General features: G+C 41.0%; 8 protein-coding genes across 9 annotated transcripts; 4 read left to right on the top strand and 4 right to left on the bottom strand.

Moving 5' to 3' along the window:
* Window positions 1-9077: 9077 nt before the first annotated feature.
* Window positions 9078-15349, bottom strand: LOC102713801 (NAC domain-containing protein 21/22-like). The gene is made up of 3 exons (XM_006648785.3): window positions 15001-15349; window positions 14069-14343; window positions 9078-9686 (listed from the first exon to the last, which is right to left on the bottom strand). Exons 1-3 carry the CDS (start codon window positions 15170-15172, stop codon window positions 9291-9293), a joined length of 843 nt encoding a protein of 280 aa, XP_006648848.2. The 5' UTR covers window positions 15173-15349; the 3' UTR covers window positions 9078-9290.
* A 12682-nt stretch (window positions 15350-28031) lies between these two features.
* On the top strand, window positions 28032-31570 carry LOC102713524 (RNA-binding protein 42-like). The gene is made up of 6 exons (XM_006648784.3): window positions 28032-28319; window positions 29349-29526; window positions 30673-30770; window positions 30871-30967; window positions 31062-31147; window positions 31236-31570. Exons 1-6 carry the CDS (start codon window positions 28179-28181, stop codon window positions 31287-31289), a joined length of 654 nt encoding a protein of 217 aa, XP_006648847.1. The 5' UTR covers window positions 28032-28178; the 3' UTR covers window positions 31290-31570.
* Window positions 31571-32815: 1245 nt separating this feature from the next.
* Window positions 32816-35772, bottom strand: LOC102715822 (glycolipid transfer protein 1-like). Of its 2 annotated transcripts, none has more exons than XM_006647473.3 (7): window positions 35620-35772; window positions 34986-35111; window positions 34332-34387; window positions 33990-34120; window positions 33768-33903; window positions 33267-33398; window positions 32816-33169 (listed from the first exon to the last, which is right to left on the bottom strand). In XM_006647473.3, the coding sequence occupies exons 2-7, from the start codon at window positions 35101-35103 to the stop codon at window positions 33134-33136; spliced, it is 609 nt and encodes a 202-aa protein (XP_006647536.1). In that variant the 5' UTR covers window positions 35104-35111; window positions 35620-35772; the 3' UTR covers window positions 32816-33133. The 2 variants fall into 2 exon arrangements, with proteins under 2 accessions (XP_006647536.1, XP_006647537.1); XM_006647474.3 differs by having other exon boundaries at window positions 35634-35772.
* A 276-nt stretch (window positions 35773-36048) lies between these two features.
* LOC102713246 (60S ribosomal protein L14-1-like) lies at window positions 36049-37439 on the top strand. Its single transcript, XM_015833336.2, has 5 exons — window positions 36049-36114; window positions 36215-36316; window positions 36755-36884; window positions 36971-37083; window positions 37167-37439. The coding sequence occupies exons 1-5, from the start codon at window positions 36112-36114 to the stop codon at window positions 37221-37223; spliced, it is 405 nt and encodes a 134-aa protein (XP_015688822.1). The 5' UTR covers window positions 36049-36111; the 3' UTR covers window positions 37224-37439.
* Window positions 37440-39892: 2453 nt separating this feature from the next.
* LOC102715543 (phosphatidylinositol N-acetylglucosaminyltransferase subunit C) lies at window positions 39893-42026 on the top strand. The gene is made up of 2 exons (XM_006647472.3): window positions 39893-40134; window positions 40835-42026. Exon 2 carries the CDS (start codon window positions 40950-40952, stop codon window positions 41853-41855), a length of 906 nt encoding a protein of 301 aa, XP_006647535.1. The 5' UTR covers window positions 39893-40134; window positions 40835-40949; the 3' UTR covers window positions 41856-42026.
* Window positions 42027-42621: 595 nt separating this feature from the next.
* Window positions 42622-48741, bottom strand: LOC102715267 (casein kinase 1). Its single transcript, XM_006647471.3, has 14 exons — window positions 47989-48741; window positions 47835-47875; window positions 46644-46713; window positions 46413-46561; window positions 46171-46266; window positions 45414-45484; window positions 44845-44906; window positions 44557-44620; window positions 44382-44466; window positions 44151-44277; window positions 44000-44061; window positions 43852-43912; window positions 43621-43754; window positions 42622-43408 (listed from the first exon to the last, which is right to left on the bottom strand). The coding sequence occupies exons 1-14, from the start codon at window positions 48062-48064 to the stop codon at window positions 43115-43117; spliced, it is 1392 nt and encodes a 463-aa protein (XP_006647534.1). The 5' UTR covers window positions 48065-48741; the 3' UTR covers window positions 42622-43114.
* A 5294-nt stretch (window positions 48742-54035) lies between these two features.
* Window positions 54036-59225, top strand: LOC102712968 (long-chain-alcohol oxidase FAO2-like). The gene is made up of 3 exons (XM_040521507.1): window positions 54036-54485; window positions 54584-54856; window positions 57090-59225. Exons 1-3 carry the CDS (start codon window positions 54192-54194, stop codon window positions 58869-58871), a joined length of 2349 nt encoding a protein of 782 aa, XP_040377441.1. The 5' UTR covers window positions 54036-54191; the 3' UTR covers window positions 58872-59225.
* A 3684-nt stretch (window positions 59226-62909) lies between these two features.
* LOC102714983 (succinate--CoA ligase [ADP-forming] subunit beta, mitochondrial) lies at window positions 62910-69085 on the bottom strand. The gene is made up of 12 exons (XM_006647470.3): window positions 68837-69085; window positions 68577-68687; window positions 67834-67945; window positions 67193-67257; window positions 66347-66424; window positions 65558-65632; window positions 65266-65418; window positions 65036-65170; window positions 64712-64876; window positions 64421-64543; window positions 63332-63403; window positions 62910-63230 (listed from the first exon to the last, which is right to left on the bottom strand). The coding sequence occupies exons 1-12, from the start codon at window positions 68936-68938 to the stop codon at window positions 63153-63155; spliced, it is 1269 nt and encodes a 422-aa protein (XP_006647533.1). The 5' UTR covers window positions 68939-69085; the 3' UTR covers window positions 62910-63152.
* Between the last annotated feature and the right edge of the window lie 663 nt (window positions 69086-69748).

Genomic DNA, 69748 nt, shown 5'->3' with positions numbered 1-69748 from the left:
ATAAGTAGAGGACTTAGCCTCTTAAATACCTAATCTGAAATTTATTTTCCTATGGAGATTTGAATCTAGGAACTTGGGTGTTAATAAGATCATTATAACCACTAGGCTATATGCCCTTTCACTTGATTTAGTCATTTAATCAACTAATTAAAAAGATATATTGCAGTATTAATTGCGTACTGTATCAACTTTAAGCTATGGTTTCGATTTTGTTCCTTTCACCTACACAATTACACATGGTTGATGGGAATGGGAATGGTTTTGATCGAAAGTGGCGAAGAGTGCACAGTTATGCAGACCACATGCAGTGTTCCACACATGCACAAAAGGATGAATTCTATCTTATCATCATTTAATTCTGAATAAGAATTATTGTGCTTTTAATTTGACCTTAGTTTGTCAGCTTTGCTCATTTGACTCTTCTTTTTAAAGATAAAAGTTATTGTCTAGCCCTATTTACTTAACGGTACGTGTTAAACTTATGACCAAAATACCATTTGTATCCTTACTTATTTGGCCATACTTTCTCAAAGTTTTGTTTCTGCCAAGATTTGTACTAAATTTCTCATGGACCTCATGGTTCAATAAAAAGTTTGTCAACTTTGTTAAATAAACAAAATCTTTAAGTGTAGAATACAATAGGCAGGGGAACAAGTAACATTTTGACCTAATTTTAACACCGTTAACATGACTTTTACAGAATAGGTTCAAACATTAGTTTTATTTTTGAAAAACAGCGTCAAATAAGCCAAGTTAAGAAAATATGGTGAAATTGCTAGTTAGACTTAAAAAAGGGTAAAATTACCATTTCCCCTTTTAAATAAATCTTAGTCGCTTTTAGACATTAATGAGCCCTAAGCCCGTAAATATTATACACACCGCTAGTGTGCGCTTTTTATAGGAATTTTCTAAGGCCTTCGTCTTTTTTAGCATGTGTTAAGAATTGCATTGGCCGCTGCGCGTGTGCATGTGTATATATTGGTACGTAGGTATGCTCATTTGTGTCTTTTATGTAATCGAATAAAATGGTTGCTCTGAGATCCTATGCACCTGCTATAAATTTAAATAACCTCCTTCCCCTCCGCCTTGGTTGATCACTATGATTCATACACTGCAGATCGTCGGTCTCTGCATTTTGCATACCGTGACCCTTTTTGGGAACATATACTACAAATATGGACCTATCAGGAAACATATTACAGGAATAGGCGCAGAGCTCGGCGCCAAGCATCATGACGCCGACCTTGTACATCACGATGCCATGTCAAACGGCGCCAACACCTGTTGACTGGGGTCGTGGTGAGGTTGAGGTGGTGCTGACATGGAGGGGGATGGCGCCAGGGGATAAGATAAACTATTTTCCAATTCTACCATCTTGCTCCAATCTACAAATTTGACTAATAAAATCAGAAAAAAAAGATGAAATAGGAGGAGGAGAAGTTACCTCGCGATTTCACAAAAAAAACAACGCAAAATGCTTGGTATTGAGGGGATTTGGAAAGGATTGGTGAGAGTGGTGAGAGAGGAGGGACGTAGCTGCCTCGGGTTGGAGGGGAGGAAAAAAGAATGAGATGAGAGGGAGATGGGAGGGTGGGGAGGGGGAAGTGGCACCGGCCCCACTGCTAGGGGTCGGCACCATGCTCCCTGGCACTGCCCCCCTCCACATCAGCGCCGGCCGTGACCCCATTCTATGCGCCGTCTGAAATGACACCGTGACGTACAAGGTTGATGTCATGATGCCTGACGCTAAGCTCTGGGTCCATTTCTAGAATATGTTTTTTAAGAGATCCATTTGTATAATATGTTTTCAATCCAAGAGGTCCATTTATATAATATGTTTTCAAAAAGGGCCACAGGATGCAAATTCCACTTGTCAGTCTCCTCCTTATCTTGTCATCATTTCTTCCTTTATTGGATTATAACTCGGGGGCCTCTCTAAGCCTTCTTATGTCAGTATAACCCGCTAGCTTACTGCGGTGTGCTCGTTGTAGTTTGGGGCATTGCAATTGTACCATATTCGGTCCTTAGTTCTTATGTCTGTTGCCTTTCTTCTCACTTATCATTATTAAGACTAACATTTAGTATATTACACTTTACTCATGTGCAAGTGTGTGACATAATTTGGATAGCTCGGGCCTAAGTCTTACATAAATATATCTATACACTTTTTTATATTTAAAATACACACATACATACATCACTATATTTACATAGCCCCGATAACCACACACTCAAAGAGATGTATATCAACATAGTATGGCATGCTAGCTCGAGCTCCATAACAGTGTGACTTTTTGTAAAATAATGTTACTTATATGAATTTCTTCGAGAATTGTTTAAATATTTTTTCCAACTTCATAATAGTTAACTCATTCATTTGCACTCTTGAATTGTTGTCATAACCCAATAAGCTATTCAGCGCAAAGAACAACACAAAAGGAATAGTCCTCACGAAGTCTCTTTCATTACCTACTATTTTACTTGGAAAATAAAAAGGCTCATACCTATGGTACATCTGAGAATCACTACCACAGAACCAAAAAAACACATGGCATATGACCGGTGGCTAAAACCCGGCACCGATAGCCTCCTCTAGGCACGTGAGTGAGTAAAAAATAGTACCAGGTACAAATGCACCGATAGTCTCCTTCTCACTACGGATGGTAATGGGGCCCTGATACCCGACGGATATTTGCTCCATTAGGGGGTGGGTATAGGATCATATCTCTCCCCGCGGGTATTAAAATGGGCAAGAATCCATCCCCGGCGGGTATGGCGGGTACAGAGACGTTTTCTATATACCCGTCCCTGTTACCCATTTATAAATCCGCTACTGCTATTCATGTGTATATCAAAAATCAAAATAGGCCTAGTCAGTATATATTGGCCCAAGCCCAGTACAACTCATATAAAAGGAATTCTAACCCTAAAATACACCTTTTCACTCTCCATTTCTCCAGAGTCCAGTCGGCGGCTGCATCCCGCATCCCTTGTTGTCGGCGGTATTGCTGCTGCTGCTGCCGCCGTGCTGCTGTTGTGCTGCATCTGGCCATCTCCGGTCTACTCTAGCCTCCGGCGAGCAGCGAGCGAGCGACCCAACCGACGGTCCGGCCATCCCCATCCTCCCCCCTCCTCGGGTGCCAGTGCGCCACCTTTTAGCAGGAGAATGGGCAGGACTGCACGAGAGCGGTAACAATCGGATCTGCAAGCCGGCCATCGTCTTCCGCCTACAAGCCGGCCATCGTCTTCCACCTCCAGGTTTGGTCTGAGCACGCCGGCCAGGTACTCGGGTATGGGTACCCGACGAGTATGCAATCGCCGGTCGGGGACGGGGACAGGGAAAAATCTGTCCCCGCGAGTGTTGACAGGGATGGGGACGTGACAGATTTTATGGGGATGGGAGCGTTCTGCCCATACCCATCGGGTACATCCCCGTTGCCATCCCTACTTCTCGCCCATGTCTCTATCTCTCTCGATCTGGAGGGACAAGGGTGAGGTGGGGTTGGCCAGCGGTAGGGGATGTGGTGCGGAGGCATACCTAGAGGCGGGTATGGCACAAGGAGTTGTGCCGCTCGCGGTAAGGGACGGCAGTGTCCGGGCTGAGGCACGGCCTGTGGCGGGGGAACAACAAGTAGTCAGAGGAGGAGATGCGCAGGGGTGCGCCGGGGCTGGCGTAGGGAGTTGTGCCGCACATTGCAGAGGACGACGACGCCAGCTCAAGCGGGTGGAGATGGCAGCAACAGTAGGCACGTGGGAGCAGAGCAGGCTACTACATAGTGGACTTCCTCACCCCCGACCACCATGTGAGAGTGAGTGTCGCTCCTCCCCTTGTCTACTTATTTGTTGCTTGTGAGATTGATTTGGTGATTGTTTTTTTTGGGGGTGTTAGAGCTAGAAGACAAAGATAATGTCGAGTTGGTGGAGTCGGTGTCGTCCCAGCAGTTCCTGGCTAAGCCACTCGAGTTGGGGAAGAAGAGGACGACGAGCCCAATGTTGTGGATGAGATGAGTTTTTTCGTTATTTCGGGTGACGAGGGCTGTGCAGGTGGCGTTGTTGTCGCTCGCCCGGTGGATGCACCGGAGGAGGGGCTCGACTCCATCACTGGTTCTGTCAGGTTGTTTTTTAGATAAATGGGGGCGTCTATTATTGTTGGTTATTACATCCAGTACAAATGGCATCTTTAGTAGCAGTGAATATATTCCCATGAATGGTTACAGATTAACCCCATGAATGATTTGCGGTCAACTAATAAAGTTAATTTTATTTTATAATTAAACTTATTACTTTATTTAGTTAAACTAGAGTCGATTCTAAATTACTGCTCGTGAACTAACGCACGGTCAACCATGTTTAGTCTACTGTACATAGGGGAAACGGTACGTCGCGTGCATGCTTCACGTACTGCCCTTGCTTGAGGTTGCGTCCTTCCTCAAAAGACATCGCCCTCGTGCAGCTAACGACGACCACACTCAGACGGTCGGACCACCGCCGTCGATCGAGCTTTCTATAGGCTAGCTAATGGCACGTCCCATACCTGATACGTACCACGCGTACACCGTCGTCGCATTCAGAAACCAGAATCACAGCATCTGGATCTTGTCAGCATATTGGATCCGGCCGGTAGCCCGCCCCTAACACGCCAGAAGCTTGGCCGACCAGCTAGAGCACCGGCCCACTTTTAGACCAGTCCCACAGTATCATGCCGTGATGCCGTCTTAATTCGTTCGTCACTAATTACCTAGCCAACTAGCTAGCACGTACTGGTCGTGTACAAATATTAGTGGATGGTGCATACTTTCTACTCGCTCCTGTAAAAAAAAAAACTATTTTTATGTCGAGTGTTTGATCATCCGTCTTATTTGAAAAATTTTTAAAAAATTCTAAAAAATTTAGTCACACATAAATAAGACGAAGAGTCAAACGTTCTATCTAAAAATTTGTTTTGGGACAAAGTGAGTACGTGCATTGCATTGCTATTATTCTCAACGGTTTAATTTGTGCGTGAAATTATGTGCTTGCAAACGCTATATTATGTTACCTAGCTACTACTCTGTCCCAAAAAATAACTGTAGGTTTGACCATCCATCCTATTTAAAAAATTTATTAAAATATTAAAAAAATTAGTCGTATATAAAGTACTATTAGTAATAATAAAAATATTAATCATAAAAAATTTTCAAATAAGACGAAGAGTCAAAAATTTCTATTCAAAACACAGAAATTCGTTTATTTTGAAACGGATGTTATATGTTTTTATAATGTAAGATTTTTTTTCATTGATTTGTGTGGACGTTACTATGATATTACGAATGTAGACATCGCGAAAACGATTGACGATGTAAAACAGGACGAGCGCATTGGTATTATTCTCCACAGTAGTTGTAGCAGCAGGCCAGCAGCAGCAGTAGTAGTAGTAGGACCAACTGCCTATTGGTAGACATGCAGAGCGTGGTAGTATGGTGGACCGATGGATACGGCCGCGGCCCGCGGGCAATGCGCATGTGCGGCTCCTGCGACGGCGGTCCGCGTGGCGGACGCCCGCCGCGCTGCCTCCTCCCCGTCCCCTACCTCCGATCGGCTGGCTGGCTCCTCCCCGCCGGCCGGTCCCGTCCCGTCCCCGCCGCGTTTGACCGCGCCTGCATGCGCGTGCTTGACCGCGCCATGCGTACGTACGCGCGTGACGGGCCCGCCCGCGCGCGGGGCGGCAGTGGGGGGAGCGCATGGGCCGCCGTCCTCTCTGTCGGCGCTCGCCGACGACGGCTCAGCTATTCCCGAGGCCCCACGTGCATGCTGCTTTGTACCAGGCCGGCCGGCCGTGGGTGGGCGTGGGCTCCTCCGCGCGCCCGCGTACGTACGGCGGGGCCCCCCGGCGACGACCGAGGGGCCGGACGCCGGCGCCGGCACCGGCACGTGGCCGTCCCCGACGAACAAATCTGGGCTGCCCGCCCGCCCGTGTGTGTCGCCTAGCTCTAGCTCTCATCAGAGTACGCTCCTGGTGAAGTGGTGATCACTGGGCTCCATCCAGTTACAGTATACGTCACTACGCTACTGCGTGTACGTATCTAAATATATAATTTTAAAAGAATAAAATAATATTTTTTTGAGAAGCATATTATTCTCTTCGTTTTATGTAATAAGATTTTCTAGTCTTATCTAGATTCATTTATACGCTATTGAATCTAGACACATGTACAAAACATATACATTGGTATATCGATGAATCTAGTTAAATCTAGAAAGTCTTATAATATAAAAGGGAGGTAGTATTTAGTCTTACAATATAAAAGGGAGGTAATATTTAGTAATTCAAAAAAATACACATAAAAACCAAATAAAAAGCCACGGACAAAGCGTAAAAAAAACACAGCCCCCAATTGATGAGGCCATACTGGTGTAGTACTGGGCAGTAGTACGCTATACTCCATCACACACCTGCTGCAAACAGTGAGCCAGTGACCCATGGAGTCCAAACTACTGGAGTGCATCGTACGTACGAGCACTCTCCAATGCAGAGACGCGTACTTCACTGTACGTACTGACGGTCCAGTACAGGTACGTACGTATACCAGCAGCAGCGGCAGAGCCAGATACATCGCCGGCCGCCGCGGCAGTCGGGCCCAACCAACCTGTAAAGGTTAATAAAACTTGGGCTTCGCTAGCTTTGTACTACTACGCTTCTGCTAAACGGGCCGGGCCTGACGGTCCAGTACACGTACGGCACAAAGATTACACCGTCTCGGCTCCCAAAAAGTTTTATTTTTGACAACTAAATAAAGTATTAAATATATATAAATATTAAAACTATTTATACAGTTATCGAGAAAATCGTGAGACGAATCTTTTGAGACTAATTAGTACATGATTAGCTATAAATGCTACAATAACCTATATGTGTTAACGATGAGTAATTATACTTTAAAGATTTGTCTCGCAGTTTCTGGACAGAATCTATAGTTTATTTTGTAATTAGACTATGTTTAATAATTCAAGTATGTATCTGTATATCGGATGTGATATTTTCTTTAAAAAAAATTGCAAACTGAGCCAGGCCTCACTCCCTGGTGGATCAGTGCTGAGTACTGACGGCTCACGAGCGAGCCAGTACTTGTATATCTCTGAGCATGCGTCAGATTGAGTTTTTATTTTTTGAGAACACGTCAGATTGAGTTGAGCTATGCGTTTGAAGCTTACAGGGATTAATTCAGATGGACATTAAACAAAGACTTAATTAGCAGTGGCAATGTATTTCTTTACTGTTAAAAAATGACTTGCTAATTCCGTCGTATCGCGTTCGATACGACGGATTTTTATCGGTATGAAAATCACGCGTACGCATCAATTCAATACGGGTGAGCATAAATGTCTGATAGGGCCAATGGGCCGTTTGCTGCCTTTGAAGGCGGCGATTGTTTAGTTTATTGAGAGAAAAAACCGATGTATTTATAAATAAAAAATATTTTATGAGTATAATTTATATATATATATATATATTTAACGATCTAAAAGATAAGAAAAAAAACTACGGTAAAAGAATTCTAAAATATACTTTAAAATTAAAGTTAAAATTTTAAATTTTAGGTTAAAAGCATAAGCAAAAGTGAAAAATATCGTCAATGCAAATGTGCAGTACGTCTGGGCTAGCGTTGCATATAGCGATTAGCTTATATGTTCTGATGTAATACCCTCATTAAAGTCGTGCGTGTAGATGACGATATGCTCGGCTCTTTAGTTCCTTTTTTTTTATCTTGTCTCTTCTTTCGTCCAATGACAACCAACATGCCCTTAGTTGCTGCTAGAAGATGAAAACGGTGGTGGAAATTTCTCGTTGTACCAGGACCTTGGTTTCCGCAAAAAAAAAATACTCGTTTTCTTTAGCTCTATGTAAAATTTAACAATTTCTATCAGCATTATATTGAAATAATCACGGAACAGTTAAATCCATTTTTTTGATGATTGTTAAATCCATAAATATAAAAAAAAATCTTTGACCATATTGGTAAAAGAATGTATTGTTTCCATTCAATCATAACAATTTTCGTTGCAGCTAAAATGTTGTTTTCTCTCTATCGTTGGTTGTCTCATTGGCTTTGTGCTGGACTCCAACACGTGCGACTTTCTTCATTGTTCCACTCCGCTCCATGAATCATCAAATTGATCATACTTGATTGACCACCTAAGATATGACGTGTCCATAGGATTGGTTCTTTTAGGTTGTTGCTGCATCATATTCTTGAACCATAGTAGTGTAATTTTGCTCATACCCATTACCTATTGTGGCATTGATAGGCACTATTCTTGTCGTGGCTATAATACCGATGGATTTCTTGCCGTCCTCCAAGCAACATGAGACATTGCGTCCAATTAGAAGTTCTGCGTTACTTTCCGATGCAAAAAAATTTGGATAGCACGCGGTGAAAAAAAAATAGAAAAGTCCAATATATAGCCACCTCATTCCCTTTTGCGTCAGTCACATGCATAGGGACATGTACCGCTGGAGAAACAAAATTGAACTTCACTATTGTACGTATGGATTTTTTTTTAAAAAAGCAGTAATTTATATGAAGAAGTGTTAATTATGTGATCTAAATTTGACTGGAATTATATTTAAATTAGTTCTCTAGTTAGATTCTACCGGTTGTTTACCAGGATTAGTTTTCTAATAGGATTATCTTAGTCTTTTGCTATTATGAGTCTTTTATTTTTTATTCAATTAGAACTCTTTGATTTTCCCTTATATATACTCTTGTAAGCCGTACGAAAAAAGAAATGGTCTTGTCGTATTCAGTGGCGGATCCAGAAAAATATTAGAAGGGGCTGGACGAGAAAGAATTTCTTCTAGCCCACCCTTCTCTCCAGTAATACAAAAAATTTTGTTACGGGGGCTAAGCAAGGGTTTACTGGCGCAAAGGGGCTAGGGGAGCCCCTATCCGCTACTGGTCGTATTCTAATGCGTTGTAATCATCTCTTCGTTGGTTGTTGCCGGTTGACGTCCGTTGCTTTTTTAAGGGTTTTCGCATTAAATATGTGTCTCGGTTATACATCTATTTTCATAACAAGAAGAAGTATATATACTTGGGATTTTTATAATTACATTTGATTCTTTTGCCCCTTTACATACGCAATGATCCATCAATCGTTCTCAAGCCAAAGTGCCAGACGCAAACAACTATTGTAGCCTATACAAACTTGATGTAAACAATTAATGAAATTAATTAATTCAACAGTAGAACCCTGTATATGACGCGTATACATACTCAAAATAAACTTTGTTTAGTTCCGGGATCGATCGATCAGTTCCAACCCTGCGGGAACCTGATGTCGTCGACGTCGAAGCCCATGTCCAAGTAAGTTCCGAGCCCGTACTCCTCCGGGAAGCCAAGAACCGCGCCGCCGTATTGGTACTGTGGCGCCGCCGGCTGGGAAGTGTTCATCTGGGGCGGCGGCGCCGCGAAGCCGGCGGCGGAGTAGCCAGCTGCTGCCAGCTGCGAGTCGACGGCGCCGTAGCAGTAGCCGCCCGCCGCGGCGGCTGCTGCAGGGTGGTGGTCCGGCTGCTGTAGGTGCGACGACGACGACGACATCGAGGAGGTGAAAGTCGGAGAGGCGGCGCCGGCGCCGGCGCTGTCCTGCGGACCACCGTCGCCGTCGCCCTTCCTCTTCTGAAACACCCTGCATAGCACCCAGTCCTCCTGCACACCATGGAAAGCGGGACACTTAAGCTTCAATCTTTTCGCTTTTACTATTTATAAGCAGAAAAAAATTAAATTTTGATCTTAAATTTAAAGTTAATTTTAATATTTTTTTATAGTTTATTTTCAGTTTTGACTTTTAGATCGGTAAAAACACGTACATAAAAATTTTATTTTCAAATTATTTTCTGTTCAAAAATATACCGATGGAGCATCACCCCCTTGTTGGCGAGTATAAGAGCAGCTATAATAGCAGGCTATAAGCCAACTATAAACATATTTTAAAGAAATAAGAGTGAGAGAGAAGAGAAGTGAGCTACTAATAATTTATAGTCATCTGTAGCACGTGCTCTAAGACATAATATGTGTATGATATGTGAGATCATGTATTAATGTTTTATAGGTAACTATTGTATGAATTGGTTATTAGATTGACTACAAATAAATTAAAGTAAGTAGATGGCTATACTATTGAACTTGCTCTAAGTACGCCCTGTACGTCGTACACTCGTATAGCGGACTACTACGACGTGCTGACTGAAGAAGCTACAGGTACGTACTAGCAAATTAAAGTTAGTAGCAGATGAGATGATCAGTTTAGGACATCAAGCACCAATAATTGTCACTGGATGCATGTACGCATGGCTAGCTAGCTGGTCCACACTCACACTCGATCTCGAGCTAGCACGGCAGTCGACTTTTTCACGTGCCACAAGCTGCAGGATGCGCGGGCGGCATGCATGCAGAGCGTGCGCGGCTGCGCGCGGATGCAAACATGGGTCCAGGAGTAATACATGCATTCTTCAGACACTGATCGATGCACGCATGCATGCATGCACAGTGTCTATGCATCACTCCAGCTTGAGCTTGTCCTTTGCAGAATGCAGGTACAGTCGTGAAGTGCCAGGAGGAGAGAAAATGAAGCAAACGAGCTCCCAGCAACAAATAATGCAATCCTGTAGCTGGCTGGCTGCCGCGCGCGGCCTGCTCCCTTGGGCTTCTGGTTCGTTGAATGTTCGTCGGCCACGTACGCGCACGGCGCGCGGGCCAGTGGGATGGTGGGGCCGCGGGAGCCTGGGAGGGAGTATAGATGGCCATATGGGCCATGCTTTAATGGCAGCACGGGCACGGCCCGATAAAGCACGGCTCAAACACGGCCCGGCATGAACAATTGTGTGTCCGTGCTGGCCCGGCCCGTGACTATGTGCTATGCTTGGGCCATAACCCCGGCACGGTGGGCCGGCACGAGCACGACCCGTTAACGGGGATGGCCCGATATGCCCCGTTTTATATGCCTATTTGTTTCTTATAGCTTTATATGTATAATTTCTATGCCTAAAATTATAAATTTGAGGAGTTATATAATTTTGGTTGTCTAGTTGATAATGGATGTCTGGACTGGATCATTGGGTGCTTTTCATTGTCAACAAGTGTTTTTTTATTTTGAATTATTGACTAGCGGTTAATTTTGTATTTTGAGATTTGTGTTGGAGTTCGGGCCGGCACGGCCACATCGGGCCTAACAAGTCGGCACAGCACGTATAAAACATCTCCGTGCCGTGCCTGGGCTTATTGCAAAGCACGACATGCGGCACGGCACGACACGACTAGCCAATCGTGCCTATCGTGCTCGCGCCTTAACGGGCCGTGCCTATTCGTGCCAGTGCCGTGCCGGACCGGGCGGCCCAGATGGCCATATATGGGAGGGTGGCAGGCAGCCATGCATGCAAGCGCGCTCGTGGCTTTGACTAAGTCAAGCACTATTACACTGTCTAGCTGTCTCATATTTCTAAAAATTTAAGTTTTATATCGTGATATAAGTATTCGATGCATGATTTTTATGATTTTTTCAACCAATCACCTACTTGAAGAGGAAAGCTTTTCAAAATTTGAACTAAAAGAGAACCTCTCGATTAAATGTAAGTATTTTCCTAAGAAATTTTGAAAATATCACGGAAAGTCAGTATAAGGTACACATATTTTTCACAAAGTTAATATTTAGAACTCGACTAATAATTGAGCTACAAATGATATGGTCAATTTCTTTTGTTGACGAAAGACCGTGGTGATATTAGCTCACTGGATATTACGTTCTCACGAATAGCTAGCCCCCATTTTTTTTTAAGGTGATGGTGCTAGTATCTAGAATGTTAGGACCGCTAAGACCATAAGAATGCAAAGGTACCGGTGCATCTCCAACGGCCTCTTCAAGTGACTCTCCAAGTCATGCTTTATAAACATGAAATAAAACTCTAACAACCTCTCTAACTGGATGGTCAAGCTATTTGGCTGACCAAATGCACTTCTCACTAGCCAAATTTAGAGGGCACTCAGTTTGCCAAATGGTGACCCCTACTATGGGATCCATTGATTTATCTCTTTCTCATCCATCCATCTGTTGACAGACAACTCTCTCTCTCGACCAACCGACGATGACAATGACGACTCCACTAATGCCTCCGTCATTGGCTCCATTCAATGCGTTCACCTACTGAGGAAGAGTGTCATAGCTAACCGCTGCCTCTTGCTGCTCACTCTCGTGCATCCGTCGTCGCACGTCCATCCAAGAATGTGATGTTCCTCTACCCGACCCCTACGGCAACACCGACGCTCCTCCACCCTCTCACAACTTCTTCCTTTTGCCCCTCTCGCCATTGGATGTGGTCGAGCTAGAGGCAAGGAGAAGATGGATGGTGATCGACGTAATCACCATATATGTGCTCCACTCCTCTCATCGTGGATTGTCTTTCACCACTCCTTTCTGGAGCTTGGAGGTTGTGGTTGGTTAGGGTCTTGGGAGGAAGATGGACTAAGTGATTGACGTATGTATGGGTCCCACAGACTCATAATGGAGAGTAAAAGTGAAGATGTTGTTGGAGCATAAATGAAATATGGAGAAAATTGTTTTCGATCAACTCGCCAAATATGTATAAGGAAAGCAAATTTTAAATAGGCTGTTGGAGATGCTTTGAGGATTGTGGACGTTAGAGGCACTGGTGCTAAGGTCAAGATACAAGATGTGTTACAAGTGAGGTCACCGGTCGACAAAGAAGAGAGCTACCAACATATTTGAAGAAGAAGAAAATGGCGTGGTGCAGCATACGTCTTGCTAGAAGAATTACTAGAGTGTTAGCTCTAGCTTGTCAACGGTGGGTGTGGACGAGACGGGAGGATATTTAGGACACGTATGATTTTAAACCCAAACTTGACTAGCCAAAATAGTAGTATTTTAATAAATAATTTGGTATTTGTTTGGCTCGTGACCAATTTTTTTCTATAGCACACATACATATATATTGCCAAAAATAGGCCGAAAAACTATGATTTGGTATTACCAATCCCAGTAAAAACAAAATTCTTTCTAGGTTTGAATCTAATGATAGTGCATATCCATATTTAAACTCGGAAGTATTTTTATTAACCTGAGGGAGTACCTACGTACGCAAGAGGACGTGTCTCCACATTCACGTGCTGCCGTCTGGCATGCTAAGTTGCTACCTGTGTGAATATATTCATCGTGCATGAATATGGCACTGTCTGTGTGTGACGAGTTATTTGGCGTCACTGTCTTCCATATGAACTTAATTTCCATCTTTGTGACAGGCCCCTTTTTGCCATCTAGTGATTCACGGGGTCGCTTGTGCGATTGATAAGCAATAAACAGATTAATTAGTCCTACATACTGTACTACGTGGTTACTCAACATATAGTCACGTGTTCAGGTAGCTATAGACATATATGATCAACTGACACACCTGCATATATATCTGAAAATTCGATCTGTCGACCGTAAACATCGTTAAAAAAATACAACATTAAATTTCTCTAGCTATTGACTAAGATTGATATATATATATGAGAAAACATTATGTTTACTCTCTAGAGGATTGCGAAATATACTACTCCATATATATGTTTCATATTATATGATGTTTTGATTATAGTTAGATTTATTTATATATCAATGTATATTTCTGTATTAATAAATAGTCTTATATCATAAAACAGAGCTACAGAGATAGTATGATATAAGGACGAGTGCTACCAGTGGCGAAACAAACGATTTCCTAAACCTAGGGCTCAACAGTAGAATATGAATTTTTTAGATAAATTTCAACTAAAACAGAATAGTTTTCTGACGTAATTTCTCAGCCAGTTGTGGGCTCAAGCTCTGCCTGACATCACCACTGAGAGCACTACAATAATAATATGCATTCCCTCTGTTTCTCTGTTTCATAAAGCAACTTTTCAATCTTACCTAAATTCATATAGATGCTAATAAATTTAGACATATATATAAATTATATAAATTATGAATTTAAGCCGGTATGAATATGAAATGGAGGCAGTAAGATGCATGGCGCAGGCACGCACGTACGTACCCTGGGTGTGGAGTGCGGGGAGTCGAGGCGGAACTCGTGCATGACCCAGCCGGTCTTCACGCCGTTGGGCGCCCTCCCCTGGTAGAAGACGAGCGTCTTCCTCATGCCGACGACGGCGCGCGCGGCGGCGGCGGCCGGGCCGCGCACCTCGCGGTCCTTGCCGGTGGCCTTCCAGTAGCCCGTCTTGGTGGCGCGGTTGGTGCGCGACCCCGTCGCGTACTTGCGGTCCCGGAAGCTGAAGAAGTACCACTCGCTCGCCGTCAGCTTCGCCACCTCTGCATACGTTCGCCCACAGATTAACACGGGTTGGTATACACCACAAATCCAGTAGATGGAATTTGGAAGTACAAGCAATTAATACGCATGCATCTGTGCGTGCGTGCTAGCTAGCAGGCTAGCAGCTATAGCTGGGCTGGCAGAAAGGGATCGATGCATACTAGCAGAGAAGAATGTTTAGTAATTTAGGTCAGTCTCAGTTTCATGCTTAGCAATACCGTAAACTCGATAACTGAGCCAGATAAATTTTATGGAAAATAAAACTTTTCTTTCATCTCGTGAAACTCTCTTATTTAATGACTCTGTCAAGTCAATTTTACTGATGTAGCACCCTATTTAATATGCATGGCACTTTATAAACATACATTGAGACTGGTCTTATAACCAATCCTAACGTAACCTGAAAACAATCAATGCGTCAACGAGCATTATTGCCAACAGAGAAGAAACTGATAAGCACTGCTAGCTACTAGTCGCAATAATGTCACCGAAAAAAGAGAGGGAAAAAAAATCCAATATATGGGCGTATACTAGCAGATCAATATATACATATAGCTGCGAGGGGCAGCGAGAAAAAGCGATCAATCAAGCGATGATACAGTATTTCAGTATCAAGGCTAGCTGTAGCTGATCGATCGATCGGCAGGCGGTAGTACCTGGGAGCTCCCACGGTTCGCGGGCGTGGAGGTCGACCTCCACCAGCGTCGACCCCTGCGCCGTCCGCTCGTTGGCCACCTTCCGGTGGAGGTAGTGGCACACCAGCTCCTCGTCGCTGGGGAAGAACCTGAACCCCGGTGGCAGCGTCGACTCGATCTCCCTCAGCGCCATATCGATCGATCCTACCCGAGATCGATCTCTCCCAACAATTCAGTCTCACCAACTACACACACGCACAAGATAGATATATAGATGGCCAAGTAGCTGGCCACCCCCAGCTAGCTTGAAATGAACCAAGAGCTTAGCTAGGTAGCAGCTGGTGTTTGAGATGTCTCGGATCGATCCTGATTCTGGTCTGGAATTCTGGATTCGCTGGGGGTTTCTCGGACCATTTTATAGAGGGGGAGCGTACGTTAGCTAGCAGCTAATACGTACCGTTGGAATGCCATGTGTTAACCGATTGTATTGGCCTTATTAAGCTAGCTAGCTATTTGAGCTCGTCAAGTCGCTATCGCCTGACGTAGTATCCCGATCGAGGTGTGTGTATTCCTATAGGCCCAGGTGCAGAGATTAATTATTGTTGGTACAGAGTCATCTTGCCTCTATTCATCTAAAGCGCAAATTGCATAATTACTAGTCAGGTAGGGAATATGAACTCAGGTCTATTTGTAAGATGTATTCGAGTGTGATCTATGTGCCTGAAGCATTTGACCTCTCAACTTGAACAAGGCAACATGCTCAGTAGGGGGGCATAAAAACTTAAGTCTAGGTTGCCTATTTAGTGTTTTTGCAGGGGCAAAGTAAAGCAAATAACGTGAAGGTGCAATTGGGCTAGGTGCCTAAGAAGGAGAATTCAGCAAAACGCAATATGAAGCTTACCAATTACGCTTATATAAAATATTTATTTGAAGATGCTCAAAGAGCAACACCTAAGTAATGTTGACAACTCATAGCGTGGTCTTGAGTAGTTGTCTAGATTACCAAAATACCCTCGTAGGCCTACGTGGATCAAGGGGTATTCTTATTACTTCCCAAGCTGATGTAGGGGCTATAAAAGCCTATTACCCAGGGTCGTTCCTAGCATTTGGAGGCCTTAGGACGAGATAAAATTTGGGACACTTTGTATCAACATAATATATAATAATATGTTTTATGTTAATATCAAAAATGACATTAGGTAGGGATTAAAGAACAAAGAACTTGCAACCAAGTACCTTCAGACCTAGAAATTTTCAGCCATACATATGAGAAATGAATAGCATACTTCAGGAATAGTTGTAAAGATATGTTTCAGAGACTAGTCATTAGTACTAGGATAAACTAGTAAGTAAAATCAAATTAATCATAGCTGAGGGGGTTGAGTCAAGAACCAAGTTGATCTATTGGTGTAGAATTGGTGAACACCTCATTCTTTTGATAGCAACTAATGGGAATCTTGTTGAACAAACGAAAGCCAAGCTACAAAGCTCCTAATTCAGGAACGATGAAATAAGAAAGGAGCGAGGAAGTATTTCCATGTTTTATATTATAAGATTTTTTAGATTTGGTTAGATTCGTCCATGCATATATGTATATGATTTTATATTTATGTCTAGATTCATTGCACACGTATGAATATAGGCAATGACATAAAGTCTTATATTAAGAAACGGAATAAATACTATATATAAAACTTTGTTATGAGAGAATTTCAAGAGGTTCTGTTCGTATCGATGAAATTAAAGAACAAATTTCTTGGGAATCCATAAAACTGAGCTCTTCCCCTCCAGTACTGGCGTTGTCACCGACGTTTAGGGCTGCGTTTCATGGAAGGGAGAACGAGGAGATGGCTGAATGGTGAAAAACAGAAATCATGAATTACAAGAGAGATTTGGACTATGCTCCTTGTCTCCTGTGGCTCTGCCCTCCTAGGATGACGGGCCTAGTATATTTGGTTTTGCCCATTCTTTACATATGTATATATGGTTTGGGGGCCCTTGTATATACACATGTATACAGGTCGTCGCCCTTCTCGCCCTGGCCTAGGAACGTCCATGTTATCCTTAACGAAAAGAAGAGAATATTTGATAAATACATTGCTATAGTATTTGAGTATTTTTGTACTTGAATTCACATCCATATTAAAAAGGCAGGAAAAGTTATCTTCCATCACTATTCAGTTTCTTGTGTTGTGATTATATTCGAGCATATCATGTCATATATGCATGCGGGCATGCGTGTGCCACAAACAAGCAGAGATAGCTTTTCGCGGTATGTCCACCGTGTATACTGTACTAAGTGATTGACCGGGAGACCCTTGGAAAATATTGGAGAGAAGAGAAATCATATGATCTGTTGTATTTTATTGTATATTATACTGACTTTCGTGGGTATATTTATAGGATACATAGAAGATAGAAACTTGGAGTACAAGATAAATATTCTATCGTATCTCTCTAGAATTTTATCTTTATCTCTAGAGTTTCTGTTGGACTCTATTATCTCTAACTGTATGTATCTATATCTCTAACATTTCACCTCAGTCGTAACGGGAGCAAACGAACGATTGCGACTGGATTTGAAATCATGTGTTTTACCATCCTTTCTTCTTTGTTTTCTCCATCGTCAATTGCATCTTTGATGGATAGTCCTCCACTTTGGTGATTGTGTTCCCTTCTGTGTCGTCTCGGTCTTCTAACATGATGACTGCGTCCATTTCTGTGTCGTCCCTTGTCTCTCTCCTCTATTCCCTCCCGCAGTCATAGCGGGATTGGCATGGACGATAGCGATGACACGGACGCTTTTGACTGGAGTTGTCGAGGATGATTTGTTATAATGCTTATCGATGTACTCGATCATGTGGTAGCCGTGGTCGTTGTAGACATGGTGTTGATGTAGCCGCATATAGTCGAAGGCGAAAAAAATTAGAGACGGAATTGCAATCATAGATGAGACACCTTGCAGATGTCAGGGGATGCTGTTGGAAGCGTCTTTGCATATGTCAGAGGATGCCCTTGGGTCATCTTGCATATGTCAGAGAACGTTGTTGACGTCGGGTCACCAATTTTTGGTTGTACTCCGTACGTCGTATAGGAGGTCACCATCGTAGTGATGCCAGGTTGATGCAGTCTTTTTCCGTCGTAGATGACGTGGTCGATGCCGTCGTCGATGAAGCGTCTTGCAGAGATTTCTATCAGAGGACGCGAGATGAATGTCCATCGTTGTGGACGAAGCAGCGTCGTGTTGTTTCCATGTTGATGTAGACCATCGGCGGTGTTACTTTAATGCATGTTGATGGCGGACGTGGAGACCGTTGGTTGCTTGATGTAGTGCTTGCTTGTTGGTTGATTGATGTCGCCGCACCTCTGCTTCTGCCGCTAGAATTTAGGGATTTTATAGCGAGAGGAAACTAATCTAATCTAATCTATATATGATATATGGTGGCTAAAAAGAAATTAATCTAATACTAATTATTAGAGAAAATCTAATCTATGAATAATCTGTAGAGGCTAGATAGCTACTTAAAAAACAAAATACATGCACAGTATCGTGTTTCTATGCTGAAAACTGAAGATGCATGGTCGTCGTCCTCGCCGCCGCCTTGCCGTTGATCATCAGATCGGAACGATCTTGCTGCCGGCCGAAGGCTCGATTTGCTGCCATGCGTTTGCTGATCGATGGCAGTGCATATTGATGAGATGGATGGCTGGCATCCTCGTCGTCAGCCGGAAATCAGTTGATGGGCTCGCCGGCGGCAGCTCGCCGCCGGCGTGTCGGCGTGGACTCGAAATCGATAACTAGTGTTGGGATCTAGACTCTACTCTGATACCATATAGAAAATATTAGAGAGGAGAGAAATCATATGATCTGTTGTATTTTGTTGTATATTTTGTTGAACCTCGTGGGTATATTTATAGGATACATAGGAGATAGGAACTTGGAGTACAAGATAAATATTCTATCGTATCTCTCTAGGATTTTATCTTTATCTCTAGAGTTTCTGTTGGATAATATCTGTATCTCTGACACACCCATCGTAGCAAGTTACCCGTATTGCATTTATCATTCATTCATGAGTTTAATTAAGAACTTATACTCGTAGTGTACTTGCTATATATATAGCTAGTACTAGCTTGTACGCACCACATCATCCTTGATGTATGGTTTCTTCATGCATTAATTATTGCTGACCTTTTTTGACAGAAAAGAAAACGAATATAAATACCCTGATATAATACCCTCACACTCGACCAAATTATTATGTAAGGTCGTTTTATGTCGTCGGAATATATTGAATTAATATTAATGGGAGGAAATACAATAAGCAATAACACTCCTAGTCTCTACGACGTGTCGTCTGAGGGGTCCGCTGCTGAGAATATATCGAACCCTACGATACTGAAAATGAGTTTTTTGCAAAGTCTGATATGTGTTGCAGCGCGTAATCGATTTTTTCGGACAATAGAAGTGCGAAATCGATGGTGGTGGGACGGACATGCGCGGCCGAGCCAGAAGGCGAATAATTCGTGCGTGCGTACGTGCTGATAGCTCCTTTTGGTGGTGCAACACTGGACACTTCTTTTTTCTTGTTTCTACAGACAGCAATAAAACTGCTGCAAAAATACACCACGGGACAGAAGCTAGCGGGACAAAAGAAATAGCACATAACATATTTGTCACCCGCTGTCTATGGCACGTGGATGTTCATGTGTCTATGACATGTGGACCTAGTGACAAATATATTAGTACCATTTCTAGGAGTGGCAAAAAGTTAATTATTCCAAGCTAGCGAGCCGTTGACGAGCTACTCTCCCCGTCTAAAATATAACTACTTTTATAATATGATAAATCAAACATTTTAAATTTTGACAATTAATAAAAAAATTAAAAAGATCGATCACGTAAGAATAATGCTACTAGCAGTTATCATCGAGCAAGGCACTCTTTTTATTTAAAAACATGTTTTTTAAATATTATTGGCCAAATTAGCACCTTTAGATGGTCATGTCAGAATATAGTTATATTTTAGCACGGAAGGAGCAGCTGGTTAGAACTATCACACAGTGTTTAGCGATGTAGGAGTATATATGTTATTGGTATTCATGCTTTACTAATTGTACAAATATAAACATATATATATATAATATTTTTGAGAATAAGTAAATAAATGTTTGTATTGGGATGTGTTACACATGTTTTTTCTACGCACTATTTATCTTAGTTTGATTTTATATATGTTCATAAATTTAGATTTGATTGTTTCAAAATGTTTAATAGGTAATGTATATAATTTGTGATGAAGTACTCCCTCTGTTCCTAAATGTTTGACGCTGTTGACTTTTTAATACACGTTTAACCATTCGTCTTATTCAATTTTTTTATAAAATATGTAAGGTTATATATATGTATAAAAGTATACTTAACAATAAATAAAATGATATAAAAATAATTAGTAATTATATAAATTTTTGAATAAAATGAATGGTCAAACGTGTATTAAAAAGTTAACGACGTCAAGTATTTAGGGACGGAGGTAGTATGCAGGTGAGAGGTGATAGATTCACCCTCACCATCACTAATTTTATATGCCTCACTTAACGTTTGCCTAGACTCTTAACAATAATGTTTAGACAAATTAGGTTGCCATGTGCTTAGGCATAATCTAAATTCTAAAGTAGGTAGGTAATATTTTAATACCTCAAACAATATGCATATCAAGATCACCTTTGAAGGAGGAATTTTATCGGATTTTTCGGAAGTTGAGCAAACTTGACATGAAAATCGTGTAAAGTTCTTTCGCTGCAAAATAGTGCCAGATCTAATATATTTAAATGTCTTTTTCATAACGGGATATGACATTAATTAGTCACAGGTGACGAGTATGTTTTGAACACAGAAAATATAGCTACCTTTTAACAAACCATGTGAAGTTAAACATGAACTATTGGCTGAGATGAGAATAAATATATATGTGGAGAAATTAAATGGATAAGTGAAGATGAGTTGTGATTGCTTGAGATATGAGCAGATAGATAAAGACTATTTAAAAAATGTAATAAAACATAGTTATATTTTAAGATGTAATGAGAATTAAGCTAACATTAATACTCCTGCTGGACATAAAGTTGCGTTTGGAACAGTTCATTAATCAAATATAGGGCACTAGAGATATTATTGTTAAGTGGAAAGCGAGTATATATGTATAGGTTGCTCAAACGAAAAATGTGGTAGCTAGCGATGGATCTCATCAATCTAATTAATATGCACTATTGAGATGTTGTACAAGGACTAAATCATTTCGAACAGATTGTACAATGGACTGGTATTGATATCGACCATGAAGTAATACGTACTCCGATACTACGCAGTTGTATAATGAAGCCAGTCTTAGTCGGGGTTTCATGGAGGTGTTATGCACATTAATCAGGTGACACATTAGTATAAAAGGAATTATTTGATGAAACTGTGAGGAGATAGAGAAAATTAGTTTCATAGCCATAAAACGTCTGGGCACGCTACGAAGTCCTCGGTAATGTCGTGAAGCTTGTATTGAGAGGCTCGAGACGTTTCGTACAATCCAACACTATTTGCATGTAATCAAACTTTTAACAGTAATTAAATATTTTATCTAGCTTTGAAAATAGTACAACGAAAGATTGTATTGTGAGTGGTTGTTTTATACATTATTTTATCGAGTTAGTTATTTTGAAAACTGTACGGCGAAATTATCGGCATGTAATCAAACTTTTAACAGTAATTAAATATTTTATCTAGCTTTAAAAATAGCATAACGAAAGATTGTATTGTGAGTGGTTGTTTTATACATCATTTTATTGAGTTAGTTGTTTTGAAAACGGTTCGACGAAATTAGGCAACCCCCCCCCCCCCCCCCCCCCCCCCCCCCAACGAGGCATCAAAACACGGCAGCCGCTGGCCACCTCACTTCCACATAACTCCTCGTTTGTGTTGCTCTGCACACACGGAAAAATGGATTTAGTACTAAAATCATGGGGGCCCGTTTATATAAGACAGTTTCAATTGATTCAGATGTCGCATGCAAAGTACAGTTGTATCTATAAAGTCTAAATTAAGATAAAGAGTTGTATATAGCAAGTCCGATTATTCTACTTAAAATTCATTATAAATATACAAGATGAATTGTGCATATATGAAAATAAAGACTCGTAGTTGTTTTATCAATCATATTTAACTTTAAGCTCCGTACAAAATTGTCTGGCTGCGTGGGAAAATCCACGGGAGCTAACTATATTTTCTTTATTAGGTTTCATTTAATTGAGTGGATTATTACCCTGGATTGTCTAGTATAAATTAAATATTTTAAGAAATCAACTTATAACAAGTAAAGCGGTAGAATAATTCTTCTGAGAAACCATCTTTTCAAAGCATGGAGCAAATAATCAGATAAACATATTCAAAAGTAGATAGTATATAAGAGCATCCCCAACAACTTATCTAAATTTGGTCATCCATATCTTCATTTGGATGATCATCTAAAACATTTTTATCATTCATATCTCTTTGTACTCCACCAGATCATTCATATATGACATCCTTTATATCTCTATGGAGAATGAAGAGAGATCATCCAAATATTAAGGTTCTCTTCTAATATGGATGATATCTAAAAATAGATGATAGGATGACCGTTCTGTTGGAGCTTAATTTATGATCTTCATCCTCTATTTTAGAATAGAGGATGGGATAGATGAGCTATTGGAGATGCTGTAAGTAATCTTTAATCCGGCTTTGTAAGAAAGCCGGCCAAACAAAACAGAGTTAATTCTCAAATTCTCCTGACCTACCAGCTAACTATTAGGCAATATATCATACAAATGAGCAGGAGAGAGCTACAAGATATGCCAGGTATGCCATGGCATACCCGGTATATATCCTGATATATATCGATATATATACATAGTTATGAAAATAACTTACCCTTCCTACTAATATATTAACACGTAAGTCTTTTGCGTGTTCGAGAAAAAAAAATTCATCTAAATACGAATATGTGTTACTTAGTGCATATATATTGAATTGTGTTATCAATTTTATAATTATAGATTTATCGGGTTATATACGATATTTTTTTATGGACATACCCTTAGCTAAAAGCCTTATGAACTTTTTATACAATGCTGTAGCTGTCTAATAACGATGGAAGCAACCTTATTGATTTGTCATAACGAAAATCATCCAACCGTGTATCTAGAAGCAAACATTCGTACCACCATTTTATTGTGTGGCCAAGGTTCGGTTTTAAGTACGGGCGCCGATCTGCAACTATATGTTAGAGGTCATGATCATATCAGAATAATAATCAGATCGATCGATGATGCAAATTTTGCAAACTTGCGATGCGTATAGGGACGACGAGAGGGAAAGCTAGCGACAGGGCAAAAAATATTTTGCAGGATGAGTAGTGTTGGCGCCCTTCGAATCTTCGATCGATCTTAAGCCAAATAAAAAAAAGGATGACCAAAAAATCGATACGATCTTGTGAGACGGCAATAGATGATTTAGCTAGCTAGGACGACGGGTTTGCGTTTGTGTCGTGCTAAAAGCCACATAGTTTCCTTTTTTTTGTCTAGCTAATTATTAGTTAGTGGCTGTATTAATTATTAGCTGTCACCCTGTATTTGGAGAATGTATTGGTAGTGTATACTCAAGTATTTGTGCAAATGCTGGTGTCTAAATTCGATGTGACGATGTGACTTGATTTAGATATGCTCCAACATGTACTTGTGATCCGCCAAGTTGGGCGATCATGGGACATCAGGGGCAATTATATATTCACGGGAAGGATTTTGCTTGCTCTAAAAACTGGACCTTTTCCCCCAACTTGATGTAACGAAATTGGCCGGATATATGAAGTACCTATCATGCTGAATAAGATGGGGAAAAGGGTTAGGAAAAACACACGGCATATATACTACTATCTCCGTTTTATATTGTAAGACTTTCTAGCCTCGCCTAAATTCATCGATCGATGAACGTATATAATTTATATATATGTCTAGATTCATTAGCATCCATATGAATCCAAATAAGGTTAAAAGTCTTATAATGTGAAACGAAGAGAGTAGTTGGCACTGCAAAGTACAAATAACCGTGTGGCCGACGTGGGGTGCACATCATCTTCAAAACATTTTGATCTCTATCTTTTTGTTTATGGTAAGCATGAGCGAAACGGCTTATTAAAGATTAAAAATAATTTATAGATAAAATTTTATATACATGTTCTTAATGATCCAAAAACAAATACTGAAAAAATAACTACGATGAAAAAACTTCAAAACAAGTTCCAAATTTAAGTTTAAAAATTCAAACTTTATATTATAAATATAAACATAGCAAGAATATAAGACCCAAACGGCTTATTAAGGATTAAAAAATAATTTATCAATAAAACTGTTGTATATGTATTCTTCACGATCTAAAAGGAAAAGCTGAAAAAATAATTGCGATGAAAAAACTTTAAAATAATTTCCAAATTTAAATTTTAGCGTATATATTTACTTATAAGCAAAAATATAAGACCCTGTTCCTATTGAGGACGATTTGAGGGTGTTGTTGCCTTGTTGGCCGGGAGGGAGGTGGCTAAGGGGGGCGGGCTGCAACGGCGTGGCCCATGTAATATTGGCATGCGAGGGGTCCGTGGGAAGGGCCCATGGCCTATTTGATTTTACTTTTGGAGAGACAAGGACGTCCCTAGCTGAAAGCACATGTTTGGACGGTTGCTGCGTATCATAATCGATCTCTCTTTCTGATTCTCCTACGCTTGCCTCGCGCGCTGCTGCAATGCAATGCTACGATTGCCCATGCAGCTCGCAACAAGCAGATGGGATGAGATGAGATGAGATGAGATGATACATACATCGATCTAACTAGGTTTAATTAGTGTAAACTGCCTAGCTAACGCCCAAAAAAAAGTTAGTGAAAACTTAACACACACGCCTAGCTAGTACTCGATCTGCCAAATGTTGATTCTAATTAATGAAACCCCATATATACATGTATGCTTGCTTGTATGCATGTGAGCTAGCCGCAAATATAATCCACGCATTGCCTATGTTGTTAGGTGCTGTTCAGATCAGGTACTTTTTTTCCCTCGTCACATCGGATGTTTGACGTTAATTATGATTATTAAATATAGACTGATAATAAAACTAATTGCATAAATAAAGATTATTTCGTTAGACTAATTTGTAAATCTAATTAAGCCACGATTAGCAAATGTTTACTGTAGCATCATATTCGCTAATCTTAGACTAATTAGGCTCAATAGATTCGTCTCGCGGAATAGCCCAGAATATATGGTGGGTTTTATTAATAGTCTATATTTAATACTTCTAATTAGTGTATAAATATTTGATGTGACAATGACAAAAAAGTCCAGAGAAACAAACAACCCCTTATTATTATTATTATTATTATTATTATTATTATTATTATTATTATTATTATTATTATTATTATTAAATATGAGTGTACATATATGCAGGCACAAGCCAGATGCATCTTTTGGCTGCTAGCTCTGATCACTTGATTTGCATATACATGTAACCTGAACTATTTAAAAACGGTGTGGGAGATCAACCGGTGGGGGCAATGGTATCCACAGGGGTTGTGCGCAGCGATGCCTCCAAATCGGGCACCCAACTCGCAAGATTCTCGCTTGCTACTTGATCGCTAGCTAGCTAGCTAGCTTCCGGTTAATTTGATTTGATGGGCACTTGATCCTCTCTCTGAAAGAGGCCAACCTAAGTAGTAACTAATTTCTTTATTCGATGTTATTAGCTTTTGGATTTAAGTTTGTCTTTTTTTAATATATAAAATTATAAGTTTCATAATAATATAAGTAATAATTATATATTTTTTAAAATAAGATAAATGGTCAAGTGCAGATTCAAAATTAAAATGAAAAGACTATGAGTATTATTTGGTGTGCAGGAGAGAACAGTTGAATGTAACGACTTGTGCTATACGTACGAACGTCGATCGACACAACGGCGCTGGGTAGAGGTAGGATCCGGCGTGAGCAATTGCGACAAGCGAGGCTGAAACTGAAAGCCACGAGATGAGGGCCAAGATGGGGCTGGATAGCAATGAACTACACAAAATCGGTATATGGCGAGATCGTGTCCTCCCTACGATATAGACATGCCACTTTACCGACCGCTCTCATCTTTTCGCTTTAAATTTTTTATTATAGCTTATTTTTAACTTTAGTTTTTATCATGACGAACATATATATATATATGTTTACCAATTATTTTTTGTTTACAAATATATCGTATGTTTTTAGTTTTTTTAAGGCAACAGTCACCTCTGTATATATACTACTGGAATATATATAATACCATTCTGTATAGCGACCTTTTCTTTTTACCTAGCTCACTCCTTGCCCTAGGCAAAAAAAACCCCGTGCACCCGTTCTGGACAACACACAGCAGCCCCTAGCAAGAAGGACTAGGCCATGTGTGTTGTATTTTTGATTTCTACGCCATGCTCGGTTGTAAGCTGGGATTCGGCTAGATTGACCAATATACAAATAGAAGAAGGGAGTTCCTTAAGAAAAGATCATAAATATCATCATATCCGGAAAACACTCAATGCTACTTTTTGATTTTAAAACTCATAATACCGTCATTATCGTTGGGTATCATCGTAGATTAATAAGTATCATCGAGTATGGACAAGTATCATTGAGTATCACTCAATCATCAAGTATTATACTATCGCGTGTACGAGTAAGTACCATTCAAGTATAGACAAGTATAAATTAGTATAATCAAGTATTTATCGTGTATAAAAACTAGCTAAATTCTTATGTGTTGCAACATGTTATTAAACAAAATTAAGTCTAGTTGAATAAATATTATTAATTGGTTAAAACAGATTGCATGGGTGTTATACTGTGTTTAAAAATACACAAAATATATTTCATATGATAAAATAAAATCAAAAATGCCATACTCACAAAATTATGTTATAGAGCTACGAAAAACAAAGAATACCTAAAACATTCACACATGTTATAATAGCTCATATGACATTGACGATGGTAATAACAGATTTATCACAACCACTAGTAGAAAATATCATTCAAATACTAATGAATATTATTGAATATCAACAGGTACAATATCCAGAGATATCGTAATACGGTATCGAACATTACCATGACAAGGGTTTTAGGTAAAATCATAATAGCCCGAGATATGGGCCTCGTTCTGTTGGCTGCACACAAGAATCTGAACATTTGCGGCTCGGCTGCCCAGGCGGAAGCGTTGGCCTGTGTTGAAGCGCTGCGGCTAGCGACAGAATGGATTCACATGCCCATAATCTTGGAGATGGATAGTCTGGAGGTCATGCAACCCTTAGTGAAAGGAACTCATCTGAGATCTACGTGGGCTGCATCGCTTGCGGAGGCAAAAAGGATCGATGCAATGTCTCCAAAGCGTGCAAGTGCACAAGATAAAGAGAGAAGCGAACAGGGTAGCACATAACCTTGCTCAAATGGGCATGAGATCAAGATCAAGCTCAGAGTGGAGATTATGTGCGCCTGCGTGTATCCTGGGCCTGTTAAAGCAGGAATGCATTCCCTATTTTAATCATTAATAAATTTCTCTCTTTATGCTAAAAAAAAATAATAGCCCGAGATACCATGATATAGTATATAATAAGTGCCAACACGGTACACCGTTGTATAGTTTTTTTCTGAATCAAGTCAGTCTTTCTTCTGCCGAGACCATGCCGTTTGGGCGATATATGGCCGGCGAAAACACGAGGAGCGCTCCACTTCTTTGCGCATGCATGGGGGTGCCCCCGCGGCCGCGAGGGCCGACGAGGAGCCACGGCCACACGGGCCGGTCCCGTGGCCTGCCCACGCGTCCCCCCCTGGGCCTCCAGGAAGACGCCCCGGATCGATCTCCTCCTCGTGGCCGTAGCGCCCAGTCGTTTCCAGAGAATTCCACGCCCTTCTTCTTGGCCTTCCCATCCCATCCCACGCCGCGCATACTGCCCTACTTCTCCGGCTTCGCCTCCGCTGGCTCCGCAACCGCGCAGGCACGCACGGCCGTAGAGATCGTCGCGCTCGCACGCAACCCCGGCCAGCGGCAAACGCAGTGAACCCCCCCCCTCTCCCCCGGCTACGCGCTCCGTTTGCGCGGCGGCGATGTCGGCGCAGTCCATCTCCCCCGCGGCCCCGTCCTACTTCCCCGTCCCGTTCCACCTCCAGAATGTGGTGCAGCTCGCCTGGCCGGCGGCGCCAGCGTACAACGCTGTCTACCCCTTGCCCCAAGTCCAAGTCCCGCAGGTAGGAACCGACCCCCCTCCCCTCCTTCTGATAATCTGATTACGTCTCCAGCGCTCCTTTCCTCTGCGAATCTTCGCGTTGCAGATGCGGAGGTGCCGGATTGGGAAGGATCTAGACGTGGTTGTTTTAGAGGCTTGGGATTCAGTTCCTTGGGAAAATGGGAAGTGCAATAGCGCGGCTTGATGTATATAATGGAATAATCTGATAAGTAATGCATGACAAAAAATTAACCTTGTTATGTTGGTGCATATTGGGTAGTCTGTAAAAAAAATCGTTCAGTAATAATCTTGGTTCCAAGTTCGAACGTTTGTACTGCTCCCAATCTGACATGTTCGATCGAAACCGATTGGTGTCCTTTACAGCTCTTAGGTTGTGAAATCTTTACAGAACGATGAATAGAAAGTTACATTTTTGGCTTGAGTTATGCAAAAACATGGATGCTATGTGATGGTTTCATCTCCGTAGATGTGGGAATTTGTGCCAATCTTTCACTACTATGGCTGTGTTCTTTTGGTGATGAAGGATGAAATAATATTTGATTTTATGGTAGATATTTAATGGTATAAACAATGTAATTCACTGCTACTCTCTCTATTCCATATTATAAGACTTTCTTAGTTTGTCTAAATTCATCCATGTATCAATGTATAAGTTTTGTATATGTGTCTACATTCATTAGCACATAAATGAAATCTAGAAGGTCAGAAAGTTTTATAATGTGGAATGGAGGGAATACAAAGTTAAAATTTTACTTTAGAATTGTGAGATGGTGAACTTCTCATAGAAATCTTTTGCAAAAAAATGCACCGTTTAACAGTTCGGAAAGCGTGCGTGCAAAAGCCGAGGAAAAATTTGAGAAAAATAACTCTCAATTGTTAACATTTGATGAGAGATTGGCCTAGTAGAAATTCAAGTTGTTGCTCAGTTTAAAAAACACAGGGTGTGGCTTCATAAATCGAGAACCTTACTGTACTACTTTTATTTTTTAAACTAGCTGTAACTAGTCTATTATGGTATCACCAAACGCAGGTGCAACAACTGTTCCAGAAAGATGCGCAGATAATCACTCCTGAGGCTCTAGCTACTGTGAAGGCTGCTATCGCAAATAGTGAGAAAGACAAGAAGATTGAAGAAAAGAAAAATGCAGTACCTCGAAAGGCAGCTGGGCAATCTTGGGAGGATCCAACATTGGCTGACTGGCCTGAAAGTAAGATCTCTTTATTACTATTTCTTCCTAATTGTGGCATAATGCTGTGGTTCTATGATCTGTAAAATCTTGAATTTGTCAGTGTGACATTTTCTTGATATGTCTAATTGTCTGTTATCCTCAAGCAACAAACCATCAAACACCTTCGATACCCCAGGCAAGATCTAATGTTCAATGTATATTCTGTTAAGACATAAACCTTTTCCTGTTTCCTTTTGTTAAAGGTGGCTGAGGATGTGATGTGTAGCCCAACAGGTTTCAGAGTTGATGCCTGTCTCATGGAATTTAGGTGGGCTTGCAGATGATATAGTAAACCTTCTCTGCTTATATAAATTGTTTTATAGACATTTTTGTCCTGTTTCTGTATACCTAAACTGATCTTGTGGATTTGACATTTGCAATCTTATAAATAGAGAGAAAAGTGTTCTTCTACACATTGGGGGTGCAAATTATTCTATTTATAGTCGGTTCCAATATTCATGGTTTATTTTTGAGGATTCACTTGCTATTGTGGGATTAAATTTGGCAATAGATTGTTGTTTGGGACTGTCCCAACAAAGAACTCCACCCTGTATAATCTATGAAGCATCGATACTATAAGATTCCGTTTCTTATATTTGTGAATCACTTACAGGAGGTAGCGTTTAGTCAATCATCTTTCTTTGTGCAACAATCTGCTTTATTAGTTTTTCATGTGGTGTTCCCTTTGTTCAATATAGGCATGAACTAGGTCAGCTTTACCAGATTTTTTTGTCATCTTTGTTTTTTAGATTTTATACTATCAAATATAAATTTATTTTACATATTCATATATCAAATATTTAGTTGCATGCTTCATGTTGTATCATCTATTGTGTCTAGGTGTAACAGGCTTTCTGTCGATTTAGCAACAGCATGTGATGTTGGCATTGGCAATGTTAAATATCATCTATGATACTATATGGTCTTTGGAGTTTACTAGCACCCAACATGAATATGTTTTGTGGATGTCACATTTGATCTTGATTGCATAGAAGTAAATATGCGATTATTCTACTTTTAGTCTGTATCTATAACCTTGAATGGTGCTATAACAGTTGTTCTCTAATGTGTTCCATCTGTTCCAAGACATTTACATTTACATCAGATAAATTTCCTCATTCACAGATGATTTCCGTTTGTTTTGTGGTGATCTTGGAAATGAAGTGAATGATGATGTTCTTACAAAGGCGTTTTCAAAATATCCGTCCTTCAACATGGCAAGGGTGAGTTACTACTCACTTCATATCATGACAACCTTTTGGCTTCTTCGCTGCTGTCTCTTGCAAGATGACTGTTGTTGATTATGGACATCTTCTGCTTCAGGTTATTAGGGACAAGTGGACGGGTAAAACTAAAGGCTACGGATTTGTTAGTTTTGCAAATGCATCAGATCTTGCTGCAGCATTGAAAGAGATGAATGGTACAAGTTCCTGCCCCACTCGGCACTCAGGGTCACCTTTTGCTTGGGGTATCCCCACATTGCAGATATAACCAACATATCTAACATCGTGCAGGTAAATATGTTGGAAATAGGCCAATCAAACTACGCAAGAGCACATGGAAAACCAGAATAGACTATGAAGCATTACAGAAGCCAAAGGTTGGTTCCCATGGCTGTCTTTTGAGATCACTTCTTATTCTCTTACATAAGTGTTTATTTAACATTTTAACTTGCTAAATGCTTCCAGACTCCACCACAGAAGAAGTTCAAAGCGCAGAAAAGAGGCGTTCTACACAAGTGAAGCAAATTCACTCTATTAGAATGTGATCCCAGTATCATATTTTACGTGTGCGCTTTGCTGCTTCTTTACTAACGGACGTTCAAACCTGCGGCGATCGTCAGTGCATGTGACACGTTTGGCCTAGTGATTGCTGTAGTGGAGTAAGGCTCATTCCAATTCGTAATGGAGATTTTCGGTGTATGTAAATATTCGAATGACTCAGTGACTGGCACCGGTTATGAACATTATGAAGTTCTCTTAAGACGAACTCGTGGAGTTTATTTATAAATATTTGCTTCACAGATGCTTGCACCCTCATCTTTTCACCTATCTTTTTCGCTTATGTGTATGAGCCAAAATTTGATTTTTTAATCTTAAATTTAGTTGATTTTAAGGTTCTTTATCGTAGTTTATTTTTAGACTTGTTTTTTATATCGTTAGGAATATGTATATAAAAATTTAATTGATAAATTATTTTTTATTTATAAATATGTTGTCGTTTCGCTCTTTTTACTAACACACAAAAGATTAAAGATGACCTTGTGATGTAAACAGAATTTGTCTGGTGTAGATTAATTATCAGCTTACTCGTAGATGTAAACATGTAAAGAGAATTTGTTTGGTTAATCATATTCTGGACCACATGCATGTTTGAGGAAAGGAACTGCATCCACATTTTCCCCGCCAAGTCTCCGTGGCACGGGAAATTTAATTTTTTTTTAACTCTTACAAGTAGTCAAAATAGATTTGTTATTCGTTGTCTTAGGTCCTCATGAGTCTATGATATATGAGTTGAGTCTATGATATAGAGTTCAGCGATAAATCATTTGTAAGAGTGGCAAAAAGTTAAATGCCCCATTTCACCGAGAATTGCTAACAGTCAAAAGAGCCAACTAACAGTTTCTTAGCGAGGTTTGGATAGATTTTTCTGTGGCACATGGAACAAGATGAGCTATCAGTTTATTAGCTATTGTAAACTTAAAATTTTGAATATATTTTTTTTAAAATCTATATAGAAAATTTTTGCAAAGTACCAATAGTTCAAAAAATGTGCTAATGAAAACAAGAAAATATTCATCCCTCATCCAGAAATGAATGGTGCCTGGGAACTGTTTTGTTGTTGCTAAGTTTCTGAAAACTAGTGTTACTTGAAACGTAGCTTGGGAGAATTTAGTGCGGCATATAAACCTAAAGTAGAAATGACAAGACAAATTTGGGATGAAGCAAATGCTTGCATAACAAATTGTAGAATGATTAAAGGGTCTGCTTGGGTGGTTTAAGATTCTAAGAAACAGCAAGAAACAGCTGATACTGAAAATCTTGGTTTTTTTAGCTTTTGGTTTCTAGTTCATTTTCTGAATGCAAATTCTCAAAATCTGAGTATCATTTGAAAGAGCTTCTAATTTTTGGATTGTCAGAAGTTACATCTACTAGAAGCTCCCCAAACAGGTTTGTGTCCCCACTATCTCCCAAATTTGTCAGTTAAGCGTGACCTTTCAAACATATTTCTCCAAGGCGAGTGCAGGAGGGAACGAAGATACAGATACTTCTGCCAAATCTGATGGACCTATACATGAACAATTCTTATGGTACAGATACTTAATAGGAGTATGTAACTTCCGGTAGCATGGAAATGCTTTTCAACAGTTAAAACATTTTTGCATAAAGCAACACATACATTGTGTGTAACTGTTCGTGGGCTATGTATCCCAATCATTCTAAGTTCACGACATTCATTATTGCCCTATAGTTTTCCGAAGATAGGTGGAAAACAGCATATCCTAGGCTGCACTAAATTTTCATTAGGCAGGCTAGATGTTCATAAGACAGGTTTATTCTGTGGGTCACTATTGCATACGAATGCCTTAAGAAGCCTTCATATCATCGAGTCCAACACTGGCCTGCAAGAATAGTATGGTAAAAAGGATATCACATTAAAAACACAACTGGTGATCAAAGGACCAAATCTTCAAAACGAGTGAGGCACTGAGGCTATACCAGAAAATCATGATTCTCTTTGAGAAAAGGATAAAAGGTTGTGCAGAATTTCTCTATATCTGCTTTTATGTCGCCTGTCCCACTGATGACCTCCATAAATTTCTCTCTATTAGGTGCAAGTTTCATTGCCACCTGCCAATTTCTCATATGAGTACTCATCCAAATGGAGAAAAAGCAAATATGACCAAATTAAAGAACTCAAAACAAGGCAAACACCATTTTTATCCAATTATGAACTAAAGTGTTATTGTCCATATCCACTAAAATGGTGAGTAAATATAACCAGAAACAGTTGGTTCACAATGACTCTCCGCCTATTTATTGTAGAGCAATACATGCAACGCTGGAAAAAGTATCTTTAGTTGGAAGTTCTTGACAAAGGACCATCATTGCATTACTTTATTCAACTTTAAGCACTTTAATTTCACTAAAATATTGTTGAAGTCCATAACCATGTATATAATATGATTATTATTTGGTTCAACATAGAGTGGACTTAACTGTAAAGCTAGAACTGGCAAGCCAGCCATGCCATTTCTTCAAAGTTTTAGTATACGAGTCAGTACAAGCTTGACTCATGGTCCAGTCTAGATGCTCAAGTAGGTTACGGAATAACTCAACAAGGAAGTCCATAGCCCTGAAATGTAAAATACCAAGTCAATAAAACTGCTGTTTAGCAATAGATTAACGTGCAACTGAAAGGTGACAATTTATCCAAAGCACCTCGTGAGCCATAGAAGTCCATTTGTACAGCTTGACGAACCTTTTGCAGTCTTATTTTGAACCTCTTCCTGAACCATGCTGTACAAGTGCTCATATTTTGATGGGTCTGAAGAATACTTATTTTCCAGCCTCTGCAGGAGCGAATAGGATCAGTTGTCAACAAAACAAACTAGAAATTGGTGGGCTCCAAAAGTTATCGGCACACTGAGAAGTAAACAAATTTGTCTAAAGTAAATTTCATTTGTGCATCTAGCGCATGACAACACCAAAAATTTACTAACGAAAATGATGAATGGAACACAATGTATTAGTAAGAGTGTCATGCAGAAAAGGGATGCTTACTGTGATGTTACCACCGATGTCGCTCTTCACAAGTGCCATAGCAGCTCCAAATTTATCTGGTATACAAAGTCAAGAGAACAAATGAGATTAATGAAAATTTTGATGTTTATGCAGCAGCAGTTTCAGCACAAAGAGACATTCACCCACAATTGTTAAACTAGATAATATGCCTGACTTAAACAGATAACAGTTTAATAAGGAATAGTACACGACCAACCACAATCAAATGTATGCCAAGACATATATTACCTCCTTATTTTAATAAATGTTGTTTCAATACAAGCTAATTATATTACCCCTTTTGCCTAATTATTTTGTCTTAAATGTCACATGTTAATTCTGCTGAGGTAACGTATTGGTCCAATCAGATATTTGTAGAAGCATTACAGGTAAATCAAATGCCAGAAATCAACATAATTATCCTCTTATTTTGATTGGCAAAATCCAACTACAGTAAACCAATGCCCATTGGCAAAAGCTTGTCTCAGGTTCTTGAGAAAGACATCTAGATGGTACATTTGTCACACTTCAAAAATTACTTGAGCCATTTACTGCTCCACCGCAGTACTGAACTAAACACAGTACATATTAAAAAAGTAAAAGGAACCAAGCTACTGATCTGAATATGAAATAATGAAAATCAAAGACAGTTACCTAAAACAGGCAAGATTTGCTTGCAGACATCAAGAAACGGCTTGGTGAGCATGACGCCGCTCTCTGACTTGACATGCTTCATACCCTCCAAAGAGGGAGTGAACACTGTCTCGGCCATCTCTCAACCTGCAAGAAAAGACAATTAATGCACCAACATATCGGCTGTAGCAAACAAAACATCCACGCTAAGTCAGTAACTACTAACAGAAACTGATCCCGCAATAGCCGCTAATCTCAATGACCCGTGGCAATGTATTCTACAACAAGCAACTGCTATTATGCTTGATACAACAAGCAACGGCTATGCCAAGTACAGATCAGAGACATCCGCAATAAGCAATTATCCCATCAAACAAGATTACGTCTATAGTCCAACCACTCAAGACTTTAACATCAAGACTGTGGATCAGATCACAGTCATCAGACCACCTCGAACCGCTAATCCAAACACCAGCAATGCAAAAATAAGAAAGAAACGCTGCTAATCTAACCTCCCGAGCCTGGATCCCGCGCAACTACCATGACAGCTCCTGAACCCAAACCCAAGAGTTACTCGCTGATCAAGAAATCCACTCACTGGCCGGCGAACGGATCACTACCCTCCAAAAAAAAAGTCGATCTCTTTCCCCCATACCTCGCGCTACCTACCGGCGGCGTGGAGACCTCAGCGGAGAACCCGGCCGATCGGAGTAGAGGTGCAATCCAAAGGCGCCGGCTTGGGAGGAGCCGCGGCGGAGGCAAGCAGAAGATGCCTTTCTTACCGCGGAATCTCTCGCGATCTCGAGTTTCTCCTGATCTACTATAAGCAGAAGAGCAGCTACGCGAGCGAGCGAGCGAGCGAGAGAGAGAGAGAGACGAGATGGGCCGGCCCATTTTACATTTCAGGCCCAGATAAGAAGGCCCGGGAGAAATGAGGTGGGCTTGCGAATGCGAGGTCACACTGTGACCCTAGATCGGACGGCTGGATGGCCTCGAGTGGAGATCCACCGGCTCAGGGGAACCTGCGCGCTGCCTTTATAGACCACTCCCCACCACCTCCGCCGCCGCTGAACCCTAGCCCCCCCTCTTCGCCTCGCCTTTCCGCTCCGCGCCCCGCCCCGCCGCCGACGCCGCCGCCGCCGCGAGGATGGTACGTTGATTGCCGTGAGCTTCGTCGTGCCGTTCTGGTGGTGTTCTCCCATGGCGCGCGTGTGCTTGACCGGGTCTTTGTTCCCCCACTTGTGCTGCAGCCGTTCAAGAGGTTCGTGGAGATCGGGCGGGTGGCCCTGGTGAACTACGGCAAGGACTACGGCCGCCTCGTCGTCATCGTCGACGTCGTCGACCAGAACCGGGTAAGCGCTCGAGCTCCCCGCGTGTTCTCTCGTGCACGGGGATGGCTTCTGATTCGGATCTAGAGTTATGCCAGTATTAGCTCGTGTCAAGGCTCGCTGCTACCAGTATTGAATTGGTCCTAGTGAGAAATGTTTGAATTGCTAGCTTTATCTGGTAGAATCTAATGGTACGCCAACTTCAATTCTGCTAGCATAGCCTCGTCTGCTTCCTTGCATTGTCAAAAATGAAAATTTTATTCCGCATAAGCGATGAGTAGTTGATATGTAAATGTGGGTCAAAGTGTAGCAGTAAGGTAAATAGCGCAGATCGTTCTTTCGTTGGCAGATGCATTACTGGCACAATTATGTGATCCGTGCCGGTTTTCTTATTAATGTTGGTTATGTTGTCGTGCTCTAATTATTGAAGCTTACATAACTATGTTTTCTTGGAGTCACCAGGCACTTGTGGATGCTCCCGATATGATCAGGTGCCAGATCAACTTCAAGAGGCTTTCTCTGACCGACATCAAGATTGACATCAAACGTGTCCCGAAGAAGACAACTTTGATCAAGGCCATGGAGGAAGCTGGTACGTATGATTGCTGTGCTACCCGTCACCGTAGCAGTAATTTGCTTCGTGTTGATCTCTCATTTGACTAGTGTATTCTTTCGAAGATGTGAAGAACAAGTGGGAGAATAGTTCATGGGGCAAGAAGCTAATTGTCCAGAAGAGGAGAGCGTCGCTCAATGACTTTGACAGGTTCAAGGTTATGTTGGCCCGGATCAAGGTCAGACATCTTACTTTAAATTGGTTGAAATCCTGTTTAATTAACTATTCGTGAGCTTACACTAACGTTTTATGTATGGACAGAGGGGAGGTGCTATCAGGCAAGAGCTTGTGAAGCTCAAGAAGGAGGCTGCTGCTTAGTAGTTCCATGTTGAGGTTTTGGTTCCAAGTTGGATCAGCAATATGTTTGAATGGTCTTAAGAGCCAGAATTAGTACTACTGTTTAATGGAACCTATTTCATATTTAAATTGAGCATGGTTGTGCTTTAGAGATTGTCATGACTGATGGATGTTCAATAGTTTCGGCCATATGTTCCTTAACTGGTGATTTTGCGTGATCTTTGCCAGTTGAGACTATATGTTTTGCCTGTTTTGCTCGTGCAGCATATTGCACGTCATTGCACCTGAGAATTGATTGTTGCCACCGCCTGTCGTGCGTTATTAGTGACTGGAATATTTACTTGTTCAGTCGTGGCAAATAACAGAAATATTATCAGTTTGAAATGATGGGCGTGTTTTAACATTGAAGTGTGGAAAATCATCTAATCTTCTGAGTTAGTGCTATTTTCTTCTCTCAATTGAAGTAGTGGAAAAAAAAACAGTAGACCTCAGTATGGGCTGGTGCCGGTAAATTAAAAAAAATTCATTTGTTTAGAACTTGATTGTATCATTATTCGATGAACTGAATTGCTATCTTGCCTTCCACTGCTGCGCTGCATTTGAAGATCTCAGGCTATATCTTTTTGCATATGTTTATGGTTGCAAGTGAAATCTTGAATTTTATAACTTAAATTTGGACTTGATTTTGTGTGTTTTTTTAGTTTTTTTTTGACTAATGTTTTTAGATTACTAAGAATATGTATAAGTTGTATTCACAAATTATTTTGAAAAGGCGAAACGAAGAACGGCTTGTTGAATTTGAAGGTCACGTTGAATCGTCTGCTCCACATGTACATTGAATACACATATTTTTTGGAAAGTAAAGATGAAGAACGGAGATGGTTTTCAAAGTTGAGAACAGTAAAAATGTACTGTGAACTTATTGGGAAGTCCATTTATGTTAAGGCCCTGGCTCCAAATTTTAGTGAGAGCTTGTTTAGGCAGCTAGAAGACCAGGACTTCTAATAGATGATAGGCTGAAAGAAGGATAGAGGAGACCAGCACTTCTAATAGATCTTTGGAGAATAACCCGTTGCCAAGAGAGGATAGAGAGTAGGTTCGTTGACATAATTACATTAAAAAAAACATGGCAATGGATCTATCAGAGTAGCAAAAATACAGCTTCACCAAACCTCTTGCTCCACGGCCCCTTCACTTCCTCCGCGAGCCCTCTTGCCTGCGGATTGCCTGCCACGTCAGCCTTATATCGCTTGGTATCATGGTGCCCTCCGCTCTACTAGTCCGTCACCCTTTCCTGATTGCCCCTCTCCATCGGCGACAACAATTGCGAGCCGACAACGGCGGTGGAAGTTCATGTACAAATTGGCAAATCGCATGTCAATCCCTCCTTATGTTCCTCTTCCTCTGTCGCAGCCTACCTCTTTAGCTCTGTGATTTTTTTTTTCTTTTCAATACGCACTAAACCTATATGAAAATCTTATTTCCTTCCATTTTTGGTTGCGCACTTGTTCATTGGGATGAAACCCCGAAAACAAACCTGAGAATACGAGTTGTTCAATGAATTGCTTGCTCTAGCTGACTGGCTCTCTCCTCCTCAGACAATGGTAGTGAGTAATGTCAGCAATACTTACATACTGCTAATTTAACAGATCGTGAATGTTTAGAAGTGAATAAATCATTGTTATTGTAATTTGTAGGATTGGGTTAGTCGTGAAGAGGAGTGGTGATATTACATCACTCTTCTAAAACCATGAAGCTAAATGAAAGAAAATGATTGCAGCCTCCTCTTCGGCTAGTTTTTTATGATTATATTGTAATATTTGCATATTTTAAATTTAGTAGTTGTTGACGCCAAATTTGAATGTAATGTATCACATACAAAGGCCTAAAAATCTTTGTCTCACTTCAGTACATGACCTAAACTATAAGAATCTTAACTAAAAATAGGTGCGTCGGTCAGTTTAATTCTACAACTGACAAGATATAAAATATGAAAGCAAAGTTAAACCTAAAACCTTCTCTTGGCTTATCGGTCGATAGCACTTTTAGGACCTAGCTGATGAAACATATACATCGGCTTTATAGAAATATATGATTATCAAATGTAAATATATCTTATCGGTCAGAACATAATATAAAGATTAATAAATCACACAAATTACTGGAAATAACCTTGATCGGACTTAACCGAGGCAGTTCGAGATTGAAACTAATACTCTATGGATCTATTATTCAGTATATCATTTACACAAATTTGCGTAAAAAGTCTAAACTATTTTTAACTACCTCTTAATGTCAATTTTTCGGACCAAAATACCCCATGCACCTCTTCTCGTCTAATAGCATCATTTTTTTCGTCCATTACTAGCAGCCGCAGTTAGGGTTCACCCCTGTGCGCCTACAATTCTGATATTCTGGTTCTTTTAAAAAACTTATTTTACAAATAAACCCCTAAAAAACCTTATTCCATAAATGAATTTTTTTTATCAAACCAACGTTATTGGCACCGTCGTTATATAGGACGGCGCCAATGACGTTGGCACCGTCCTCCAAGTGATAATGCTATGTTCATATGGCCGGAGGACGGCGCCAATAACGTTGGCGCAGTCAAAAAGGTTCATTTGTATACTAAGTTTTTTATGGATCTATTTGTAAAATAAGTTTTTCAAAAGAATCAAAATGTCAAAATTGCAGCCCTGTGCGCTCCCTGCATCACCGGTCACCGCCCTCCCTAGGCCCCGCCGCCCCACTCTCCGCAGGCCACACCGTCCCCTGCATCGCCGGCTGCCACCCTCACTAGGCCCCGGCGCACTGCTGTCTGCAGGCCGCAGCGTCGTCCGTAGGCCGCTCCTCCCAGGTTGGGTCGCTGCCCTCCCCAGGTTGCTGTCGGCCGTTCCCCGAGCCGCCGCCCTCTCAGATGGGATTTAACGAGGTATGCTTCTTCGATTTCATCGATTTGGGCGTTTTCCGCTTTTGCAGCCTGCGGTTTGGGGAGTACGGAGGCCGCCGGTGATGCGTGCGAGGGCGGCGGTCGTCCATGAGCGCGCGGTGGCCGGCAATGCAGGCGCGGCTAACCCTAGCTGCGGCTGGTCTGATTCACAGGTGCTAGGGGCATCTTGGTCCGAAAAATCTGACGGCCTATCGCACTCCGTTAGAATGCCATTTATTGTATCCCATATTAGTGATGCTATTCCAAGAAAACCGAGTTATTGTCTTATTGATGCTAAATGCACCGTTTAGCTTTTCAAAAAGCGCGCGCACAAAAGCTGAGGAAAAATATGAGTGAAATTATATTGTCTTTCCACTAAGGATTATTATACAATGGCAATAGAATACTTCTATTGTCTCTATACTTGTACCAACAATAATCATATCCCCTGTTATTTTTTCATTTGTTGGTTGCAATGGATGATCAAGTGTTGTAATTTAGCAAATTTCCCTTATTTTAAATATATAAGTTATATCCTCTGTTATTTATCTGCTTGTTGGATGAATGGATAATTAAGTGTTGTATTAATTTAGTGAATTTCCTTTACTGTTGAACCATATAGACTGGCCACAAAGAGAGCATGCCAATCGCATGCTAATTTTCTAGTGCTATAGTTAACTACAATTTGTTATGTTTTTTGCAGTGAAGAATTTTGTGTTCAAACATTCAAGATTGAGCTCCAAAGAGAACTAGTAATTCTTGGTTGTTGACACCAATCAGGTCTAGTTTTGGTTAGAGCAACAACATAGCAATATAGTATGAACGATGAGAAAAGTCGGATCAAGTGTCGGCCGAAGTGGAGAAAAGTTGCCTATGGAGGAAGACAGCCAGGCTATGATGATAACTACACTGACGAGTCATTCCTTGAGGAGATGGTTATGAATGCCAATGTTGTTAAGAGGGACCTTCTGAAAGTGATGATCGACTCGGTCTCCATATCCCAATATATCTGCATTGTTGCTCTTGTGGTTTCAACATGGGCCTATACATTGAACTTAGTCATTGATGAAGTCACTCTTTTGAAACTAGACACTGGTCTTCTGCTCGTCGGGTTCTCAATGCTCTTACTCACAGCCTGTCCATTCTCGCTGAAGCTTCTCTTTAAGTATGTTCTCAATATATCATTCTTTATCAGTGGTCTATATGTTTTGGCACCAATTTATCAAACCCTCACTAGGTCCATCAGTTCAGATTCCATATGGGCACTTGCTGTATGCCTTCTGTTGGTTCATCTATTTCTGCATGATTATTCTGGTTCAACTATCAGGCCACCAGGTGCACTCAACAACCCAAAATTGACCAGCAATATCTCCTTGAATGCATCGATAGTAGCATCCGTCCTTGTAGCTTCGCGCTTGCCATCTAGGCTGCATGTCTTTGCAATCATGCTCTTCTCCTTGCAGATTTTCCTGTTTGTGCCCCTCATTGCGTTTTGTATTAAGAAGTACTCTCTTAGACTTCACCTGCTATTCTCCTTTGCTCTGATGGACATGACCCTATGCGTCACATGCCAGTTGCACCGCATGTTCTTCATCCTACTGCTGGTGCTCCTTGTTTTTATCTCAATCCTTTGCCCTTACTGGCTTATAAGGATTCAGGAATACAAATTTGAGATTAATGGTCCCTGGGATGAAGCTAAACTCTGCTTTGATATAACTGAATAGTAACAGAGGAAAGCACATGTGCAGGATTTTGGTTTAGTGTACATTGTCTATAATTGTTGTATAGTTAGTCTTATTCTGAGCAATTCATGTGCATGTATATACTCTCCTTAACAGACTTGTTCTGTTACTTGCTGTTTTACTCGACAATACATGAATATGTTCATTGATCAACTTTCTGAGAATATTCAGTGGTTCAAACTTTGGGATGCAAAATAATTAGGGGAACATCGTCATATGTAAGCTTTAATCGAGTCGAGAGTGAATTGCTCATCCCAATCACATATGGATAGTGGATTCTTGCAATGAGGTGCAAGTGCAATCAAGATGAACCCTATAACATATCGGTACTTCTGTTCTTGTGTCTCTAGACTTTCCTTGGTAGTGCTGCTCTGGAGTCTGGACTCTTGCGTCTTTCTAGAAAGAACGGTTCCCAAATAGTTTGTCACTAACTTAGTACATTATCTGGCGCAGTACCTAGCAAAAAAATGATCATAACCCACGCACAACTTAATCCTGACCGAGTTCAGTGCAAACTTTATAATAGATTAGTGAGAAATATTCGACAGAACACAAACAGCTCTCAGCCCAGCCATAGTAGCTTTTACCGCTGTATATAGCCATGTATAGTCGCGAGGCGATACGGTTATTTTTGGAACAAAGATGATTCAGTTACCACCCAAGGCAGTACTGCGAGTATGTGTTAGTAGGCGAACCGGTTGTCAAAAAGTGAGGCAAATATTATGATAATTAGAACATCAACTGCCAGTTGAATAACGATATCTGATCGTACGATAGATCAACGTCGATTACATAATCTCGAATTTCTCAAGGCATAATATTACGCGATACCCGAATGACACTAGGCAGAAAAGGGGTATAAATTATCTAGGGTGATGGCAGAAGTGCAAGTTGCAGTCCACAGAAGGAAAAGGTGATACATAATTTGCTAACAGTGGACTTCTTTATTTCGGTAACATTTCTACAAATATTTGATCAACATCAGCATTAATTGGATCAGCACTGTTGCTGGTCCGGGTTCTTCTGAATGGGATGTAAAATGCTTTCTTTAACCGTTTGAATTAACGGTACTCAATCTTTTGCGCTAAGATTCAGAGAGAAAACTTCACTTTTAAGCATATCTCAGCATCATCTGTAGCACGTAATAGTTTTACTGGCTGATCAGTAATAATTGTCGTCTCAATGAATCCCCAGTGCCTTCACTGGAGCAGCCACTAACACATCTTTTGCTCTTCAAAATATTATTTCCTTCTGTCAGCACTGATTGAAAGACGTTCAAAGGTCCTCAGAGTGGTATCATCATGGACATTTCTTGCAGGTTTGGTAAGCGAGGACCTAGTCTCAAGTCCAGTTGACTGGTGAAGCCTCTGCATAGTTGAAGGGCGGCTGCTGCCACTGCTGGTTGGAATTAGATTACTGCGATTTGGATCAATAGGATCTCCCGAACTTGGTCTGCTGCTTGACAAGAGAGCCTTCCTTGATGTGCTCCCATTCCTAGATGATGATGTGGGCCTTCTTTTATCTGAATCAACAGCCTAGCATGCATGGTAAAAGTGAGATAAGCCTTCCAGAATCCATAGTTCCAGTATCACCAACGGCAGTGTAATTTAAAAAAAAATTCTCTCCAAAAAGACGGTCAGGGCTAACTAAGAAACATTCATCTCATTATCCTGCTAGAAGACCTATAGTTATTTTTCTTAGGATACTGCTAGAAAGGTGGTCAATATATTTCTGTGCAATTTCTTACCGTTTTGGGTGCAAGAAATGAATCCAATATATTTCTGTGCTTTGTGTGCTCTCCATAATGGCCAGAACCAGAGCCTGTTCTTCTAGCAAATGGATCAACTGTACCAGAGAATCTATCAGGAACATCCTGTCTTGCTGTCAAGACAACCAAAATAAAAGGATGAGCCTGTTATTTCCCACCAAACTTATTTTCCTACACAGAAATTCTAATATAAACATGCTACTGACAAACCTGCAGCTCGCTCAGTCCGTTCTGCAGATGGTCCCACCAACCCACTTGTCCTTCCACTTGACTGTCAGCGAGGAAAAGATGGTATACATTTAGCATGGTAATGCTTGCACTACAAAAAAACAGTTAGAAAAAGGAATAGCATACATACTCGCAATCTGCTACTTTCTGAACCTTGCTTCGTCCAATCAAATATATAATCAAGCTGATACCCTGTGTGGATTGAAAGGAAATCATTTAAGATGTATATTGACATGGCCATTGGGCAGGGAGGATAATTCATTGTATTATATTTGGGCTACCTTCACGGATGAATAGATCTCGGAAAAGTCTCTTCAAATAGCTATAGTCCGGTTTATCTTCAAATCGCAAAGATCGACAGTAATGGAAGTATGAAATGAACTCTGTTGGATAAGATTTACAGAGAACCTATGCAAAGTTGTGTAAAGCATGATAAGGTTAAGTTATTTTAATCAAACATTATCCCATGTTCTTCATAGGATTGTTTTTCCATGAAAACTAATCTTCATTACCTCAACTGGAGTTAGCATTTTCTTTTCACTAATTTTGTCGTATTTCTGTTTTTTCGTGCCAGCTTTTAGACCTTGCCAAGGAAGGCTGAGATGGACAAGATAAGATATATCAGCAAAACGTATTGTCACAAACAAACTGGAAATTGAAAAATTAGAAAAGAAGCACAAGTCTCACCTTCCTCTTAAGAAATACATCAGCACGTAGCCCAGAGACTCTAAATCATCTCTCCTGCTTTGTTCTGTAAAGAAAACCATGAATAGCAAAACACATATACCTGCAGTCAGTGTGCTTTCTGGTTGACTATGCAAGCTAAACTTTATCGTTTCAAACGAGCTACAATTCTTCACAACTTTTCAGTGTTACTGTACCTCTAAATACATATTAGTTTGTGTGTATTCAGCTTTGTAAATAAAAAAATATCTTCTGATGAGGGGCAAATCAGTAACAGACAAAGACACGCACCTACTCCAAGATGGGTGTTTACACTGGCATAGCGTGCTGTTCCTGTGAGATTTTTGTTCTCCCTATGGACGGAAAGAAAAAACATGTAAGTTTCATATCACCAGAAAAGAGTGAAGCATAATTATGTATAGAAATATATTGGTAGATAAACTGGGAACATTTTGCTACAATGAAGTAGTGATAGTACCCATGTTACTGAGCCTGTTCACACAATATAGTACTAAATATAATAGAAAATGATTTGTAACAATCACCATTGATCACGTTGTTGCAGTGCTGTTGTCATTACTCCTTACCATCAACCATTTCTCAGAAATTCAAGAAATAAAAAAGAGAAACAAAATTGAGTGGGCAATCTACAGTGCTCCACAAAGTAGTGTGCCAAGCACAGTTGTGGTAATGAAAATTCTAAATCAAGCACTTTGAGCTGTGTTGGGTAAAAACAGGGTGCTACCAAAACAACAAAATTTAGTATAATTTTTCATAAGCTGAGTGCTCTACTACAACAATCTTCCAAGTGCCAATGTAAATGCTTTCAGAACATTTACAAGAAAAGAATTTCTGATTACCTGTAAGGTATATGCTTATGAGTTTGGAGGTCCCGGTATTTCTTTGCAAGACCGTAGTCAATAACATAAACCTGTTATAGAATTGTAAAGATCACTCACAACAATGTCTACAAAAAGATGTGCATATTTCAGTATGCTATTCATTTCAAGATATATCACACATGAAGTAAATGCAGGCAGTCGCTCATCAGTTAACAGCAGTACTAGAAATGCAGTTGATAAGCATATGCTGAGTAACAGTATCCGCAAATAAGAGAAAACAGATGAATTATCCTTCTTCATGTTCTTACAAAATAAAATGTATGGTAGATCAATAATCACAGTTAGCAGTTTAAAATCTCTATATTCATAAAAAAGGTTTCTACAAAAAAAACTAAAGGTCAGTTCTCAATTTATTATTATACAAAAGAATTCCCCCATTAAGAAATTAGTATAATCATCAACCACACAGAGCATAGCTGACAGCTGTTGTTGGTAATATCATAGCCTCTCTTAGAGACGATGGTTTGAGCTACTACTGCCAGTTGACAAATTTTGGTTTTTTATGAACCGTGAAACTTCACAGCACAAAAAATGATGATACTTAGCAACCAAGCACAGCACAAAAAATGATGATACTTAGCAACCAAGCCAGATACTCAAATCAAAATGCTGTCAATACAAAATTATATACAATGACCAAGCAACCAAAAACATCCATAGCACAGAAACATAATTAAATTATGTCTACCAGCAACAGCAGATGAATGAGACAAACCTGGCTTGCTTTGCGGCCCAAACCCATAAGGAAGTTATCTGGCTTGATATCACGATGTAGAAACCCCCTAGTGTGCATGTACTCTACCCTGTTAATCTGCATAGAAACAACAGGCAGTTAGTGGTCAAATCAGACGAAGAAAATCGTGAAATTTAATTTCCTTTATCGTTAATATATTGAAATTTATTTTTACAGGAAACTAAAATTAACAGACAAAACAATAGAGTTCAGTAAAAACCCACCATCTGATCAGCAAGCATAAGTACTGTTTTAAGGGAGAACTTTCTATTGCAGAAGTTGAATAAGTCCTCTAGACTTGGACCAAGAAGATCAATAACCATGACATTGTACTCCCCCTCCACTCCAAACCACTTCAGATGAGGAATTCCAGCTGAAATTTATAATCAAAACATATAATTAAAATCACTCAACAAAGTAATTTGAATATAAACAATTTCTTGTATTATACTTACTCCCCCCCTGCAGAAGCATGTACAGTTTTGACTCATAATGAAGCTGAGGATGCCTTGATTTTACAGATTCCTAACAAAATTTGAGATAGCAGAAAAGGTTAGGTTGTGTCTGTCCCAGTGTCAGCAGGCACAAGTAACCAGCACTGACATTGACTATTCATTTCATTATAGAAAGATACTTTCCAAGTTCCCAATGCCTTTTACTTCATTGTTACCAACATTTCATAGCACAACCCTTGCACCATTTAAGCAAGCAATCCAACACTTCCAGGCTTACAATTTTCATAGTGGTTCTTTTATAAACTACCAGAGATTAACTATTAGCTGTGCTATCAAAAATAGCATTCATGGCTAGAAAGGAAAAGTTGGTACACAAAATTAGCTACTACGTGAACTTATAAGGAAGGTTTCCTCTAAAGTAGATGTGACCAAACTACTGGCTATCATATCGAAATAATAGAAGCCTCTAAAAGAAGTGTATTGACCACTGAACCTTGGCAATAATATCAGGAGATTCATTGAATGGCTCTTTGAAACATTGAAATAGACAACAACCAATGCTTCACAGCTATCCAACCTAGCCAAAACATGGATGGGGGATTCCAAAAGGCATAAACGTTTTCCCAAAAGGAAAACATTTTTGTGTAGGTCTTGCAGAATGGAAACAGAATCTCATGCAGTTATCCTCAATCGCTATGTTAAAAGACAAAATAATAACATGACAAGGGTTGCGTCGGCTCGTGTTATTTACGCATGCTTTGGTATAAGTCCTCTCATAAACCAGGCACAGAACCTAAGTTAAAGGATTAAAGAATGTCAAGGTTCCGTTCCACCTGGAAGCTGCAAAATCTTCACCTCATTTTTTCTTACTTCCTTGATTCTGAATTATCTCTAATAGATCAGTTAGGTCGGAGAACAAAATAAAAGGAACACCTGGCTTTTACTTGTATGAAGGAGCATGATGGTAAGCAAGAGGTCATGTCAACGTTTTCACAGGTACATATACATGCAGTGTCATTCAAATTTCTGATTATGATGCACCACAAATTCTATGTCATAGAACAGCAGATAATCTAACTTTTTCTAGGATAACAATACATTCGCATCAAAACATCTGCACAAAAGAAACTAATGCCGACACAAAATTGAAATGTAAAGGCGTGTATCATAAAATATATCATCTTCACGTACCAACTTGATGGCCACCTCCTCGCCGCTCTGTATGTTCACGCCTGAAATCAAATCGATCCATGATGAATCAAATACATCACAAACAGTACAGAGAGAGAGCGCAGGAAAAAAAAAAGGAATACGAGAGATCCAAGAACCCAACGGAGGAACGTACCGAGGTATAGCTCCCCAAAAGATCCGCTCCCAATCTTCCTCCCGAGCTTAAACTTCCCTCCGATCACGTGCTCCATCGCTGCAGCACCCACCCCGCCGCGAGATTCAGCACCGAATGCGGGAGCGCGCGCGCGCGAATCGCCTCCCCCTACGGCCCAGAGTCCCACTCACATTGCCCGGCAGCCGCAAGATTTGCGCCCCCCCGCCGGAACACCCAGCAAAGGGAGATCCAGGATCTCCACCGGCACCCCCCCCCCCACGGCCAAGATTGACGGCGCTGGGGCAGATCGAGCGCGACGCCTCGGGATTCAGAGACGAGCCTAGGGATCGCCTCCTCCTCCTCCTCCTCCTCCTTGGGGAGAAATTTCTCCGGGGCGGATTCGTGGACGCGCCGAGCGAATAGAGGGAGCCGGAAAATGTGGGAAACGGAAGGGGGAGGGGGGCGGCCAAGGCAACGGATAGAAGGGGGAGATAGGGTAGGGTAGGGCAGGGCGGTGGATTTTTTTTTCCTTCCTTTCTTTATTATTATTGCTAGAGGAGGGGACGCGGGCGATGGCGGCAGGGAGATGGGGGTGAGGAGGACGCGGCGGCGGGAGGAGGAGGAAGGCGGGGGGCCGGCCGGCCGCCGGCGTAGGGAGGGAGGAGGACGCGCTCCCGTGCCGTGCCGTCTCGGGATTTCGTGGGGTGGAGGCGGCGGCGTGGCGACTATGGCGAGGAGAAGACGAGACCGAGAGCGGACGACGCGTTCTCTTTTTTTTTTTCTTTTTTTGGTTTTTGTTTGTGTGGCTAGCGACGTGGAAGGACATTTCGCGGGTTGAGGGATCCGACGGCTAGTAACGTCCGGAAGAAGAATCGGACGGCCCGTGGGACGCGTAATTTTGCAGGTAAGGTTTTTTTTTTCTCCCTCCGGTTTCTTCCACGCCACTATATATGTGGATACTGTCTGCGTTTTCTTTCTGTATTGGTTTGTCTCTTCTTCTTTTTTTGCATATTTTTCTCTCTATTTGTTGCTTGTTGTTTTCTCGTCTGTACATTGTTTTATTTTGTCAATCTCTTGCATTACAAGGGTATATATATATATATATATATATATATATATATATATATATATATATATATATATATATATATATATATATATATAGTTGAGGATTTTCCAAGAGAGTTGGTGTGTTTAGGAAATTAGGAGGCATGTCCATGTCGGTAGTTCAAAGGTGCAAATGTTTGTGTGGTGGACTTAAACAAATTCAACGAAAAAAATCAGCATAAAACGCATGTATAAAGCCAATTTAAATTAAGTAGGAGTACACAACAATATTATAGAACTACTAGGGTGCTTACCCAATCTCATCCATGGGTATATCATATCGAAAAAGTTAGCAGAATAAAAGTACCATGACATATCAGAAATATCTTCTTCAATATATCACTAGAAATATATCACCCTTATCTTTTTGCCTTTGCTTATGGTTATAAATAAAAAATTAATTTTTTTCTTAAATTTGAAGTCAATTTTAGGTTTTTACATCGTAGTTTATTTGTTACCCTCTATTTTTATAATGCTAAGAACACATATATAAAAGTTTTATTCACAACCTTTTTTTGTTTTAAAATATATCGATTGTCTTTCTTCTCCAATTCGGAAAACCATCATCCCCTATGAGTAACTTCAAGCCTATAGTGGGGAAGCGGTAGCCCCCCTTTTAAAGGTTCAGCCAAGGAGCTGATATGTGTGACCAAATGTTGCTTGAAGAGGTAGTATGTACTTTTTTAAGGATTTGCTCGGGGAAGACTCAAAGATGGATCTCAGGACTGTTAGAAGGTCGAGCTTCGATGTGTTCAGCCTAACGAAGATAGCGCTCTAGGAATTATATAGGTTCAGGCCACCCGGTTGTGTAACACCTTACTACTATTTTTTTACTATGGGGTACGATGAATACAAGGGTTTGTATTGCTTTGTCGAGGTTGTCTTTTCTTTCTTCCTTTTCTCGTAGCGATGGCATCCCTTTTATTCCCGAAGAGGAGCCTACAATGCCAGTTATCCCATTAAGAAAAGATAGGTTTAGTCTTGTCCTTGTTCCCTTGTCAGGAGGAATAACATCGGCACATACCTTCGCTTCGCCAACTCAAGGTACGCGTGGTGGCATGGGGTCTTAGGACGGGTGAGCACAAGATCAGTCGACACCTGTCCCGGTGAACCCACGTCTTGTCATGGGGTCTTGTCCACCGCCTTACAATCTGGTGAAGGTTTTGCCAGCTCACGATTCCCTAGCATAGTGGCGTAGGACCTAGGACAGGTAATCACAAGAACAGCCGACACATGTTCGAGTGAACCCATGTCCTCGCACCAAGTCTTGTCCACTGCATTAGTGAAATGACAAGCATTGAATGACATCGAAAGATGTGCCACACCGCCTTATCCTAGGGAGTAGGGACGAACATGGCCATGCATGCCCCTGTAGTGGTTGCCACCTCATATATGCACACAGATGCACTGGAGCTCTGGAACCAACACTATCACAGAGGAAATGTCAGTGTCAGGATGAACATGCTTCAGTGCCTTAAAGATGTATATCTCATAGGTGTACATGCTCCCTACCTACGGGGAAGCATAAGGAATTGGGTGGAGTTGGGACCCGAGCAGTTCAAGCCCCCGGGCCCTTCCTCCCTACTTTAAGCCTCAAGGGGCAAGGGCTTACCAAGCCACCTTAAATATGTGAATCTTGTGTTCATTATGGATATGTCATTGATACCAATATCTTGTGTTCATAATGACATGGCATTAGAGGAGATACCGATATTAAGAAATACCCGACATTTTGTGCATAGGTACCTTGAAGATATAAGTCTTGTAGGTCTTCACGCTCTCCTCCCTTTGGAGAAGCATGAAGAGATGAGAGGCGTCGGGGCTCGGGGATCCAGCTCGCTCGGGGTCCCGAACCCCTCGAGCTGATAGGTTGGGCCACGAAGCACCTTATTCGGGGGAAAGAAGACCTCTAGACCCATTTCACCGACAGTAGCCCTGGGCATCAGGTCATGCCAAGGTGGCCAACCTAGCTGGCCACAAGGCCTACCCTAGAAGACGAAGTATAGTTCGACTCAGTAGACCCTACCCGTCAATGCCTAGGTTTGTTCCACTATATAGGCCGCATTCGGCTATGGGTGGGTGGAGATTAGTTATCCGACGTGAAAAGCATAGTAATAGATTAGCACATGATTAATTAATTATTAATTTAAAAAATATAAAATAGGTTAATATGATTTTTTAAAGCAACTTTCCTATAGAAAAATTTGCAAAAAATACACCGTTTAGCAGTTCGGAAAGAGTGCGTGTGAAAAACGAGGGAATCTAGGGTTCAGAAGATGTGAGACGAACGCGGCCTATGTGTATGGGGCAGCCCCCGGGACACAGCCACATTAACACGAGGCCAGTATCTCTTTGCCTTAATTCGAGGAGTGGGCTTGGAAGTTGGAATGGCGGGCCAAGGACTTCCCTTTAGTTGTACGGTCCAAGGCATAGTGGACGCGGAAGACGGAACGGTGGGCCGAGGACCTTACTTCGGTTGTTGGATCCAAGAAAAAGTTTAGCTTATAAGTATAAGCATAAGCATAAAGATAGGAAAAAAATCTATTAAGTATGAGTATGTCGCTTTTGTCTTTGGTTTTCCTACGGAAATGGTGCTAAATGAGATATTCCTTCGATTCCGTAACCATTTGAGCCATCCCAATGATAGGGAAGGAGAAGTTTCTTGTCAATAATATCCCTTAGAAATTCCTTTGGAAAAATTTCCATCCAAATGAGCCCTCATATATATTTTATATTGAGTTTAATAAAACTAATTTGATGTTCTAGATGTTACTTTGACTTTTTTTTCTATTAACTTAACCAAAATTAGAGAACTTTGTCTAGAACAAAAGAGGTAAAATAACTTATATTATAAAATAGATGGAGTAATATATATTTTTTAAAAAAATAAAAATTAGAGCTTGGAGCACGAGAGCAACATATGACTAGTCAACTTACCTTCGTACGACCCCACAAGCCAGCTACAATTAATAACTACAGTTAACTATATCAACATTCACTGTCACTTGATGTGTTTAGGTCTAATGCATGGGTGTGTTCCACGTAATAATAAAAGAAAAAAAATGCATTCATCGACACCTACTCTTCCGCCATCAGTTATCATTCTGGAGCTGGTGCAAATCGAAGATCGAATCTCCTACACGTTGCAGGGGTGGGCTTAAGACATCCCCCTTGTTATTCCAGGGACAGAGAGAAATTAAGCAATTAAACAAGCCTCACAGCAAGGACGACATGATCACAGGAATAATTAGTGAGGTTCTAGATGGAAAGATAGGCAAAAGATAGGCTTGGCATTTGTCAACAGAAGCAGGAACCAACCGGGGAGACAGATTAACCGCAGTATACCAGAGGTAGCTCGATCGGTAAGAGCCAGCACGATCCAGAGCACACACTCGATCGGTTCTTCTTGTTGCAACTCCCATGCCGGCTGCCTCCATCAACCCCGGTGTCTCTAAGTCCATCCTATTTTTTAAAATTATGTTTATCAGCTAAATTTTAAATTCTAGAGCTTAAATTCAGATTGATTCGGTATATTCCTCTCATAATTTATTTTCAATATTTTCCTTATAAATAACTGTAACATATATATATATATATGTATATATATATATATATGTATATATATATATGTGTGTGTGGGGAAAGCCTCTATCCTACTAGTGTAGCTACTCCCTTCACGTCTAAGGGGCAGAAACACTTCTATATATATTTCTTTTCTCTTCCAATAGAAAGTACAAAATATATATATATATATATATGTAGTTGTATCATTTGCATGAGATTTAATAGTGTCTATACTTTATGTTGGGTGGGAGCAGAAACAGATATGAAAATGTTTTTTATCATAGACGTGTAGGGAGTAGATACATCTGGTAGTAGGATCTAATTTTCATATATATATATAACTATTATTTAGGACTCTTCGGTTTGAAGGATTTTCAAAAGGAAAATGGTGGAATTGAACTATTTTCTCTGGAAATTTTGTAAAATTCCTGGGATCCAAAAAAACCTTAATCGTCAATAGAGTTTTGGGAGATTTGCTCCGGTCCAACAGAAAATATCTAGAGGCACCGTTACCTCGAGATACCAAATCGTTTTTCACCATTAGATCTAGCTGAGTAGGATATGCACTGTTAGATCCAATAATCATAGACGATTTAATACCACGAGATACCGGTATATAAAACTTGTTTTTAGCCAAACAATAAGGCCAATCTCAATAGGTGTTTCATGGACAATAAATAGGGTGTCATGTAGGCATTTTTGATGATGTGACAAAATATTAATGAAGAGAGAGATGAAATGAGTTTCATGGGAATGAAACCTTCTATGCGCTGTTAACAAGACAGTTTGTGTCTTGCATGTAACCTAGTAAACAATAATAGATGAAACTATGCATTGAGAGATGGATGTTTCATCCTAGTTTCAAACTTTTTAGATGACATGTCACTTTAGGTAATCGTACGAATAAAACTTGCATTAAAGATGGCTTAAGAAGCCACCGCGCGCGAAACTGCCCAAGCCGGGCACACAAACCGAAGCACGCGTGACACACGGTGTTTGTTTGCCGCCCCTTCCCCGGCGATCCGTGCTGCTGTTTGAACCGGCCGTGCCGTGCCGTGCCGCTGGCGCCGGGTGGAGCTAGCCACGGCTCGGCACGGCACGTATCTTAACCGACGGCGCGCTCGCGTGCAGTGACGCCGCGACGACGGTGATGCGGTGAGAAGAATCGAGGTACCGTACTAGACGGCGAAGCAGCCACCGCCGCCCTTCTAGATTTCTGCTTCTTCAGTTTTTTTTTCCTGTTTGTTTGTTTAGTATATCTCATTTAAACGGGGACTGCGTCCTGCTGCATACTGGGACACATAAGCAAAGGTTTACCAGATAAAAAAAACTATATCCAGTTATCCACACAAAAAGAAAATTTGTTATCCACAAAAGAAATTCCACAGACCACGACGGGGACGGTTAAAAAAAAAAACTATAGCTTTCGTTGACTCGCGGGGCTGCGCGCGCCCATCCTATTATAAGCCAAGCCTCGGTAGCAAGCACACCCCCCACCTCAACCGCCGCCGCCCACGCAGCCAAGCTCCATTGCGGATCGACTACCGGGCGCCATGGGAGAGGAGGACAAGAAGCAGCGGCGGCGGCGGCGGCAGGGCCACCCTCTCCTGAGGGGAGGCGCGGCGGGGAAGGGGCGGCGGTACACGCACGGCTTCTCCGCCTCCCAGATGCTGGCGCTCGCCGCCGTGTGCGGCGCGGTGGCGCCCTCGCTCCCGCCGGACAGCTGCCTGGAGGACGAACGGCACGGCGGCCGGGGAGGAGGTGGCGGCGACGTCGACGTCTCCAACGGCAAGGCCGTCCGGGACTTCCTCGTGGCCTCCGCCGCCGACCCGCCCGTCCCCGACGAGGTTCGTACCACACACACGCCCAAGCATGCATGCGTTCGAGATAGCTAAGCTTAAGACCGACCGATTCTTCACCGGCGAGGGGGTGGTGGTACGTGCAGGTGGCGGAGCTGATGACGAGGATGTGCCTCCGGGAGGCGCTGGCGCTGGTGCGGGCGGTGCTGTGGCTGCTGGGCACGCGGCTGGGGACGCTGGCGCTCTGCGGGGCGCGGTGCCTGTCGGGGAGGTGGCCGTTCGTGCTCAGGTTCGCGGAGATGCCGCTGGAGCGGCGGGAGGCCGCGCTCCGGCGGTGGAGCGCCCTCACCGTGCTGCCGCCGCTGCGCACCTTCTTCCTCGTCGCCAAGGTCTTCTGCCAGTACGTCTTCTACTCCTGGGTAAGTACGAGTTCACGTAGATAATATTCTCGCGTTTTATCTGCACGCACGCACGTACGTTTGGTCTCTTTTCTTCTTTTTTTTCTATCGTGGAGACTTGGGAGTCTTGCAAGGGCCTGCACGCATGCGTGTTTGGGGGGTGGGGCCGGACCGTAACTAATTCACAAAAGTGGCACGAGCAAGGGTGCAGCTAGGAATTTAATTAGTTGCATGTCCAAAAACGACACTTGCTTTTATGGCCACGGGGCTTCCTCGGTGGCTAATAATGTATACAACTTCATCCGTTCTATAGTTCAATAAGTGTTTGGTTAATTTTTTAAAAAGAACTTTAATTATTAATAACTTCTAAATTATTTAGTTTGAAACGTTATGACAATACGCATAGACGATGGGTCATAATGAGTATTTTGATAATAGTAAACATTTATTTATATTTATACATATTTTTATTAGAGAATTATAATTAAAAATAGATTAATAAAACAGTGTATTGTTCAAATTTTAAACTCAAGGGTGCAACTATGTTGTTTATTTTTAAAATAGCACTTGATCTTATTTAAAACTTCAGTGTAAATATAAAAATATAAATCATGCTTAGGGTATTTATAATACTCATAACCAGATAAATTAGCGGAATACTTACATAAATCCTTTTCAATAAAACAGAACTCAAACGTCATTCTCTCAACCATGTCCAAGCTGTTATGGAAAAGAATTCTGGGTGTATATATATACACATGCGCATACGTGGGTCAATGGGGTGTGCGCATGGCCGGCCTTTTGGGCGGGCGTGGGGCCTGAAGGGCGGCGGCGTTCGTCTCGGCGTAATACGCCGTGGCCGCCGCCTCCGCCACATGCGCATCTCGACGATGTGCCGATGGTAATAATGCAAGGGCACTACTGGCAGAGCGACGACACTGGAGCTGCAGGTGCAGCTACCATGTGGCGCACCCGTACGTGCATCGCTGCAGCCAACGCTATAGGTTGGAGTTTTCTTTAGGGACCATGTAGATTACTATTAATTTAAACCTCACTTTTTTTTCACTTATACTTATAAGATAAAATTTAAAATATTAACTTTAAATTTGAAGTGAATTGTAAGATTTTTTATCATAATTTATTTTTCGATCTTAAATTCTAGATCATTAAGAACACATATATAAACGTTTTATTTGTAAATTATTTTTATTTATAAATATATTGTTTGATTAAAAAAATCAAAGAATCACCACCTATAGAATTATTATTTTTTGGTTGCTTCTGGACGTACGGACGACCGGAATGCACAGCCGAGAGATACTATGGGCATGTTTGGGGAGTTTTAGATTCTGAGAAGTAGCCGCTTGATAGTCAGCTTCTGAAAATCTAGAAAATCACCTAAACCTAGCTTCTCCAGCTTCTGGATTTTTAGTTATTTTATAGAATCTGTAACTATAGATTCTCAGAACCTAAGAACCGTTTGAGAAAAAACCGCTGCTAGGAAAAGCTCTCCAAAAAAACCCTGTAGCTGAGCTGCACAGTACTACTTCCTACACGCGAGGTCCCCTTCAGTACAACCCATTGTACCGCTAGCTATGTCCGAGCTTCTAGAGTGGGTATCGCGTTGTCAAAAGTTGCTTCCCTTGCTGCATGATTAGCCTTGTACCACGCCATAGCGCTGAAGTGATCGATGCTGAGGTGCCGTGTCGCGTGGTACTGGTGGCCACAGGGCTTCAGCGTGGATCACGCGCAAACTAAAGAATTTTAGAATTGTTTAAACGTTAAAGTTGATGCTGAGCAGGTGAATCACCCGGCTTGATACCCCCCACCAAACTTTCTGCTGAGGTCAGTGCATGGCCTCTAGCTCGACAATGTTAAAAACAGTACAAATTTGACTGCTACTCAGTACTTATTTAAAAGTACCACTGCCTCTATTTTATACGTAATATGTTTAATTTTTTTTATGGTATTTAACTATTCGTAAATATAAAAATTGATAACTTATGTTTAAAATTCTTTTGATAATAAACTAAGTCACATGTAAAATAAATAATATTTTTATTATTTTTTAATAAAACAAATAATTAAACATTTTAAGAAAAAAACCAACATTTTAAGTTATGAAACGTGAAACGAAGAGAGTACTAATAAACATTTCAATTTTTTTTTGGGACGTCAAATATTTAGTATAATTTAAATTTAGAGAACATTTTTATGTAATTTATCTGACCACTTATGCGTGTACCGCCCGCAGATTGACGAGAGCTCGAACAACCCGCATTGGCGAGCGGTCGGGTACAGCCCACCGACCGACGAGCCGCCGGCGGAGGAGCGCCCGGAGGCGACGAAGCGGCCTCTCGACGACGGCGTCGTCGAGACCATCAACCTGACGGACGCGTCCCTCCCGGCGTCGCTCGCCGATAAAGGCCTCACGGTGACCGATGACGCGGCGCGGAACGTGTGCCAGGTGGAGTGCGACGTCGTCATCGTCGGCTCCGGCGCGGGCGGGGGCGTGGCAGCCGCGGTGCTCGCCGGGGCTGGACACAAGGTGGTGGTCATTGAGAAAGGCAGCTACTTCACGTCGCGGGACTACACGTCCTTCGAGGGCCCGTCGATGAACCAGCTCTACGAGTCCGGCGGGTTCGTCAGCACGATGAACGGCGGCGGGCTGCTCCTGGCCGGCTCCACGGTCGGCGGCGGCACGGCCGTGAACTGGTCGGCCTGCCTCAAGACGCCCGAGCACGTGCGCAGGGAATGGGCGGCCGCGCACGGGCTCCCGCTGTTCGAGAGCTCGGAGTACGCCGCCGCCATGGACAAGGTGTTCGAGCGGCTCGGCGTGACGTCGGGGTGCAAAGAGGAAGGGCTCCAGAACAAGGTCCTCCGCAAGGGCTGCGAGAAGCTCGGGTACAAGGTCGACGCGGTGGCGAGGAACTCGTCGGAGGGCCACTTCTGCGGCAGCTGCGGCTACGGCTGCCGCACCGGGGACAAGCGCGGCACGGACACGACGTGGCTGGTCGACGCGGTGGGCCGCGGCGCGGTGATCCTGACGGGGTGCAAGGCGGAGAAGCTGGTGCTCGAGCGCTGTCACGGCGCCGGCGGCACGAGGAGTAAGCGGTGCGTCGGCGTGGTGGCCAGGAGCACCAATCCGGCGATCAAGAGGACGCTGGAGGTGCGCGCCAAGGTGACCGTGTCGGCGGGCGGCTCGCTCCTCACGCCGGTGCTGCTGCAGCGGAGCGGGCTCACCAACCCGCACATCGGCAAGAACCTCCACCTCCACCCGACCGCCTTTGCGTGGGGCTACTTCCCGGACACCACGGTGCCGGACCTGAAAGGGAAGACGTACGAGGGCGGCATCATCACGTCGCTGCACAAGGTGGAGTCCTCCGGCGCCGGCGACGGCGACGGGCCGCACCGGGCCATCCTCGAGACGCCGCTGCTGGGCGTGGCCGCCATGGCGACGCAGATGCCCTGGGTCTCCGGGCGGGACATGAAGGAGCGGATGCTCAGGTTCGGCCGGACGGTGCACATCTTCTCCCTGGTCAGGGACCGCGGGTCCGGCACGGTGCACGGCGAGCGGCGGATCGCGTACCGGCTGGACGAGGCCGACAGGGAGGACATGCGCGAGGGCCTGCGGCGCGCGCTGCGCGTCCTGGTCGCGGCCGGCGCGGCGGAGGTGGGCACGCACCGGAGCGACGGGCAGCGGCTGCGGTGCGAGGGGCTGACGGAGGCGGCGCTGGAGGAGTTCCTCGACGGCGTCACCGTCGTGCGCGGGCCGCAGTCCAGGAGCGAGACGTGGAGTCTCTTCTGCTCGGCGCACAACATGGGCAGCTGCCGGATGGGCGCCACGGCGCGCGACGGCGCCGTCGACGGCCGCGGCGAGAGCTGGGAGGCGGAGCGGCTGTACGTCTGCGACGGCAGCGTGCTGCCCACCGCACTGGGCGTCAACCCCATGATCACCATACAGTCCGTCGCCTACTGCCTCGCCAGTGGCATCGCCGACTCCCTCTCCGGTAAAACCACTTTAAAAAAAACTTGAATTTCAGCCACAAGTTTGGATGGAATTTGGTTGGATTCGGTGTATATTTCCTGTAAAATTTTACGTTCCAAAACATCACGTATTCACGTCATTGTTGTAAATTAATCGGTGTGCTTGGTTCGTAGTTTGATTTGCTATGGAACAAAATAATGTGGTTGCCATTTGTCGTGCAAAGTTGTGGGTTATAATCTGTAACTATCTCCATAAAACAAGCCACCACACCAAAGAGATGCTTCCTGCATACTAGCAGGTGGGAGTACTATACATTATTCGATCTAATATTCGTCACTCTTTAAGTCAATTCCCAAACATATCTTTCCATCACATTAGAGATGCACAATGATCGCAAGAAAATATTTAATTGAGCAGAGAGTTTTGGAGAATAGAGTGCCTGTCAAACAGGATCTTAGATTGACGTGGAAACCACCTTTATTGGCGCTCCACATGCTACAGGCAGAAAGGTGCGTGTTTCGGCCTTTCCGGAGACAGGCGAGTGAGCTCTTGAGTCTTTGGCTCGCATATTTAGGCTGGACATATTCATCGAAAACCGAACGTGATAACCGAAACCAAACCAACCGACTTATACAATTATTTTGGTTTTCGGTTTTTAAATCGGTTTTAAAGATTAGTTAGTTCGGTTTTCTAATCTGTTTTTATTTTTAAAAAACAAAATCACCAAATTAACCGAACTAACAACTCGCTAATCTGTATTCCGTAAGTTGTGGTCCAGCATAATCCAATAGGCAAGTGTGAATATGTGCTGCCACCTCCACTCATCGGTTTCCTTCCGTGAGTATGTAACTATCATTCTATTATGCATGGTGTATTAAACTTATTGTTGTCATTTTATTGATGAAACTATAACGATTAATCTTATAAAGATATGTTAATAATTTTGGTTTTTAACCGAGGACCGAAATAACCTAACTAAAATACTTCAGTTATTTAGGTTCGGTTAATAATTTTCCAGTGTAAATTTTGGTTTTTAATATTCAAAAACCGAAATATTAAAAAATCGAATAGATTGAAATGAATAAACCGTACTAATCAATTGCCAGCCCTACGCATCTCTAAAGAGAGTGTCACCGCAAGAACATTAAAGAACGGATGGGTGCCGAGAACCTCACTCGTTTATATTTTTATAAGCCAAAATTTAAATTTTTAATCTTACATTTAGAGTTGATTTTAAAGTATTTTTATCGAAATTTAGTTTCTACCCTTGACTTTAGATTTGCTAAGAATATGCATATCAAAGTTTATTCACATATTATTTTTTGTTTACAAATATATCTTTTGGATTTTAATAAAAAACCACACAATCATCCTCAGTAGTGTTTCGTCTTTAGCCGCCACTTCATCTGACCAGATGCATACTGCACTAAGTAATTCCCATATTATAGATGTTTTATACTTTTAGGGATAGTTATTCTATATTATATTATAAGATATTTTATGTGCATATATGTAATTCGTTAGTATCAATACAAATATAAAAATATAGTGAGAGACCTCATTTTAGAACGGAATAATTCCTACAATGTTTAAACATAATATTTAACCGATATCAACCATACTAGCACCAGCTGATGCTTAATTGTTACCAACTGATACCAAGTGATATCCGTTGATCCAATATCAGTAATCATTAATATTAACATGGTATCGATGGTACTCATCGGTATAAGGATGATACTTTAAAATATAAATGATACCTTAAAATATCTTAATTCTAATAAAAAGATATATTAAAAATATAAAAGAATTCAAAAATCCAACCATGTAACGGATTGAGCGGTGCTAGTATTAAAAAACCGTCATGTCCCCAACATCATGCGATTCACCCTATTCTAGCATTTGCGTTTACAAAACACACATGAACCACGCATGTGATACATACTTGATTTTTGATAGGAAGCACTAGGCCAAGTTGGCTAGAATCCATGGCCCAACTGTGTTGACACGGTTAGCTTCGCGGGGGAAGCACGCGACAATAGAGAGAATGTGTTACACTGAGCCTGATGGATACTATGTAGTATGCCCTCACAGCACACTGTCTACCAGCTTTTTCTTATTTTACAATATGAAAATCCTTATGTAAGACACTGGTCGTGGTTTTGATATGCTCCACGTTATAAAGAAATTAGTATTGAACATCATTTTTATAATACAAACATTATCAATTCATATATGAATTTAATGTTACATATCTCTCAACATGTCTAAGGTGTTATGTATAAAGTATGTCTCATGCAAGACATGGTTTTCTCCTCTTTTTTACTTGTTATATCATTTTTTATCTTATGTGGTAGCTCATTAATTCTATGAAAATCATGTTAGTCATTGCTCTCATAATAATTTGGCTCGTATAGTTACACTAATCTGTCAGCTTTACTTGTACTAACAAATTCAAAGTCGATAATATCTATGACAACAGTGTTATGATAGAATATGCTTAACCAATCATTTGCTATGACACTAACACTCTATCTTTTCCCTTCTCGATACGTTTATAAGCCAAAATTTAAAATTTTAACCTTGAAAGAGTTGGTTTTGAGGTTTTTTCACATAAGTTATTTTCTAGTCTTGGCTTTTAGATCACTAAAAATAGATATATAAAAGTTGTATTCACAAATTATTTTTTTAAATATAACGTTTGCCTATTATATAAAAAACTCAACAATCACCCTCTCAAATCATAGGATTGACAAAACATGACCAAACTGTAGTACATTACCCTTCCATTTTCACCTCTATTTTTTCGCTTCTGCTTATTTTTATAACTAAATTTAAATTTTTAGCAATTAGAGTTGATTTTAGGGTTGTTTTATCGAAGTTTATTTTCCAGCCTTAATACACATGTAAAAATTTTATTCACAAATTATTTTTCGTTTACAAATGCCATTTTTCTTTTTTTTCCCTTGAAAAAACCAATCCATCACCCCTGGTCAGCATCATATCATGATTTTTCCTTCCAAAGATTCTAACTGTCATTCTCCTGATAGCAGCTACCAGGAGTTTATATCAAAACAGTGCAACACAAATGACTCTTCACGGCACTGCGAGCGCCGAATGCAAGACAGAGCTCTGTCATATGTCACATCCTCACAGGTCTAAAGGATTAGGATAGTAATGGCGAAATAATTTAGTGCTATTGGCGAAATAATTTAGTCTGCGTTCATTTTTGATAAAAACTCTATATATAGATATATTAAGCTTACTATAAAATTAATAATCAACTTTATAAATGCACGATCATATACTTCTATATAAAATTTTTTTGCTATAGAACACTGCTTAGCAGTTAAAAAGAGCAAGTGTAAAAGTTAGTAGTAATAAACAATCTGGCAAAACACAGCCATAGACCATAGTGGTAGCTTTGAAGCAAATGCGTCGCAAGCACCAAATTCACACCACAGTACCAGCCTATCCGACTCCTCTGCTCTTATTATTTTCTTTTTCAACTTACGCTTATAAACCAAAATTTAAATTTCACTCTTTAATTTATAGTTAAATTTTAGGGTTTTTTAATTATAGCTTATTTTCCAGCCATCGCTTTTAGATCGCTAAAAACACTATATAAAAGTTTTATTCGTAAATTATCTTCCATTTGTAAATATATACCATTTGGTTTTTTTTCTTTTAAAAGCCAAAGAATTACCCCACAGGTAGTGCAGAAGCTCCTACCAAATTTAAGGCAGATGTTCACCACAAATATTTCTGATATTTTCAACACAGGATACTAGGATCGATTTTGCTCACAAAAGCCATAACAAATCAAGTGCTCTCAAAAGGCAACTTCGGGCGCACAAGCGCTCGCAAGATTAGTATACTTACTACAACGTGGCTACACTTTCATCTTAATTTCCGGCAACGTGGCTGCAACAGTTCGGCATTAGAATAGAATAATGCAACGATATAATAGTATCAAAATACAGTTAAATTTCAGGTAATGCGATCGCCTAATCATAGCCCATAGCTAAGATGTTACAGGCTAGACTACCAGTTATCGTGCATACGCAAAGTGTAAGCTGTACTCTCTTGCTCAAGGCAAAACAGATGAATTCCGCTTTAACTCTGGCAAAAAAGAAGTGGTTGCTCAGTTTTATGCAGACAGGTTTATTAACACTAGATCACGACGTTTCAAGGGGAAATAAGCCACATTAATTCCACTTCAAAAAGATATGGGGTTCGCAACTTCAGACCCCTGCAATATTTTTGAGCACCGCTCATCTTGTGCCAGCAAAAAAAGAAACTTCATATTGGTATGCTACAAATAATTAATTATTTGACAGACGCCTTTACAGCTTTTTCAGCCGCATCATCCAGATCCTCTGCAGTGATCAAAGTCATTCCACTTTCCTGCAACATGACATACCAGTCAGGTATGAAAGTTTCCAGCAATGGAAGGACTTGGCAGATACTAGTACTACAAATATAGCAGGCATGCAAATAATTTTTACCTTTAGAATCCTCTTCCCTTGGTCTACATTAGTGCCTTCCAACCGAACAACAACAGGCACCTTCAGGTCAACCTGACGATCAAAGAGAAAATGATTCAATACAGTGCAGAGAAGTTATATGGCACCGTAGATTGATCAGCAAGATAATAAACACATCAAGCCAAGTAAATAACTTTGGTTGTGTTCTTTTGGTTGATGAAAGATTAAAAAGTATCTGATTTTTTGATAGTTTTCTAATAGTGCAAACAATGAAATTAACTACTACTCCATCCATTTTATATTTTACGATTTTCTGGTTATGCTTAGATTCATCTATTGATCAATGTATATTGTTTGTATATATGTCTAGACTCATTAGCATCCATATGAATCTAGGTAATATTAAAAAATCTTATATTGTGAAACGTAGGTAGTATAAAATTGAAAATCTACTCTACAGAGGTGAGATGATGAACTTCTACACATCATTTAACAGTTCGAAAAACGTGGCCAAGGAATAATCTATACTACTTTAAAAGAAGGCAATAATCTATACTACACCTATCTTGTTTTTTTTACCAACTGCTTCATATCCTTTAGTGTTAAAAAATAATCTTTCTACATGTTATTAATATCTTATTTCATCTACAGAATATAAGTTTGCCCCTCTCAAAGAATCTATGAAACATTTGATGTACCGTTACAACGCATGGGTACTTTGCTAGTCTAGTGGGAAAGAACACAACCTTTGTACTAAATATCATTACATTCCTGAGGAGCACTAGCTGTTAAAAGAATGTTTCTCAAACAAATATAAGAGTAAATGTTCTGGAACACAAAAGATTCCACTAGAAACTGTAGTAGGGTTGATCTCGAATCTTATACTTGATATAATATCATTAGTACCTTCATAAATAACAGCTGTCTTTACAATGACTAAAGCAACACAAACCATCTCATAAGAAAATTTTCACGATTAATGGAAAAGGTTACCATGGAATAAAGATACGCTAAATAGGTATTGTAACTTATAAACGTGGAGCAAGTGGGAACCACAATAAGCTGCTTTAGTCATTCAATGAAAACTAGATATGAAATTTGAAGACAAACCTGTTTAGCTGCATTCACTATTCCACTTGCTATCACATCACATTTCATGATACCCCCAAAAATGTTCACTAGAATAGCCTTCACTCTATCATCTGAAGTCAGAATCTTAAATGCTTCCACAACCTGAAAACAAGTTATATAAAATGTTTATACATGACCAAACTGGCAGAGCATAACATGCAAAAACAAAACCATAGTTTAGCATGGATTTCAAGAAATAGAATATCTTTCAGCGGTGAAATTCACATGAGATGTTAGCTAAAACAAGAATGAGCCTCAACTCATTTATACCTGTCCCTCTGACGCGCTTCCACCTACGTCGAGAAAATTGGCTGGTGTACCACCATGCAACTTAATAATGTCCATTGTAGCCATTGCCAATCCTGCACCATTCACCATGCAGCCAATTTCTCCATCAAGTCCAATGTAGTTCAAATCAGCTTTGGCAGCAGCCACCTGTAAAGTTAATAGAGATACATTCACAAGATCCTCAGTTTCAATTCTCTCACCGTTGGACGACAAAAGCTATGACAGCCCTTTAGAGGCAAGTCATCCTCCCAAGGGGTAAAGAAAAAAGAAATAGAGAGATAATAGAATTGGCAAGCAACAAAATACCTCTCTGGGGTCTTCCTGTGTTGTATCACGCATGGCAAATATCTCTTTCTGCCTAAATGCAGCATTGTCATCAAAGTTCAACTTTGCATCAGCAGCGACCAGCTTGTTGTCAGATGTCTCAGCAAGAGGATTTATCTAGCAACATAACGAGTCCAAATTAGCCATAACTCACAAGTAGTGCCAGGTTAAGGCACACCACTGCAAATGAGATACAATTTTCTGTTGATTACCTCCAGCAATGTGCAATCAGACTTGCAGAACAGTTCATATAGCTTCTTAATTTGTTCTATAGAAGATTGTCTGTCAGCTGTCTTTGGTGCCAGACCATCAACAACTTTAGCTGCATCATCATCTGTGATTCCCTTGAACACATCAATAGGAACCTGGCAATCCAGATAATTGAATTGAATTTCAATGTATGATTGATTTAACTAAGAACAATAAAAATAATGTAGAAGAACACAAAGCTGTAGTCAACAGACACATTTGATTCCAAAGTCATATTAAAGAAGTAGATATGACCTTGATGATCATATCAGGGTACTTCTCTGCAAGATCTTCAATGCTAGTTCCTCCCTTGCTGCACGCTATGATGAGCTGGACATGAATATAAAAATCAGTAAGACTACAGCAATGAGTCAAGAGCTTCTATCTGAAATAGGGGAACATGCATATTAGCTACCTAATGGTTTAGTTCTTTAAGTAATCCATGCAAAACAAAATGATAGCAACAAAATGATTAAAATACATTATGATGAATCTGAAGTCATAAGTGAGCACAAAACCTATCAGACTCAAAGGGTTGATTACATCATTCCAATTTATAGTCTATAGTACCAAAACCAATATAAAGGTGGAAAAGAAATTGTTGTGTCAAAGCCTTAGAATGCTTGATCTTTATAAGGATGCCCCATCTATTGCATACTTTAATGCAATTATCTGTTACTAATTGTGAAGCCCATTATTTGTTGACTAAAGATTTACATGAACCATCATCAGCTCATGCATAACTTCCCAGTTTAAATATCACAAAAAGAGTAATACAGTAAGAATTTTAGGTAAACAATTAAGCAATGGTTGTAAAACAATTAACTGTCATTCTTGTGAAAATTCAATAAACATTTTGAGTACTTGCCACTCCTGTACATAGTCTCATAAATTATCAGGACCTAGGTTACAAGAAATACATGAAAAGGAAAGGTTTGAAATATAAAATTTAGCACAAATTTTGTTAAAAATAGAACCAAAATCAATAAATAATAAAAAGCAAAAACAAGCAACATAAAAAATTGCTTGTGTTCAATGACATACCGGACCAGCAGTATTCCTGTCAAGGGTGATGGCAAAGTACATCTCATTAACAAGTGAAAGTTTCTCGCATAAGTAAACCTGCAAAAAAACCAACAAATTTAATACTTATCAATTTTCAGTGATTCCAGCCGATAGACAATTAAAAACAAGATGCTTGCTTCAAAAAGAAAAGGAAGGAAAACGGAATAATGTCATGTACAGCTGCAGGATGATACCACCATGAAATTGCATCTACATTTGCATTCAAAAAAGTAATAACTGCAAGATCCACTCTGACTAGGCATAAGAAATAGTTCAGGGATAGCATTCATGCCACAGACTGCATCGAAGAGGCACCTAGTATGGTGCAATGGCCTATTCTAATTGTTCCATTTATTTGGCGTAGGCCCCGTTTCTTTTCTCATTATCAATTATGGATTATCACAGGCACACTTTTGAAGCTCCTAAATGGCGTGTTTCATGCAAATATCACCTATATAAAAGTCCCTCGGCTGACCTTTCTAAATCAATTTTCCAACTTTGTAGTAGTTGATTCTCGTTAATACTCTCAAATAGCAATCACAAAATCAGATAATCCAGAAAATCAAAAAATCCCATAAGAAAGAACACCGCCATAGTGCAAGTACATTAAATGGTATTGAATTTATGAGTTTGATCATGTTTTGGGCTTACACAGACATATTTCAAAGCTCAACAGAAATAATCAAGCAAACACAATAACAGTATTTTCTAAAACCACTGGAAAAAACAAATGAAACTGTGGTAGCAAAACAAAATGGCAAGCCAAATGCAGTTCAAATTCGAAATACAGATGCAGAAGTTGGCTTTACATTGCTAAAAACTAACCTTGCTCACAATCTTCCCTTGTGGACCAGTTTGTTTTGTTACCAGAATCTGGTCAAGCATTTTTGCTGCAGAAGAGACAACATAAACACTCAATATGTAGAAGTACACTGTACATACATAAATGGCATGTACGATAAACAGCTTAGTTAAATGACTATGAAGAAAATGAGAGAATTGCATGTCACTTTAGAGGCCATACACTTCAAATAAAGGCATTAAGGCAGATAAACACAGAACCAGAACATCAAAGATCAAACAACCAAATCTCAAGCTGGAGCAAAGGTATGGAACTAATAAATCTATTCAAGAAAGAAATCACCCATCACAGGTGGGTTTACTCAAATATGAAGGTAGTATTAAGGATGCCAGGTTTCATATAATGAGATCATCTTTGCTTTACATTCTTCATTATAACACATGTAATTGTCAAAACCACTGCAATAAAGATAAATTGCACTCGAGAATGGCTGTGTAGACTGTCTGGATAGACTAGTGTGCATGGAACAGTTAAGTATAAAGTTCTAAAACACTTCACATTTTCATCTGAAGCAATAAAAAGAAAGAGAGCATCTAAATGCATACTCGGAGAAAATTGTCAAGCTGCAGTTCAATATATTCCAAAGTCCAACATGAACTCGTACCTGCAAGGCTTTCAGCTTCCTCCGCCTTAACAATATGAACGCCACCCTGCAGTCCACTTTTGAAAGTTCCCAGTCCACGGCCACCAGCAAGGATTTGACTCTTAACAACTATCTGCAATTGCGTGACTGAATTAAACGACATAGCAGTTCATGCAATGATAAATGTATCATATCCTACGAAATAGGCTAGGGATAAAATCAGCTATATCTAATATTGGAGTAAACCAGCCCACCATCTACTGACTCGTTTATATTGATACAGGATAACAAACATTTTGAATACCCAAGACTAGCTTGTGCTAAGCAAAAAGTTTCGCCCTAAATGAGTTAATAGCAACCTACACGCCACATTGACTATAACCTAAGCTATATTTTTCTAGAAGACATGGTTGTTTAACAGACCAAACAGCATTATGAAAATTACTAACACCGATAACTATGCTGTGACTCAGTTCGTGGAAATATACAAGTTATGTTACTTTGCCATTAGTACGAGCACCAACCATGATATATACCGTCTACTCTGGAAAAGATCCACACTACAGCACTAAAGTTAAAATGATCATATATATATATATATATATATATATATATATATATATATATATATATATATATATAAAAGCAAACAAATTGAAAGTAAACTACATCCTCTATACGATATGTATCCTAATACCATCAAAATAGCAGCCAGTCTCAAATTTGCAGCACGAACAATAAAGGATAAGGAACTGAAACATCACCTCCTTCTCGCTAGGGAAGACGTTCTTCAAGGTGTTTTTGACCTCCTCCACCGATCCCGCCGCCGCTCCCCTGGGAACATTGATACCGTACTTTCCCATCAACTGCGCGCCCTGCGATACCCACACACATCCACGAATCCTAGCACGTTAGCCCGAACCCCCAAATCGAGACAACGACAACAAAAAAAAATCCACAAAAACCGAACAAAATGGTGCGGGAACAAGCGGGATCTGAGGGGGAGGGGCGCCCGCGCAGGCACCTGGTACTCGTGGATGTTGAGGCGGCGGAGCTGCTGGTGCTGCCATTTCCCGGCGACGGAGAGGGCGCGCGAGGCCAGCTTCCCGATCGATCCGCGAACCATGGTTGCGACGGCGTGGCGCGCTCCTCCGATCCGGAAACCCTACAAGCGCGGAAGGATGGCACGCGTTCCTCTCTCTCTGCGGTTTGATTTTTCTCTCGTTTATTCTTTTTCTCCTTTTCTTTCTTGCGAAAGGGTGCGGCGGCGGCGCAGGGGAGGAGGGGGAGGAGGCAGGGGCACCGGGGGAGACCGCGCGCTGCCGTCGCGTTTGACTGACATGTAGGATCGCGGTTGCGTCACTGACAAGTTGGTGGGGTCCATATGTCATCTTCTTACGTTATGGTAGTAGGCATTTTAAATTCGCTCGTTTTTTATTAGCACCCATCCTACAACCTTAGACAGTATTTTTTTTAAAAAACATTTTACAAAAATTGTTTTAAAAATTTAGAATAATATATTTTTCTAATTTTTATACCACATAACCAAACTGCCGAAAGCAGCGTACCTCTGGTCAGGTACTGCAACTTGCACTTTCAGCCTCTGGTACACCTACATGGGCCGAACCAACCCAGTTGGCAGGACATTGTCCTTTCTGTATGTGCACTAGGCAGGCCGAGATAAGCTGGTAATGGAATGCTATTGGGCCCGGCTAAATCTGTAGTTCACTGGTAGCCCGCACAGCCTAGCATAAGAGGCGGCAAACGCGCGGGTGCGTGCGTGAACCATCGCGCGGTGCATTTGCAGATCGAGAGTCCGAGACCATTGCGTGGCCCAAGCGTATTCGGGATGTGGGTTGCCTTCTTTTGTGGCCGAAGGATGAAAAGTAAAAGCTTATCTGATTATATATATATATATATATATATATATATATAT

The sequence above is a fragment of the Oryza brachyantha genome, chromosome 2 (assembly GCF_000231095.2).
Source record: "Oryza brachyantha chromosome 2, ObraRS2, whole genome shotgun sequence".
NCBI lineage: Eukaryota > Viridiplantae > Streptophyta > Magnoliopsida > Poales > Poaceae > Oryza > Oryza brachyantha.
The sequence above is the reverse complement of the archived record's forward strand: the minus strand, read 5'-3'. Positions and strand labels throughout refer to the sequence as shown.

What these genes read in the sequence shown, in the direction of transcription:
- LOC102714983 (XM_006647470.3), bottom strand. Translation starts at nt 68,938, where the DNA reads ATGGTTCGCGGATCGATCGGGAAGCTGGCCTCGCGCGCCCTCTCCGTC. An exon ending in AAGGGAAGATTGTGAGCAAG is followed by an intron (nt 66,425 to 67,192) that starts GTTAGTTTTTAG and finishes GTTTTTTTGCAG; the next exon opens with GTTTACTTATGCGAGAAACT. An exon ending in ACCCTGATATGATCATCAAG is followed by an intron (nt 65,419 to 65,557) that starts GTCATATCTACT and finishes CTGGATTGCCAG; the next exon opens with GTTCCTATTGATGTGTTCAA.
- LOC102713801 (XM_006648785.3), bottom strand. Translation starts at nt 15,172, where the DNA reads ATGGCGCTGAGGGAGATCGAGTCGACGCTGCCACCGGGGTTCAGGTTC. An exon ending in CGAACCGTGGGAGCTCCCAG is followed by an intron (nt 14,344 to 15,000) that starts GTACTACCGCCT and finishes GAACGTATGCAG; the next exon opens with AGGTGGCGAAGCTGACGGCG. An exon ending in CCCCGCACTCCACACCCAGG is followed by an intron (nt 9,687 to 14,068) that starts GTACGTACGTGC and finishes CATGGTGTGCAG; the next exon opens with GAGGACTGGGTGCTATGCAG.
- LOC102715267 (XM_006647471.3), bottom strand. Translation starts at nt 48,064, where the DNA reads ATGGAGCACGTGATCGGAGGGAAGTTTAAGCTCGGGAGGAAGATTGGG. An exon ending in CATAAGCATATACCTTACAG is followed by an intron (nt 44,907 to 45,413) that starts GTAATCAGAAAT and finishes TTCCGTCCATAG; the next exon opens with GGAGAACAAAAATCTCACAG. An exon ending in AGATCTATTCATCCGTGAAG is followed by an intron (nt 44,062 to 44,150) that starts GTAGCCCAAATA and finishes CAATCCACACAG; the next exon opens with GGTATCAGCTTGATTATATA.
- LOC102713524 (XM_006648784.3), top strand. Translation starts at nt 28,179, where the DNA reads ATGTCGGCGCAGTCCATCTCCCCCGCGGCCCCGTCCTACTTCCCCGTC. An exon ending in CCCAAGTCCAAGTCCCGCAG is followed by an intron (nt 28,320 to 29,348) that starts GTAGGAACCGAC and finishes CACCAAACGCAG; the next exon opens with GTGCAACAACTGTTCCAGAA. An exon ending in CGTCCTTCAACATGGCAAGG is followed by an intron (nt 30,771 to 30,870) that starts GTGAGTTACTAC and finishes CTTCTGCTTCAG; the next exon opens with GTTATTAGGGACAAGTGGAC.
- LOC102712968 (XM_040521507.1), top strand. Translation starts at nt 54,192, where the DNA reads ATGGGAGAGGAGGACAAGAAGCAGCGGCGGCGGCGGCGGCAGGGCCAC. An exon ending in ACCCGCCCGTCCCCGACGAG is followed by an intron (nt 54,486 to 54,583) that starts GTTCGTACCACA and finishes TGGTACGTGCAG; the next exon opens with GTGGCGGAGCTGATGACGAG. An exon ending in AGTACGTCTTCTACTCCTGG is followed by an intron (nt 54,857 to 57,089) that starts GTAAGTACGAGT and finishes TACCGCCCGCAG; the next exon opens with ATTGACGAGAGCTCGAACAA.
- LOC102715822 (XM_006647473.3), bottom strand. Translation starts at nt 35,103, where the DNA reads ATGGCCGAGACAGTGTTCACTCCCTCTTTGGAGGGTATGAAGCATGTC. An exon ending in ACATCGGTGGTAACATCACA is followed by an intron (nt 34,121 to 34,331) that starts GTAAGCATCCCT and finishes TCGCTCCTGCAG; the next exon opens with AGGCTGGAAAATAAGTATTC. An exon ending in AAGAGAATCATGATTTTCTG is followed by an intron (nt 33,170 to 33,266) that starts GTATAGCCTCAG and finishes CTATTCTTGCAG; the next exon opens with GCCAGTGTTGGACTCGATGA.
- LOC102715543 (XM_006647472.3), top strand. Translation starts at nt 40,950, where the DNA reads ATGAACGATGAGAAAAGTCGGATCAAGTGTCGGCCGAAGTGGAGAAAA.
- LOC102713246 (XM_015833336.2), top strand. An exon ending in CAAGGCCATGGAGGAAGCTG is followed by an intron (nt 36,885 to 36,970) that starts GTACGTATGATT and finishes ATTCTTTCGAAG; the next exon opens with ATGTGAAGAACAAGTGGGAG. An exon ending in TTATGTTGGCCCGGATCAAG is followed by an intron (nt 37,084 to 37,166) that starts GTCAGACATCTT and finishes ATGTATGGACAG; the next exon opens with AGGGGAGGTGCTATCAGGCA.